The sequence below is a fragment of the Oryctolagus cuniculus genome, chromosome 15, assembly GCF_964237555.1.
Source record: "Oryctolagus cuniculus chromosome 15, mOryCun1.1, whole genome shotgun sequence".
Lineage (NCBI taxonomy): Eukaryota > Metazoa > Chordata > Mammalia > Lagomorpha > Leporidae > Oryctolagus > Oryctolagus cuniculus.
Window position 1 is genome coordinate 298,971 of NC_091446.1, and position 55,919 is coordinate 354,889.

The 55,919-nt window shown below is 66.3% G+C and overlaps 2 protein-coding genes and 1 long non-coding RNA gene across 6 annotated transcripts; 1 reads left to right on the top strand and 2 right to left on the bottom strand.

Annotated features, from left to right (window-relative positions):
- Positions 1-1,994: 1,994 nt before the first annotated feature.
- Positions 1,995-2,749, top strand: LOC138845447 (uncharacterized). Its single transcript, XR_011382707.1, has 2 exons — positions 1,995-2,262; positions 2,605-2,749. It is a non-coding gene; the product is annotated as an uncharacterized lncRNA (long non-coding RNA).
- An 8,579-nt stretch (positions 2,750-11,328) lies between these two features.
- On the bottom strand, positions 11,329-12,530 carry UTF1 (undifferentiated embryonic cell transcription factor 1). Its single transcript, XM_051839421.2, has 2 exons — positions 11,975-12,530; positions 11,329-11,891 (listed from the first exon to the last, which is right to left on the bottom strand). The coding sequence occupies exons 1-2, from the start codon at positions 12,528-12,530 to the stop codon at positions 11,377-11,379; spliced, it is 1,071 nt and encodes a 356-aa protein (XP_051695381.2). The 3' UTR covers positions 11,329-11,376.
- Positions 12,531-14,508: 1,978 nt separating this feature from the next.
- On the bottom strand, positions 14,509-52,128 carry KNDC1 (kinase non-catalytic C-lobe domain containing 1). 4 transcript variants are annotated; one of them, XM_051839414.2, is made up of 30 exons: positions 51,771-52,119; positions 46,394-46,592; positions 44,251-44,309; positions 40,773-40,919; positions 40,529-40,646; positions 39,117-39,751; positions 37,971-38,085; positions 37,745-37,816; positions 37,598-37,659; positions 33,294-33,452; positions 31,712-31,789; positions 31,172-31,229; positions 30,670-30,835; positions 29,970-30,589; positions 29,742-29,868; positions 27,843-27,925; positions 26,877-27,292; positions 22,645-22,738; positions 22,463-22,560; positions 22,169-22,389; positions 20,984-21,097; positions 20,322-20,469; positions 20,058-20,237; positions 19,246-19,452; positions 18,865-18,947; positions 18,613-18,763; positions 17,505-17,621; positions 17,366-17,425; positions 16,637-16,794; positions 14,509-15,620 (listed from the first exon to the last, which is right to left on the bottom strand). In XM_051839414.2, exons 1-30 carry the CDS (start codon positions 51,855-51,857, stop codon positions 15,389-15,391), a joined length of 5,064 nt encoding a protein of 1,687 aa, XP_051695374.1. In that variant the 5' UTR covers positions 51,858-52,119; the 3' UTR covers positions 14,509-15,388. The 4 variants fall into 4 exon arrangements, with proteins under 4 accessions (XP_051695374.1, XP_051695373.1, XP_051695375.1 ...); XM_051839413.2 differs by having other exon boundaries at positions 14,509-15,617; positions 17,505-17,627; XM_051839415.2 differs by having other exon boundaries at positions 17,505-17,627; positions 51,771-52,118.
- Between the last annotated feature and the right edge of the window lie 3,791 nt (positions 52,129-55,919).

A 55,919-nucleotide genomic window follows, 5' to 3' on the forward strand; every position in this document is an offset into this window, starting at 1 on the left:
GATCCTGGCTCACAGACACAGGGGATGGAGCCACCCGTGGGTGAGAGCATGTGCTGTGTGCGTGAGTGTGTGTGAGTATGTGTTGTGTGTGAGCATGTGCTATGTGTGCATGTGTTGTGTGTGGGTTATAAGCATGTGTTGTATGTGTGAGCATGTGCTCTGTGTGTGTTAAATGTGTGCTGTGTGCTGAACTCTCGGGGCTGCCACCCTCCTCTGTGAGGTGGCTTCCCCAGCAGGAGGTCGGGTCCCACAGGCCTTGGTCCCCACCCCACCTAGTGGAGGAGAGTGTGGTGGCTGGCGGCCCCTGGATGCACCCACGGATCCTGGCTCTGCAGGGCCATCCTCGACCGGTGTTGTCCACACGGCCCCGTGGCCCTGACGGCAGCTTGCAGGGGTCAGAGGGCGGTTCCTGCCCAGGGCCCAGGCTCAGCCCCGCCCTGAAGGGCTGCGGCTGACTGGGGGGCCCTGGATGGTCTCCTGGCCTCCCCACACCCCTCCCTCATCAGAGGGGCCTGGCTTTGTCCAGATGGACATGCTGCCCATCCCCCCCCCGCAAGGTGGGTGAGACATGGACACAGGACATGGGACTCGTGGACAGACACAGCTCAGCTGATCCAGGGCACGGGGCAGGGGCGGCGGTGTCCACCAGAGGGTGGAGGGCAGCACAGGGCTCCAGTGTGGCGGCCGCCTCGTGTCTGCACCAGGGAGCAGGACCTCCTCATGGCCTGAGGCTGGGCCCTGGCCCCAGTGGACCCACTGGCCTTCACTGCCCGGCGCGGACTTCCACACTTGCAGGGACGGAGCTGCCCCTCCCGGGACCACCCGCAGGGCGAGGCCGGGTGGGCACCGTGGGGGCGACACTGAGACCCTTGTCCCCCACAGAGGAACAGGAGCCCTTGCTCCCCAGCCTACCTGCACCTGGCACCTGCAGGGCTGACGTCCCCTGCCCCCAGGGACCACCCCCCCGGGCAGCAGGGTCACCCACTGACTGGGGCTACGAGAGCTCAGCTGCCCTGCCCAGGCCCTGGGCCCGGGGAAGAGATGGGAGCTTTTCTGCCTGCCTGCCTGTCTGTCCATCTGTCTGCCCATCTGTCTGTCTGTCCATCTGTCCTTCTGTCTGCCCATCTGTCTGTCTGTCCATCTGTCCCTCTGTCTGCCCATCTGTCTTCCCATCTGTCTGTCCATCTGTCCCTCTGTCTGTCCATCTGTCTGCCTGTTTGTCCATCTGTCTGTCTGTCCATCTGTCTGTCTGCCTGTCCCTCTGTCTGTCCATCTGCCTGTCTGTCCATCTGTCTGCCTGTCCCTCTGTCTGCCCATCTGTCTGCCTGTCTGTCCATCTGCCTGTCTGTCTGTCCATCTGTCTGTCTGCCTGCCTGTCTGTCCATCTGCCTGTCTGTCCATCTGTCTGCCTGTCCCTCTGTCTGTCCATCTGCCTGTCTGTCCATCTGCCTGTCTGTCCATCTGTCCGCCTGTCTGTCTGCCCATCTGTCTGTCTGCCTGTCCATCTGCCTGTCTGTCCATCTGTCTGCCTGTCCCTCTGTGCCTGCCTGTCCATCTGTCTGTCTGCCCACCTGTCTGCCTTCCCTCTGTGCCTGCCTGTCTGGGAGGCTGCTCTGTGTGTTTCTCCGGTCAGCCGTCTCTGAGGGGCCCCCAGTGCTGCAGGATCCTGGGGGGCAGTGTAGCCTCCTAGGCCTGTGCCCGGGTGGGCTCTTGGGCCCCGACTGTCCTGACAGAAGCTGCCAGGGCTGAGGGGGGCAGCCCCCCTGGAGTTGGGGCTGGGAGCTCCATCCCGGCTTGGGGCCGCCTGGGGTGCAGAGACACTGCAGGGCTGTGCTGGGCAGGCTCGGGAGGGGCGGCCTCCCTGGGAGCGAGTCCCCGGCGCTGCCCCTTGCACCCTGGCCGGTGACGCACGCAGGAAGACAGCAGGAGATAAGCGTCCTGGAGCCGGCCAGCCAGGGCCGGCCCGGCCCAGTTCCCAGGCTGGCAGCCCCTGCCCCGTGCGCCCCCCGCCCCCCACCTGCTGTGCTGGCTCTGGTGCTGCTCAGAGCAGGTCTTTGTGCCCCAATGTTGCAGGTGCGGGGGTGGAATGGGGTCCTTGGCACGGAGCAGCCCTCTGACCACACGTGACGGCCGCGGGCCAAGGTCTCCCCTGCGTATAAATGGGGCGCGGGGCCGGCAGCAGCAGAACCCAAGGCGCCGCGCACACTGACGCCGCCCGGCTCCAGGCACCGCGGAGCTGGCTGCCCGGAGGCTGGACCCCAGGTGAGGCCAGGCTGGGCTGGGTCCCTCCTCACACTCACAGGACGGCGGCGCCTGCTGGCCAGCGGGCCTGGGCCGGTGCAGGACGCAGCAGCAGGAGCAGCCCGGCCCGTGCGTGGCTCCGTCTTCCTATGCATATACTTCTTTGAGGGTCTGGCCTAAAGAGGTGTAGAGCATGGGAAAATGGAGCCACAGCCGCCTCCACCCACCGGGGACCAGGCTGTGCTGCACCGCGGGGCGAGGACGCGGGATGGGGGGTGGGCCGGGAGTGGGGGCGGCCCCTGCGGGTCGGGGGGATAGTGTCGGGGCAGCTACTGGGGAGGCCACCCCCTCCCTCCTGGGAAGCTTCCTTCGCAGGCCACAGAGCTGCCCACAGGGACCTGGCTGCGCAGCCGGGGGACGAGGGACGCCGTGGGACACGAAGACACCAATGTGAATTTGTGCCCTGCAGTGACTGCTTCCCACTGACAATAAACAGTTCTTGGGCTGCTCTGCTGTGCCGCTTTTTCCTCTATGGTCGGGAAGGAGGGGCGGTCCTGGGGACCCCACCCCAGGGGACAGACGTGGGAACCGATGACACGGGCCAGGGGGTGGACACAGGTCAAAGGTGGCTGCGAGTGTGGGGGCGCTGCTCCCAGGCCACTGACCCCTCTCAGCCCCTCCTCATCTGACAGCCATGGGAGTGGGGGCTTCTAGGTGGGAGGGGCCTGGGATCATGGCAGCCCAGTCCCCCAAGGCCTCCTGCTCTGGGGGGGACACACCCCAGACCCCCAGGGGCCAGGGCTGAGGCCTGAGGGCACAGCAAGACACAGCAACCCCATGCCAAAGCGATAACCACGACACATGCGTGTCATAGCTGTGCAGCTTCTCAGGGGCCCCAGGGCCGGGCGTGAGGGGAGGGGCAGCCTGGTGGGCTCCAGACCCGCTCTCCCTGCCCTCTTATCCTGCCGGCTGAGGGGTGCAGCCCCTGGGCTGGGACAGAGACCCGGAAAAGCCACAATTCTGGGGACCATGGCTTCCTCAGGCTCCTGGCTGCCCCTGGGCCCCGGCCTTTGCCTGTACTGCAGGTGGAGAGGTCACCAGGCCGCCCGCCTCTGTGCCGGTCCCGGCTGTGGTGGCAGCACTGGGCCACTTCAGGAGTGCAGGTGTCAGTCCCATCTCAGGGATGGCGGGGGTGGGTCTAGGGATCCCAGCAGGGCAGCAGGGAGTTTCCACTCCCAGGCTGACGAGAAGGGCATCTGGGGCCCAGGCCAGACAAGCCTCAAAGGCGAGCTCCAGGTCCAGGTCCCAGGCTCTGACGTCCCCTGGGGGCCGAGTTCCAGGCTCTGACGTCCCCTGGGGGCCGGGTTCCAGGCTCTGATGTCCCAGTGTTGGCCCCGGCCCCTGGGCAGTGATAGGCTGGCACCCGGCTGTGAGGAAGAAGGACCTGGGTGGCCAGTCCTGGGGCTGGCACCTGGGGAGCACAGGGCGGCCCCTCCTCTGCCTTCAGGGCCTTAAGGAAGCCTCTGCCCCCTCCTGTCCCTGGACTCAGAAGGGGGAGGGGGCATGGACGTGGCACTGGAAAGGCAGCCAGGGCCGGCCAGGGCCTGAGCCCGGTAACTTCCTGCGGCCCCGGTGACTTCCTGTCACATCAGACCTGGGCCCCCGACAGCAGGCCCGACTCCAGGGGTAGCCTGGGGCTGCAGTCTGGCTCAGGGCTTGCTGTTTTGTCTCCGTGGTCTCTGACCAAGGACAGTCCCCACTGTTCTCCCAGCCCAGCCTTCGGGGGCGGGGGCAGCCCGAGTCCCCTGCGAACTGGACACAGACCCAAGGGCACCAGGCCTGGGGACTCCACGCAGGTCCTCTCCCGGCTGTGTCCACCTGTGGCCAGAGCTGACCCAGGGCCAGAAGGGCCAGGGAACAGAGAGAAGGCAGGCAGTGATCCCAGGCGAGGTACACGGGACACGGTGGCCGCTGGCCCCTGAGGGTTCATCACCAACTCCACGGCCAACGCTCCAACAGTGCAGGAGCCAAGGCCTGGCCGTGCCTGCTGCGCAGCTCCCCGGCGACCTTTGGGGGCCACTCGGCTCCTGGGGGGTGCTGGGCCGGCCGTATCTCCTGCTGCTTCCTGGGCATCTGCACATGGACGCTGTCTGGGTAGAGGCTGCTGGCATCAGGCCCTTGGCAGCCCCGCCTGCCCCTCAGCGAGGGCAGCCCCGTGCTGGCTGAGTCCTGGACAGGGCTCCCTGCGGGTTCCCCTGCCTGCAAGCCTAGGGCCTTTGTCTTCCGGGCTGTTTGCCGACCCTGAGGTCATTATCTGTGAAGGAGGCAGGCTGCGCGGCTCACCTGCAGGCCAGCAGCCATGGCGCCCGCCGGGACATGGCCTCCCGGAACACGCCAGAACATGCTGGAGCACACGGCACAGGCCAGCACCACCGGCACCTGGCAAGACGCACTTCAGAAGGCAGCCTTGGTCTGAGGCGGGCGACACAGGCCCCAGGGTCCGGAGGACAAGGCTGGTCCCAGGGCGTGCAGGTGGCCTCCAGGCTCTGTGAGGGGGCACAGCACGAGGCCCACGCGGCACCTGTGGAAGGAAGGAGCCGGGGGCAGCACCAGAGCCTGGGGTCCGGCAGGAGTGCCCAAGAGCACAACCACTGCAGGCCGGAGCCCAGGACGGGAGCCGGGGGGCGGGCGGAGTCAGGGAGTGTGCAGGGGGGAGGAGGGGCGTCAACAGGGCGCGTTTCAGCCTGTGGTCCTGTGTAAGGACAGGGTCAAGGTGGGACAGGAACCTGCTCCATGCCCAACCCGGCACGGCACCCCCGCCGCACCTGTGCCTCCGAGAGCTGCGTCTGCACCAGCCGCCTGCAGCCCAGGGCTCCCAGGCCCCGGGGGTGCTGGAAGCCCCTCTGCTGAGCCCCAGGGCTCCCACGCCCCGGGGGTGCTGGAAGCCCCTCCACAGGCCCTCTCTACAGCTCTGAGGAGCAGGCGGTTCAGACGCGGGGACCGGGAAGGAAGAGGCGGAGCAGGCGGTGCCGTCTTGACACAGCTGCCACAGAGACAGGGCCGCCTGCATGGCTCCCTCGGCAGTGGCGGGGTACAGGCCGCCTTCCACCTCGTGGGCTCAGGCGGGTGCAGCATAGCGAGGGGTTCCGAGACCACGCGCCTCGGGGAGGGGCTGGGCCTGTGGGTGGGGTCACCTGTGGCTCATCTTGTCCCGCTGGCCGGGTCCTGGGCGGCGCTGCTCTGAGTCTGCCCGTTCTTTGGGAAAGCCCCCCACATGGCCCCCTCGTGTGAGCGCCGGGAGAGGCAGAAGCGCGCGTGGGCCCCACCCCACCGACGCTGTCACGCCACTGCACGTGGTGCCTCGTAATGCCATTCTGATGCGAGGAAATCTTCACGTGCTCATCCTCCCAGGTCTTCTCTTTTCCCATTCTGGGTCTAAGACGTGGCGATGCTGTGTGCACGCGGGAACGTGCGGCGTCGATGGGGACGAGAGCGCCGGTTGCCAAGGCCTCGCCATGGACAGGGGGCCCCACTTGTGACCCCGTGTGTGACCCCATGTGTGACCCCGAGAGCCTGGGTCTGGCTGGTGGCCTTTAAGGAGGTCAGGGTCAAGTGGGGCCTCAGGTGTTGGGTGTGCGTGTGCGTGTCTGCAAGCACGCATGTGCGTGCGTGTGTGTTCAGTCACCATTGTATAACAGGCTCGCCTGTGTCCGACCCAGAAGAGGAAGTCGGGTGGTGGCAGAGCCAAGGGAGAGAGGAGCCCTGAGGGGGGCAGGCAGCCCCGTCCAGTGCCCACAGGGCTGTCTGCCCAAGCTCCCCACAGGCGTGGTCTCGGGTTCCTCACGGTGTCCTGAGACCTCAGCGCTGCAGCTGGGATGCTGGAGGCTGAGGAACCCACGGACGCTGCCGGAACCTGGACCGGGCGCCCAGTCTCGGAAATGACTGCCCTGGGCCTGGGCCATGCACAAACGGCTCTGCCGGTCCAGCTGCCGCGGGCGGCCCAGCCTCCGGTGCCGGTGTGAGCTCGGGGCTTCTCCAATCCAGCTTTCCCGACAGCCCTGACAGACAGATGAGCGCAGGACACCAGGCGAGGGCCCGAGAGGCCCAGCATGCTGTCTCCAGGAGCCTCTGCACGCCCACATCAGGAGACGGGGGTGGAGCCGAGCACCCACTGGGTGACCCCTGAGGGGCCCCATGGCAACAGCAGGGAAGGCTGCCGCTGTAGAACTGGACCTGGAACTTCTGATGGGAATCGACAGGTGAAGCCGGACACTTTGAGGGCAGCAGGACAGGGTGGGACAGTCTTGGGGCCTTCCGGGGCTGTACAGAACTTGCCCAGCCCCCCACGTGGGCCACGAGGGGCCGCTGGCTGAGCAGACAGGCACCTGGCCTTGCTGGGGTGGGGGGCGAAGAGCCACCCCTGGGAACCGAGCCCCGGGACCAAGCCCTACCCTGGAAACAAGAGGCTCCGGTGATGGACAGCCCGGGACCAGCAAGGGCCCTCCCAGCGGAGGGTCAAGGGTGAAAGGGCAGGAGGAGGAGGAGCCTGTGAGGCTGCTGCCAAGGGGAAGTGCTCAGTCCAAAGCCTCCTCAAGGCCTCCACCCCCACCCAGCACAGGGAAGTCCCTTCCCCCACCCAGACCTACCAGGCGTGCCAGGGGCGGGCTCCTCCACCTCTGGGATGCCCGTGGCGCTGGACGCCTGGCCCAGGTGCTGGAGGGCAGGGGGCGTCCAGAGCAGCTGCTTCTGGGCAGCCGGTCCAGCGAGGGGGAGCCGGAGGTGGCGAGGGGGAGCCGGAGGTGGCCGGTGGGGCAGGTGGGGGGAGCTTCCCCTCCCTCAGGGCACCAAATCTTCAGTTTCCACTCCCTGCTGTGTCCTGGGAAAGCGGCAGAAGATGGCCCTAGTGCTGGGCCCCTGCGCCCACGTGGGAGACCCGGAAGAAGCTCCTGGCTCCTGGCTTTGGCTTGGCCCAGCCCCGGCCATTGTAGCCATTGGGGAGTGAACCGAAGGATGGAACATTCTCTCTCTGTCACCATGCCTGTCAAATAAATAGCAAGTTCAGTTTATCTTTTTTTTTTTTTTTTTTTTGTGACAGGCAGAGTGGACAGTGAGATAGAGAGACAGAGAGAAAGGTCTTCCTTTTGCCGTTGGTTCACCCTCCAATGGCCGCCGCGGCCGGCGCGCTGCGGCCGGCGCACCGCGCTGATCCGATGGCAGGAGCCAGGAGCCAGGTGCTTCTCCTGGTCTCCCATGGGGTGCAGGGCCCAAGCACCTGGGCCATCCTCCACTGCACTCCCTGGCCACAGCAGAGGGCTGGCCTGGAAGAGGCAGTTTATCTTTTTTAAAGAATTGTTTATTTATTTGAAAGACAGAGTTACAGAGAGAGGAGAGGCAGAGAGAGAGAGGTCTTCCATCCTCTGGTTCACTCCCCAGTTGGCCACAACGGCTGGAGCTGCGCTGATCTGAAGCCAGGAGCCAGGAGCTTCTTCTGGGTCTCCCACATGGGTGCAGGGGCCCAAGCACTTGGGCCAGCTTCTACTGCTTTCCCAGGCCATAGCAGAGAGCTGGATCAGAAGTGGAGCAGCCGGGACTTGAACTGGTGCCCATATGGGATGCCGGCACTGTAGGCGGCGGCTTTACTGGCTATACCACAGTGCTGACCCCAAGTTCAGTCTTTTAAAACAAAAACCTTAAAGGCAACTCGCAGCAGGAAGATGAAAGTGGAATTTTATGTAAGACTGAGGGCCCCTCCTGGAGCCCTGAGCTCACTGCAGTTCAGTGAGAAACTGGCCACGTTTTAAAGGCACAGTAACCGCACAGTGCAGCTCCGGAACATTCCACACAGCGCTGCAGAGGGCAGCAGCACAGGGCTGGGGGCTAAGCGCCCTGAACCCTGACTAGAGTGAGAAGACCCGGCTGTCATGCCCTTGCAAACGCCAGGGGACAGCGCCCCCACCTGGGCGGCTCAGGTGCCTGCTGACTGCAATTGCTGTTGTCCCTGGCCTTGGGGCCAGTTAACCCAGAGAGCCCAGGGCCCGGGGGCAGCCAGGACCGGGGCTGGGGCTGGGGCTGGGGCTGGGGCTGGGGCAACAGAGCTGCAGGACCAACCACAAGTGACTGAGGGGGAGGAAACACCTCCTGGGAAGACACCAGAGAACACAGGTGTGAAAGACCCCCGCCCGGGGTCCAAACACAAACCCCAAGCACAGCTAACCCAAGGCGTCCCCACCCTCGGGCCCGGGCAGGATGGGGCAGTAGCTGTCCACAGGCCTGGGCGGGGGACTGGACCCTGGCCAGCGAGGGGAAGGCAGCCATTACCTATCACATCCGAGAGGAAGTCCTGAATGCAGATCACAGAAGATGATGAGCATTTTGGAAGCCCCCGGGGCCCAGACAGCCAGGAGGCAGGGTGAGAGCTGGCCGGGCAGGGGCAGGGTCCTGAAGTCCTGGGGTCGGCTCTTTGCAGCCAGCAGATCGAGGGCACTGTCCATCAGGGAAGAAAAGAATTCACAGCCTGGGGGTGGGGGGCTAGGGACCCTCAGGACAGGGGCAGGGGCTCGAGCACAGCTCCAGGATGGGGTTGCTGGTTGTGGGGACAACACAGGTGACATGGTCAGAGTGAGCCCAGGACAGGCGCTGGCAGTCGGGACGAGGCCACCCAGGAGATGGCACCTGCCACCTTGTCAGCAGAACTCACTGAAGGGGAGTCTCGTGCAGCGGGGTAGGCAGGGGGGTCCTGGCTGCCCCAAATCTGAGCCAGCTTCCTGCTAGTGCATCTGGGGGGTGCAGGGTTCCCTGCACTCATGTGGGAGACCTGGATGCAGCTCCTGGCCCAGCCCTGGGCTATGCGGCAGCCTCTCCCTCTCCTCCTCTGTCACTGCCTTTCATAAATAAAACAAACCTCTAGGAAATATCTTCCAAATTGATAAGGTGATTATTAAGTTTAACATTTAGATTTTTTAAAAGGATTTATTTATTTATTTGAAAGGCAGAGTTACAGGGGAGAGAGAAAGAGAGAGAGTTATCTTCCATCTGCTGGTTCACTCCCCAAATGGCCACAAAGGCCAGAGCTGGGCTGATCCAGAGCCAGGAGTTTCTTCTGGGTCACCCACGTGGGTGCAGGGGCCCAAGGACTTGGGGCGTCCTCAGCTGCTTTCCCAGGCCATAGCAGAGAGCTGGATTGGAAGAGGAGCAGCCAGGACTCGAACCAGCAGCGCCCATATAGGATGGCCAGCACTGTACCCACTATGCCGCAGCTTCAGCCCCTAAGTATTTTTTTCTTTTTTCTTTTTTTTTTGACAGGCAGAGTTAGACACAGAGAGAGAGGTACTTGGGCCATCCTCCACTGCCTTCCCGGGCCACAGCAGAGAGCTGGACTGGAAGAGGGGCAACCTGCGCCCCAACCGGGACTAGAACCTGGGGTACTGGCACCGCAGGCCGGAGGATTAGCCAAGTGAGCCGCGGCGCCGGCCCCCTAAGTATTTTCTTAGAACCCGTGTGAATACCTGGGAAAAGCTGAGCTGGGCCCCGCCCACTGCCCCTCCACCCAGCCAGAGTGTGGGAGGGGGGAAGGGTGAGGCAGGATGGCCCCTGTTCCCACGCCTTGGGCAGGTGCTGGCCCAGGCTGAGGGGGTCGGGGACACAGGTGGGGGCTTTCAGCGGACCCGGCTGGCGCCAGAGCTCCTAGGTGGGGAGCGGCAAGGGCAGGGCGTCCGAGGTGGGCCCACAGGGGTGGGGCTGCGGCCACTTGGGAATCTGAGATCAGCGGCTGCTGGAACTGCACACAGTGACCACTGACAAACGCCCCACTGGTGAGGCGTGGGTGGTCGCCTAACCAGCTGCACAAGATGGCGGGCGGGGGTCTGCGCGGACGCAGGAGGCAGCAGCAAGGGCTCAGGTCCTTGGGCCCCGGCCACCACCTGGGACACCCAGAGCAGGCTCCTGGCGCCAGCTGTGGTGGACCTCTGGGGAGTGAACCCGTGGACAAGAGACCCGCCCCAGTGAGAAGGCTCAGGTGCCCAGCGGCTGTGCATGCTGCAAAGATTTTTTTTTTAATTTATTTGAAAGTAAGTTAGAGAGAGAGAATCCTCCACCCCTGGTTCCCTCCCCAGTGGCCAGGGCCGGGCCAGGCAGAAGCCGGGAGCCAGGAGCTTCTTCCAATCTCCCACATGGGGGCAGGGGCCCAAGGACTTGGGGCCATCCTCCATGGCTTTCCCAGGCCACGGCACGGAGCGGGATCTGAGGAGCAGCTGGGACTCGAACCAGCACCCTTACAGGATCCCGGCACTGCAGGCGGAGGCTCCACCGCTGTGCAGCTCCCGAGTTTTGTGGATTTAATATGCTGGCCAGAGGGCGCCTGGTGAGCAAGGGCACCAGTGCAGGGCGGGGGGCAGCAGGCAGGGCCCGGGGATGCCCAGATACCACGTGGGCCAAAAAGCAGGGGCTTCTCCTCGGGCCCCTCCCCCCAGTGCCCTCCTCCCAGTCTGGGGCGGGCTCCAGGAGCCAGGTTGCAGCTAGGCAGAATCTTCCAGTTACCGGGCTAGACTCCTCCCCCAACGTCCCCGACCTCCCAGAGCGGGTGTGGGGCTGAAGACCTCAGGGCGGGGCCCACACCTGGCCGCCGGCGCTCGTCCCCCCCACCTCCAGCAGACCTGTTCTTCCTCAGGCGTGAGGGGACAAGACCCCCGCCTCGGGCGAGCTGGGTGGCCCGGATGGTGCTGATTTGCAGCCCCAGAGCCCCCATTGTTATTCCCGGGCGCCCCGCCGCAGCAAGCAGCCTCTCCCTGCCCCGCGGGCGGGGTGGGGCCCTGGGCCATTGCTGGGGAAGCTCCCTGGGCGTTTTCGGCTAGGTCCTCTGCCTGCGGGCTCCCCACCCAGTCCCCCAGGACCTCCGCGGTCTACACTGCCCCGGATCGACCTCGGTCAAGGCTCTGGTAGGGCTTCTGGGAGGCCACAGGCAGGGCACCGACACCTTCGGACCCCCAGCCCCTCCCCAGGCCCCGGGCATCTGCACCTTGGCCTGATCTTGTGGAACGTCCCGCAAGGGGCCACTGCCAGGCGGCTCACGCACAGGATGCAGTCCGAGAAACAATGTTTTTATTGAACACAGCCAGGTCCAGGGCGGGGTCCCCAGGCTCACTGGCGGGGCTCGCCCAGGACGCCCCGCTCCGCGGCTGCACTGCCCAGGATGAAGCCCACCGCCAGGGACACGGTCTGGTCGAAGGAGCCGCGCAGCTGCTCCACGTGCTGGTTCAGCGTCAGCAGCTGGTCGCGCAGCGGGCCCAGGACGGCCACGATGTCGCCCAGGTGCCCCAGGGTCTGCAGCAGCGCGGCGTTCAGCGACGGGGCGGCGGCCCGCGGGGGCGTGCGGGGCTGGGGGCTGGCGGGCGGCGAGCCCCGGTCCTCCGGGCCGGGGTCTGGAGCCCGCGACGGGGACTCGGGGGCGGGCAGGGGCGCGTGGTCCTCGGCGCGGCCGGTTTCGGGCGCGCAGGCGGCGAAGGCCGTCGGGACGCGCGCAGGCGGGGAGTCTGGTGCGGGTGGGGAGTTGGCCGCGCGAGCGGCGTCCGAGGACTTCGGCGCGACCGGGCTGAACCTGAGCGTCCAGGCGGGATCTACGTCTGGGTCGCGGGCGGATGTCTGCGGCGTGGCGCCTGGGAACAGAGCGCGTGGTCGGTTCGGGGATCCCCGCGTGCGCGGGCCCCGGCCCTCTGCCCTCCCCTCGGCCCCCGCCTACCTGGGTCGTCTAGGGCCTGCACGGGCGTGGGTTCGGCGGGGGCCGCGTGGCGGCCGCGCTGGGGGCGCCCGGGGCCGGGGGGTCGGCGGCGGGCCCGCCTGCGCCCGTTGTCCCCCAGCAGCCCCATGAGCTGGCGGATCTGTGCGTCGAAGGGCCCGGGCGGCTGGCCCTGCGCGTCGCGGAGTTTGTCCTTGAGGAACTTGTAGCGGCGGCGGCACTGCGCGGGCGTGCGCCTCACCTGCTGCCGGGCCAGCGCGGCCGACACGCGGCGGTAGGTGGGCAGCGCCTGACGGCGGTCCAGCAGCAGTGAGCGCCACACGGCCGGCTGCAGCAGCGTCCCCAGGAGCAGCTCCGTCTCCCGCGCGTTCCAGGGCGTGCGCTTGGCCGAGCCGGGAGACACGGGCGCCCCGAGCTCCGCCAGCGCGTCCGGCGAGGCGGGCCGTCCGGGTGGCGTCCCCGGGACGTCCTCGGCCGGCCGCAGCTCGGGGTCGGGGCTGGCCGGCGACGGCGGCGCGGGGGGCGCCAGAGGCGGCGGCCGCCGGGGCCGGAGCAGCATCCCGGGGCCGGGCCGGGTCGCGCGGCGATCGGAGCCGCGGCGGGAGAGAGGAGGCAGGCACGCCCGGCCGCCTACGCGCTCTGACGCCCTGAGCCGCGTCCGGCGGTCCGAGCGGGGTCTGCGCGACCCTCCCCCCGCCTCTGCGCCCCGCCCCGCCCCGCCCCGCCCCCTGCGCCGGGCTGGACTCCCGGCGTGCGCTGGCGTCCCGGGCCCCGACTGCGGAGAGCAAAGCCCTGTCCGGGACGGGGTCCGACGGGGAAGCACCTGCAAAACCGTGGAGTTGGTGATTTTTAATTAAATCTCTTGGACCGAGGCTCGGCGGGATGCGCTCCCCTGCGCGGGACCCCTAAGGACCACTCTGTTATTACGCATGTGCCGTGCCCTTTAACCCCTCCAGGCATTGACCTGCGGGACCCCGCCCGTCGTGGGGAGGGCGCTCACCGACCCCTTAGCGTCTTCATGCGCTCTGGCGTGTTCTCCGCGATGGGAGGGGCGCCGGTGCGGGCTATGCAACCGCACAAGAGTGCGGTGTGCAAGGCGTGACTGGCACCTGGGGCTGGCGTCGATGCACAGCCTCGGTGGTGACATGCACGCTGCGGAAATTCCATCTGCCGCCGAGGCTGCAGACCGTGCGAAACACGGAGGCCGAGACAGGAGTAGGACAGGGTCCTGAATGCGCAACGGAACAGGGACCCCCACCCCCAGTGGCGCGGGCGCGCCCCTCCCTGCCGGGGTGCCGCACTTGGCTGCTCTGGGGGCAGCTAGGGGTTCCCCTGGCAGCGGCCCAGCGCTCCTGCTGCTTGGTGTTGAAACCCCTGGCCGCGGAGCTTCCCAGAAGCGCTGACTGCGGTACTTGGGCGGGACCAGGTGCTCTCTGAGCATGTAAGCGGGCGGTCCCCTACCGCCGTGTGCAGGTGGCAAGACTGGGCTCTGGGGTGAGCATCCCTTGGAATCCCTGTCGATATGGTCTAGAGCAGATCTGACCCCTGTTGGGGCGGCTCAGAAGGCCATAGGGAGAATTGGTGGCCGTCTTTCCTGTCCTGAGTTTCGGCCATAGCAGCAGCAGCAGAAGCAGCAGGAAACCTCCCTGGCAGGTGGGCAGGGGTGGAACCCTGCTGCGGCCGACAGGAAGTGGAGTCTGCAACACTTTAACTTCATGTAACTGACCTCTTGTTAATCTCCGGTATTGTTGGCCAGCCGTGGGCGCCTGGGGCACTGTTTCTGAGCAGTTGGGGAGTTGCTCGGGCCTTTTTTAAGGGGCGAGGGCTGGGAGGCGGCACTGCTCTCTTCACCCTGCCCCCTGCACCGGAAACTTGCCGCATGCAAGTGGCTTCACCCACGGGCTCATCTCCTTGGACGAGAACTGCACAGGGTGGGGACCTGGGGTAATGGGGGGCTGCAGGGATCAGGTCCCCCAAAAAACACCGCCAATCAGCAGAGGGCCATGGAGGACACCCCTGCCTGTGTGGCTGAGGACTTGGGGTCTTCTTGATTTTAAAGGTGGGGGTGGCCCTAAGCTGCCCGCTCACACAGCCCCTGGGTGTCCCAGAAGATGGACAGGGACTTCCCACTGTGTATACGGCAGGTTCAGCCCGTGCCTGCCCGTCAGCCCCAGAGGGCCAGGTCAGAGTCCTTTCCTGGGGGTGACCAAGCCCGTACAGGAGTGTCCCCAGCCTGCCTGCTCCTCCAGAGCTGGCCCAGGCTGGGGCAAGGCCACACTGCGGGAAGCCAGGGACTGGGGGTGGCAGAGTCAGGGCAGAGGAGTGCGGATCGGTGACTGGCATGTGTCTCGCTGACCCCTGGGCCATTTGAGGTGGTCCCTGGAGCAGCCTGCGAGCTTGGGGCTCCTGGGGCTCCTGATGGGACCTGGCCCTTCCTCGGTGCCATGGGGGTGCAGGTGTAACCAAGGGTGTCACCTGGCCAAGCACCCGCCCCCTTGCACGTTTCACACCAGGACCACAGAACGGGCCCACACGCATTGGTCTGAGAGGATTTATGTAAAACCTTGTGTGACATGGGGGCCATGCAGGCGGTGGTGAAGCCAAAAGCCTGGTCCCTCCCCCGTCACGTGGGAAACGCTGACTTGTGCTGGGCACCAGAGGTGGGAGTCGGTCAGCAGGACACAGTCCTCTTACAAAAGCCTGTCCTGTGGGTGCTGCAGGGCTCCAAGCCCCTCCCACACCCCGCGCGTCTGCCCGTCACGCACCTGCACACCCGCAGGCCAGCGTTCAGTGCTCTGTCCCACTGGTGCTGGGCTGGGCAGGGCTGGTGCAGGGGCCAGGGAGGGATCTGACCAGGCAAGTCCCTTAAGATCCATCACACACACGGTGCTGCCTCCACAGCCCTGGAACTCCAATCTGAGCAAACGTATGGCACCGGCTGTTTAGGGCCATGAGCCTCCTGGAAGGGTCTGGTGCCACAGAGGCGGTGGACGGGATGCGTGTATGTGGGAGCCGAGTGCGGGGACAGGGTGGCGCGGGCTCGTGCATGGCTGCGGCAGGCGGTGGGGACCCCTGAGGTGGGTCTGGAGCTGCTGTGCACCCGACTCCCTTCAGGTGCAGCAGGGCCCCTGCGCCCTGGGAGCTGCTCCAAGCTGGGGTGCAAGGGGGCGGGGTGGGGGAAGGGTGGCCTGGCAGGGGCTTCGGGCCTTGTGTGGGTTCAGGGCCAACCTTTTCTTTTCTTTCTTTCTTTCCTTTTTTTTTTTTTTTTTTTTTTTGCAGCTCAGTTCACATCCCTGGGTCGTGGCAGGTGGGGGTCACTGGAGAATTGATTGACAGCCACTTCTCTAAGAGAGCATCCAATGGGTGTGGAGCCCTGTGCTTCCTGGCCCCGCCCCTCCCCACCCACCCTGTCCTCAGCTACTGGAACGTGGCTTTCATCCTGCGGAGCTTGTCCTGGATCTTCCGTGCGTGCTTCTCGCTGGGCACCGGGAGCGAGTTGGCCCTGCTGTCCGCGGCCAAGACGGCAACGTCGGCCCCGCTGAAGCGGGCGATCCTGCGCCTCAGGTGGGCCTGCAGCTTGGGGTCGGGGCTGAAGGTGTAGGGGTTCTCCTGGAAGGCGTGCACCTGGCTCACCACCCGGGCTATGCTTCTTCATGGGGGAGAGGAAGGTTAGTGTGCACACGGCACCAGCAGCGGCGCCGCCCCGGTGAGCTCCAGCCTTGGGACCACCGAAGCCACACCCTCTCTGGGGGCCGCGTCACAAGGAGGGCCCCAGCTCGCGTTCGGCCGCGGCCTGCCCAACCCCACTCCACACCAAGACGGCCGCGCCAGTGCCAGCCATTGAGGGCTTGCAGCTCAGGGGGGGCCCGCCAGGGCGCATCCCACAGAGCCCAGCTGAGCTCCCAGCCCTGGTGTGGCAACTGGCAAACAGCCAGGGCCGTCTCTCTGGAAAGCAGGGGCACCTGCCATGGGCGTCCTTGGAAATTCAGCGGAGCCCCCCCCCCACGAGCCCCTTGGCATCCAGACTGGCATCAGGTTTGTTGCAGGACGGAGCTGTACACACTTGCAGGTGCAGAGTAAGGGACGCAGTGGAGCCCTCGCCTTGGCCCCTCGCCACAGCGCCTTAACCCTGAGCCCTCGCCTCACCCTCGCCCCTGCCCCTCCTGATGGCACGGCCTTAACCCTTTGCTTCCCCTTTTGCCGGCATGGGGCCCTCAGCAGAACGTGTTCACGCCATGACTAAGGGGCCTTGCTCTGAGCACGGGGACCCTCTGGGCCTCGCTCCCCAGGCAAGGCCGTGGCCCCAGCAGCCAGCACCTGCTCCTGGGGTGGATGATGGGGAGGAGCTACAGCAGCAGGGGGGACAGCCTGGGCCCAGGGAGAGGCTGACCCAGCGAGCGCCTCTGTAGGCAGAGCTGAGTGCCAGGGCCCTCTGGTGCTGTCCGCTCAGCCTTCCCTGTGTGCTGGGCTCCAGCTGTGCCGGGCAGGGGAAAGGCGCTGAGAGGGAAGAGCAGGGTCCATGTGGTGCCAGGGGGCTGGGCCCGCACTGGCCAGTGCAGGGATGCCTGCATCTCAGAGCAGGGAGGTCCCCTGGGCCCCAGGAGTGTGGGGTCCTTGCCCTGGGCCCTGGGAGTGTGGGGTCCTTGCCCTGGGCCCCCTCCTCACCTGAGCTTGCTCCACCTGTGGGCCCCGTTGGTCATGGTGAAGCCGCCCGTCTCCAGCTGCTGGACGTGCATGGCCAGGAGGCGGGCAGAGGGCAGGGTGGGCTGGGCACGGAAGCGCCGACCCTCCATGAGACACAGGCTGTCACTCTTCAGGAAGACCTGGGGCCCCCAGGGCACAGGCGAGGGAGAGATGGGGTCTGGTCAGCACTCGGCCCGGCCAGCCCCGGCCTGCGCCTGTGTTGCTGTGCAGGGCAGCCCAGCTGCTGGCTTTGTGTCCAGCCCACAGTGTTTCCCAGTTGCTGACTGGGTCACGCCCAGACACCTATGCTGGCGCCAGTGAGCACTGACAGCCACCGGGAAGCGGGAAGCGTCTGCCCTCGCTCAGAACCCACTGCCTTCCCAGCGCTGGGCCCAGAGCAGGGCAGGTGCCCCCTGTCCCCGCCCACAGAGCCTGGCCTCAAGGGGTCTCTGCACTCCGGGTCAGCGGGGAGGCCTGGGCCACTTCACACAGCACCTCCTGCTCCCTGCTCCCTGGGCCCCTGGGTTGGGCTGGGCTGGGGAGTCGGACTAGCGAGGCCCACGACCCGGCAGGTGGGCACCTCGGCTGGGAGACGCTGGCCTGCGTTGTGCACAGTGGCAGGGTTGCCACGAGGCAGGTTGTGCCTCCTGAGCCCCGGGGGGTGCAGAGCCCGGTGGGCGCTGGTGCCCGAGACGCGCCAGGCGCCAGTACCTCCACGGCCTTCAGCTCCTCCATGATCTCGGCCATCTTGGCAGGGAGAATTCTCCAGGCCTGAAACAGCAGTGCGGGTGAGACGCCCAGGCCCCGCGGGGGTCCCAGCCCACAGCCTGCCCGCAGCCCGGGGACGCACAGGGGACTGCCTCACGGCCAGGTGCTCCAGCCCACCCAGAATCTGCATGGCTGTGGCAAAGTTCCTCTGCTCGTAGCAAGATTTCGCAATCAGCAAAAACCTGGACAGCAAGTTCACCTGCAGCTGCAATGAGAGCGGCTCCGAGTCCCCAGCCTGCACTGAGCAGAGAGCAGCCGAGACCCCGTCGGGCAGCCCCACGGCCCAGGACTGGGGTCCAGGGCAGGCGGAGCTGGGGCTGGGGTGGACACAGCTCTGAAGAGGTGGCCTAGGGCTGGGGTGGACGACAAAAGGGCAGCGCTCAGGCGGAGGGAGAATCTGAGAAGAGCTCCAGCTGCACCCTCAGCAGCAGAGTCAGGCCAGGTGCACGGCCATGGCCCCCCCTGCGCCAGGGGCAGGGGCAGCGGGTGCCTGGGCCACTGCTGGGTGCCCTGTCCTGCCCAAGGCCTCTGGGACCTGGGAGATCCTGGGATTGGGCCCCATGGAGGGCTGGAGCCTGACCTCATGCACGAGCCAAGGACCCACGGCAGGCACAAGTGGGGAGGCAACAGGGACCCGGATGGCCACGGAGCTCAAGGAGGGGAGCTGGGGTCTCAGATCCCAGCCTGGGACAGGAGGGGGTCCTGGGATGGGAGCACGTCCCACCCAGCCCTGTGTGACGGTGTGAATGACTGTGAGTGCTTGTGGGCAGCTGTGACTGTGGGTGAGGCTGTGAGTGTGAGTGTGGGGGAGAGGCTGTGAGTGTGGGGGAGGGGCTGTGAGTGTGGCTGAGAGGTTGTGAGTGTGGGTGAGGCTGTGAGTGTGACTATGGGTGAGGCTTTGAGTGTTAGTGTGGGGGAGGGGCTGAGTGTGGGGGAGAGGCTGTGAGTGTGGGGGAGGGGCTGTGAGTGTGGCTGAGAGGTTGTGAGTGTGTGGGCGGCTGAGTGACTGCACATCCGTGGGACTGTGTGAGTCACTGTGTCTGTCAGTGGCTGTCCTGGGGGCCCAGATGACAGAGCCTAGAACAGGCCCTGGGGGCTGAAGCTGGGTGGGTGGGTGGGGACACCGAGGCTCAGCTTTGCCCATGGGGAGACAGCGCCGCCCGGCCCCAGGCAGTGTCCCCGCACCCGACCTTGGGCGTGTGGCTGGTGGCGATCTCAGCAGCCACCCAGGTGCCCACGTCGTCCGCGTGCCTCAGGAGCTGCAGCAGGTACCTGTCCTGGGGGCAGCTGGACAGAAACAAGCTGCAGGGCTTGGCCGACAGAGGCTCCGAGGCGCTGGCTCTGGAAGGGAGGGCGCCCGGGGTCGGCGAGGCCCAGGCTTCTCCCTTGGGGAGGGTCCCCCAAGGCCTCCCCCCGACCCGGGGCAGTGCCGGGACACTCACTTGGGGATGGCTGTGCTTTTGTCCGTGACGCCCAGGGCCCGTGAGTTTAGGAAGTGGACAGGGTGGCATTTTTGAAACAATTCCTGCCCGAGACACAGGAGACGCTCAGGCCACCGTCCCCAAGGCCCCTGGTCAAGGCAGGGTCCAGGGGCACTGGGGTGTTTTGGGGTCATCCCTGCAATCACTGGTCTGAGGGTGCCCCCCCCACCTGAGTTGCTCTGGCCAGGCCTCCCCAGGTGCTTCCCCTGCCCTGCCTGCTGTGTGGCTGGGGTGCAGCCCCACTCCTGCTGTGTGGCTGGGGTGCAGCCCCTCCCCCTTGGACTGACCGCCTGTCTGCTCCTCCAGGGAGCAGCACCCAGGACCCTGTGCCTGCGCCCCCACCTGCTGCAGCAGTGTGAGCTGAGTGAACAGCTGGCGGGTGCTGTATTCGGTCAGGAAGTAGGGGCCCTTCTCGCTGGCCTTGCTGTAGGGGCCGTAGAAGTCCTCGCAGAAGCAGGGCTTGGGCAGGGCCGAGGCGATGCTGTAGGGGCGGCGCTTGTGCTGGGGCAGTGCCAGCCCATTGCCCCGGGGCAGCCTCCAGGGGAAACCCTGCGGGGAGCAGGGTGGGGGTGGGGCGGGGCAGCCTGCCTCTGCCAGGGCACAGCCCCCTCCCCCCCCAGGCTGTCCCGGGCTGGGGTCATCCACCCAGCACGGCCACCTCCCTGCAGGGTGAGGATTGGGCTGAGGGAATGGGGAGTGCATGTGTGCACTTGGGTGTGTCTGCACACGTAAGAACTCACGTGTGTGAGCATGTCCCACTGCACGTGTGTCTGCACATGTGCATGCATGTGTGACCATATCTACACATGCACACCAGTGTGTCCTGTGTGCATGTGAACATGTCTGTGGGTGTGCATGGCAGGTGTCTGTGTATGTGTGGTCATATCTACACATGCATGTGTGAGCATGTCCTGTGCACATATGCGCACGCCTGCATGTGTCTGAGCATGTCGGTGTGTGGCAGGTGCATGTGTAGTGGGGGTCATATCTGCACATGTGTGTGTCCCACTGTACACATGTCTGCATGTGTTTGTATGGCAGGTGCATGTGTATGTGTGACCATGTCTGTGCATGTGCACACCATGTTGTCAAGGCTGGGCTTAGGGGACCCCACCCGCCTGTCCAGGAAGGCCCTCCCCTGGGAAGGCCCCCACCTTCCGAGAGATGCCGTCCTCTGAGAGCCTCTTACAGAGGGCGTTGAAGGGGCTGGTGTCCTCCTCGGCCTCCTTGGGGTCCTCCAGGTCCATGCCCCGGGGGGCGCCCTCAGCCCGCCGGTCCATGCCCACCTCCAGGAGGCCCAGCAGGTGCTCTGCAGAGCCATCCAAGGGCAGGATCTAGACAGAGGCACGGAGGTCACTGCTGCCTCTTGGGCCTGCCGGGGGCCCAGGTACTGGGGTGGCGCTGGGCACGGCGGTCACCTTGGAGGAGAGGAAGTCCTGCAGCTGCCGGAGCAGCTCTGTGTTCCTGGTGAAGTCCACGGTGTAGCAGTCCTCCAGCCAGGCCTGCAGCACGCACAGGCTGCGCCTGTAGATCTTGGTGAGGGTGGAGCTGGGGTCCTGGTGGGCCCTGGAGGCAGACGGGGCAGGTCTGAGCCCAGGACACTGGGTTGGGGGCAGCCAGTGAGTTCTCCCCTAGACGGAGGTGGTGAGGGGGGCTGGGGGTGCCTGGAGAAGTCCAGCAGAGCCAGGGCGCCCCTGTGTCCCCGCACCTGACTCCTGACCCCAGCCCAGGGAGGCCCAGAGCAGGTGGCTACACCTTGCACCCTGCTCTGCTCTGGCCTGTGTCAGCCCTGCCAAGACACCCCCCCCCCCCCCCGCCCAGGTCCACTTCTCCCCTGCTTTCACCTCCAACTTTCTCCAGCCAGCCTGCCTTGCTTGTTACAGCGGCTCAGCTCAGAGAGGTGCCCGGAGCCCAGCACAGGTGGGAGGCTCTGTACCTGGGCATGTGGGTGCCCGGGGCCCAGCACGGGTGGGAGGCTCTGTACCTGGGCATGTGGGTGCCCGGGGCCCAGCACAGGTGGGAGGCTCTGTACCTGGGCATGTGGGTGCCCGGGGCCCAGCACGGGTGGGAGGCTCTGTACCTGGACAGGGTGCTGCTGATGCGGTCCAGCAGGAAGTGCAGGAAGTCGTGGGGGGTGCAGAAGTAGCGGAAGGTGTAGAGGAACTGCTGCACGTAGCCCTCAAGGAAGGCGTTGCTGGAGGAGGGGTGGGCAGGGGGCTGTGAGGTGGACGCCAGCCGCCTGCCCTCAGCCGGTTGTTGGCTGGAGCCAGGGGGTGGAGGGTGGGGCAACCTTTCCCACAGGACAGGGGGGCTTGGCTCTCTGCCTCCAGAGCCTCACAGCTGGCCCTGGGCGTCCTGCGCCGCTGTGGACACCAAAATCCGGAGTGCCTAGGCTCACGTTCTTGGGTCCCAGGGACCGACAGCATGGCGAGGGGGACACCAGGGGGGAGGTGTCCCCCAGGAACACAGGAGCTCTGTCACTCACCCACTCCCAGGTGGGGCCCAAGGACCACACAGCTCCTGCGAAGGCCAAGCACACCAGGCCGGCAGAGCTGGAGAGGCCCCTCCTGAGCGCTCAGTTCCTCTGGGGTGCCAGGCTCACGAACATGTCACACACAGGTGTGCCACAGTGCGACGAGCCACACACATTTCACGCACACAGCAGAGGCCTGGAGCTGAGTGAGTTATTGCTATGCAGGTGGGGGGAGGCTGAGACCTGGGTCTGAGGGTCCCCCAACCCATACCACCAGGTGCAGCCGAGGGTGGGGGACTGCCACAGGCGTGGGGCCTCCTGCTGGCTGCCCCCTGCTCTGACTGGCAGGTGGCCGCGGGGACCCTGGGCAGGGCCGGCAGGGCTGGGGTCCAGGGCCTGTCCTGTGGCTCCAGGCTGGGCTGGGTTGCTTCCATGCCCCCACCACTCCCCACTGTGCAGAGATAGGGACAGGTCGGGGTCCCGGCAGGTGAGTCCGTGGTCTCCATGGTGCACAGCATCATGTGAGTCAGGCAGGACCCCTCCCCGAGGCCCTGCTCCCTCCCACCTGAGGCCCGGCCCTTTTGCCTTGTGGCCGGTTGTGTGGCCAGGAGCGCAGCAGCAGGCGGCAGCTCCCACAAATCGGCTCCAACCTCCCATGAGGCATTTTCCCCAGTGGAAACCCCCTCCGTGGAGGGGCTCCGTCCCCTCCTCCCCCTGGAGGCCGCTCTTCTCTTTCCTGACCCGTTTTGGACCCTCTGCTGGCAGAAGGGTGGCAGTGGGGCCCCAGCGCACCTGGAGTACAGGTAGGCCATGAGCCCCAGGGGCGTGCCGGCCTGCAGGACGCGGGCTGCCTTCTGCCGGCCGCCGCCCGGCTGCTTGCTGACGTTGTAGAAGATGAGGGAGGAGGACTCGTCCAGGGGGCTGAAGTCCAGCGTGTCTCCCGGGGTGGCCGCGATGTTTACGATGGCCGGCAGGGCGCAGGGCTCCAGGCCCCAGCGCTCGGCGTACAGGACCTGGGGTGGGGGAGCGGTCAGGGCTGCCGGCGACCCGCGGGCCCCCAGCGGGCCCCGGGCGGCGGCCACTTGCCTGCAGGTATTTCTTGACCAGGCCCAGCAGCTGCACCTTGGCTCGCATTTCCTCCAGCTGCCCTCTCAGCTTGGACAGCATGGACCTCACCTCGGAGCCTGCGGGGCGGAGCCGAGTTGGTGCCCACCGCCCACCGCCCACCGCCCCCCAGCGACCGTGCGCCCCCGCCTCGCACGCGCTACCTTTGCTCCGCTTCTCTTTCTGTGAGAGCTTCTGGTAGAACTTGAGGGTCTTCCGGTAGTTTCTCTTCTCTATCAGGAGCTGCTGCTCAAGCTCCTAGGGGGGAAGCCCAGGGCGAGCTCAGAGCAGCAGACCTGGCCAGGCGCGTCCACCCAGCAGGGGGACCTGCGACCCTGCCAGCACGCGGGGACTTGCGCCGGCTGGGGGCCTCAGGACCCAGGCCCTCTTTGAAATGGGCGGAGCCTGGTGGGAGCAGCCCGTCTGCTGTCCCTGGAAGACGCCAGGCCCCGGCAGTCCCCCGAGGGCACGGTGAGGGCTGCATGTAGGAGCTCCAGGTGCTGGTCTGTCCATGCCTCCGGAGGTCCAGCCCCACCCCCGGGGCCAGTTCCCGCTCACTGGAGAGTTCCTGGACACCAAGTCCAACTCAGGAGGTATGGAGACCAGGGCCAGCCCCACAGGGCTCTGGACTCCCTGGTCTGGGGGAGGGGGTGAGCACTGGCAGGGCCTGGCGGAGATGGGGGCCACTCAGGAAGCCAAGCCACCTCCACCCTGGCTGCAGTGCTGCTGCCCCCACAGCCCCAGGGGTGAATACCTGGGACCCCAGCTCAGTCAGCCCCTGGGTGGGAGCCATGAGCCAGTGCATACTGCACCCTGGACCCTTGTGTGGGCAGATCCTGGCCGAGTCCCACTGGCCCTCTCGCTCAAGGGCAGCTGTGGCACCACCAGGGATGCCCCCAGTCCTGAGATCCTGCAGGGCCAGGCACCCGTGCCCCTCCCCAAGCAGCGAGGTGCGTCCTGTGTGCCCCTGGTCACAGCCTTTGCTTTTAAATGAAGCCCGGCCATGCAGGTGAGGGCCGGCGTCCTGCTCTGCAGGAGCGAGTGCACTCGCCTGTGCCCGCCCAGCGGGAAGACCGCACAGGAGGCTGCAGCTGAGCTGGGGGATCCAGCAGGGACCCCAGGCCCCGGCTCTGCTTCGTGAGCCGGACACCCGTGGCTGAGCTTGCCCGGAACCAAATGCTGGCCCTGCTGTGGCCCGGCCTCCTTCCCCGCACTGGTCACTGCTGCGGGGGACACCACCTCAGGAGGGGCCCCTGCCTTCAGCCTGCCCGGCGGTGCCCGGGCTCCCAGGGGAGGACCGCGAAGTCTTCGTGGCTTTCTCTGAGGGAGGCCACCAGGAGGGGCCCCCAGGCGGGCTGCAGGGGACCTGACACCTCCGTGTCTGGGAAGTCAGCCCTGTCCCAAGCTTCAGGCCACCTGTTCTTGTCCAGGGCGTCCACTCGGTCTTTTAGTAAATGTTCGAGTCCCTTCTGTGGAGGTTTGGATGAAAAGCCGCACCGAGGCCAGTGCTGTGGTGTAGCGGGTAAAGCTGCCACCTGCAATGCCAGCATCCTATATGGGCACCGGTTCGAGTCCTGGCTGCTCCACTTCCGATCCAGCTCTTTGCTGTGGCCTGAGAAAGCGGTAGAAGATGGCCCAAGTCCTTGGGCCCCTGCACTCACACGGGAGACCAGGAGGAAGTTCCTGGCTCCTGACTGGTGCCACTCCAGCCGTTGTGGCCAATTGAGGAATGAACCAGTGGATGGAAGACCTCTCTCTCTCTCTCTCGAAAATCACACACCGTTGGTGTCCAGTGGTGGGCAGCCCCACGACAGTCAGTACCTCTGGCCCAGGGCACTGTGGGAGGGGTCCCACTAGGGCAGGAGCCGGCCCCTTTGCCAAGCGTTGGTGGGTCCTGCCCTAGCTCAGCTGAGTGCAGACCATGGAGTCAGGGCCCCCGTGGGAGGCAGTGCTGCCGGGCGCTGTGGCCAGGTGCCCCACGGCTGCTGAGAGCCCTGTCAGGTCAGCTCCCTGTGGGGCTGGCTCAGGGGTGCCTCGAGGAGCCATGGCTTGTGCTGCCGTCTGGACCACCGGAGTGAAGTAAGAGGACATGCCTGTCCCTTGGCAGCCACCCGGGGGACTGTGCATGTCTAGAACATTCCATCACGGTTGACCCTGGCTTCCAAAGCAGGGGCGTGGCCAAGTCCCCCACGACTGGCAGTGCAGGGCTCTGTCTCTGTCCACCGCGGGGATGCTGAGTCACTTGAGACCTGGAGGTCCCTTCTGGAATGGTCAGCACGTGGCCACCCCTGCTGGGACACAGGCCTCGGGGGCTGGCGTCGACTGCCCCACACTCGTCAGCAACACAGCTCCTATGACTCCTGCTTCCAGAAGGTCTGGTGTGTGTGTGCGTGTGTGTGTGTGCATGTGTGTGTGTGTGTGTGTGTGTGTGTGTGTGTGGAGAGAGGGAGAGAGAAGATTTATTTGAAAGGCAGAGTTACAGAGAGAGAAGAAGATGCTCTCCATCCACTGGTTCACTCCCCAGAGACTGCGAAATGGCAGGCAAAAGCCAGGAGCCAGGAGCTTCTTCCGGGTCTCCCGTGTGGGTGCAGGGGCCCAAGCACCTGGGCTGTCTTGTACTGCCCTCCCAGGCCATAACAGGGAGCTGGATCGGAAGTGGAGCAGCCGGGACCTGAACTAGTGCCCATATGGAATGCTGGTGCCGCAGGTGGTGGCTTTACCTGCTGTGCCACAGTGCTGGCCCTGGAGGGCTTGTTTGATTCTGGATGATCTGCAGGAAGTAAGGTCCACGTGGTAGTGGGGTGAGGGCGACGTCCAGCCGGCACAGTTGGACACAGGCTGGTCCGTCCGAGCCGGGTCACTGGAGCCCGGCTGTTTCCTCCTTGGCCTACCCTGGCCCACGACGGCTGGTGAAATTGCAATGAGGGCGTTGGTTTGTTCAATGTGGACAGCTTGGGGCACAGCTGCAGGACAGGACGTGGAAGGATCCGGAAGCGGAGACAAAGGGGAGGTGAGGCTAAGGCGAGCCGCTGCCATTCCCTGAGCACGGAGCAGAGCAAGCCGGCCGGGCAGGCGGGGGCAGCGGGGGCCCCGCTTCCGGGCTGGAGCTGACCCCGGGCCCCGGCTGGTGCTCAGGCCGTGGGGAGGACCCTGGTCACGTGGCACCTGTTGTCCTTTTGGGCTCAGGTGTGGACGTCTCCTTGTTCTTCTGTGCTATCCCCGGTCCTCGGAAGGGAGCCTGAGGCTGTGGCCCTGGCCAGTCCTACCTGACGCCCACAGGACAGGACATGGGGAGGCGGGGTCGCCCTCGCTGCCCACGCACGCTGTCCTGGTCTTTCCAGATCAACGCTTGGGTAAGTCACGGCCAGGGAGTGCTGCCCGGTCAACAACTGGACAGCAGCCGGCCCTGGGCGGAGCCCTCCCCACGGCCCTCAGGTGGAAGCCAGCGTCCTGTTGGGGCAGCCTGGTGGCAAACACTGTCCAGGTTCCTTCCTGAGCCGTCAGAGCTGGGACCCCCCTGATCCTCCAACCTCAGAACAGCCCTGTTTGGTGGGGTGGAGTTGTCCAGCCCTGGACCAGGCCAACCTCCCCTTGGGGCCCAGAGAGGGGCCCCATTTCTGGACCTGTGCCTGTCCTGCAGATGTCCTGGTGCTGCCCCCACCCTGGCCCCCAGCCTGTCTGTCAAGGGCCAGAGGATGATGTGGCCACAGCTTCTGCCACTCAGCCTGGGGGCAATGAGGCCCTGGGAGCTACTGGGGCAGCGGTGGTCCCCACCTATCTGAGCAGTGGCCCCCACACGTCTGAGCAGTGGTCCCTAGGCCCACTGGAACAGTGGAACTCTAAACAGAACCAGTGCTATGACCCCGACCTCACGCTGCCTGCCCAGGAGACACCGGGCTCTCTCCAGAGTAGCCGTAGGTGGAGTCCAGGCAGTAGGAGGCACACACGTGAGATCCCCAGAGAGGCAGGGAGCCGGGGAGGAGTCAGGGGCCCTGCTGTGGCCCCCTGTGCAGCTCCCGGGGCCCGGCAGCCTCACACTGCCTGCACACAGCACTGGCCGGGCCCAGACGGCCGTGAGGAGCTCAGACTGCTGCCAGTCTGGCTTGGACCTGCCAGGAGCGAGGTGCTCCTGGTCTCACTCACCCCACAGCCGCCCAAAGGCCAGAGAAGGCTGCACATGCCCGCTGCGGCCACGATGTGGCCCCTACTCTCCGTGTCATGGGGACCAGGGGACCTCCAGGAACTGTCACCTGGTGGCACAGGCCCAGCGGACAGGACAGAAAAGCTACCCCTCACCTTGAAAGGAGGGGCACTGAGCCCAGGCCTGGCTGTCCCCAGAGCCTGAGGCTGCAGAGACCCCCGCCCCCACCCCCGCGGGCAAAGGCCTGGTGCTCACCGGGCTCTGGGCCTCGGGCTCGGGACACCCGCCGGCCTTCTGCCTCCCCAGGTCCTTCACATAGTTGTGCACATCCGGCCCGAAGCAGTCGGCCTCGTAGAAGGCACTGGACCAGCCCGGACTGCAGCTCCGGAACTCTGCTGGGCCTGGGGACGCTACCAGGCCGCCTTCCTGGGGCCGGGCCAGCCTGGCCACTGCGCCCGCCTCTGAGGCCCCACTGGACGGCTCAGGGACCGAGCCTTGCTGCCCGCCGGCGTCCGCCTCCAGCTGCTGCTCTCTTGCGCCTTTCACTGACTTCTGAGACCGAAACCCCACCTCCAGGTTGCCCCGGGAGAGCCCGTCGGTGTCCAGGTCGGCCAGCGCGGGGGGCGGGCAGGGCGCTCCGCTGACCCACGCCTCGCTGGGCTTCTCTTTGCCTGGAGAGAAAGGGTCGAGGGTCACAGTGGCCATGGCCACCCCGTCCATAGGGAGGCTGCCCCCAGCCCTGGCCCGACTGCTGTCAGGACCAGGCTGCCTGCTCCCTGCGGTCGGTCACACATCTCTTCTTCTGGCATGTTCAGCTCTGGACCAGCCTGGCCGTGTCACACCCAAGCCTCCAGAGTACCCTGAGCCTGGTCTACACCGGTGGCTCCAGGCTGCGCTGGGCCTCGTGGGCTGCCCGCCATCCAGGGGCAGGTGGACCCCAAGCTGGGGCCTGCTGGCCAGTTCCCCGTCGTGGTGCTGTAGGATCTGGGTTGCCCGTCCTCACCCGAGGGCCCCCGCCTGCCAGTGTTGCAGTCTCCTTGCTCTGGGGTCTTGGGGTCATGAGGGGGGAAAGCAGTGGTTCCAAGGGGCACTCGTGTCCAGGGAGGGACACACACTGCCCTACCCCACCCCAGCCACCACAATCGTGGAGTGCGGGGGGGCGGTGCCTCCCCTCCAGGACACAGCCCCACGAGAGCCCAGCCGGGCCCGGCAGTCGCTCACCTGATCCGGGTAGCGAGGGCCTCTTGCTGGCGAGGGAGCAGCTGCCGGGGCACATGGACGACGGCCCTTGCTCTTGGGGGGAGCTGAGGTCAGAGGGGCGGCTCAGCAGCCCGCCCCCACCCCGTCCCCCACCCCCACACTGAGCCCGCGAGCACCAGGAGCACCACCCGGGCACCACCGCATCCTGGGGCCATGACCTTCCTGGGAACAGGAAGGGTCTTGGCTGTCAGTTCTGGGGTTCGGGATGACTGTGTGCCTCAGTCAGTCATGTGTACCCCAGCCAGGTGCACCCCAGCCAGGTGCACCCCACAGCCAGGTGTGCCCCATCCAGGTGTGCCCCACAGCCAGGTGTGCACCCCAGCCAGGTGCACCCCACAGCCAGGTGTGCACCACAGTCAGGTGTGCACCACAGTCAGGTGTGCCCCACAGCCAGGTGCGCCACACAGCCAGGTGTGCACCTCAGCCAGGTGTGCACCACAGTCAGGTGTGCCCCACCGTCAGGTGTGCCCCACAGTCAGGTGTGCCCCACAGCCAGGTGTGCCCCACAGCCAGGTGTGCACCTGTCAGGTGTGCACCTCAGTCAGGTGTGCCCCACAGCCAGGTGTGCACCACAGCCAGGTGTGCCCCACAGTCAGGTGTGCACCCCACAGCCAGGTGCACCACACAGCCAGGTGCACCACACAGCCAGGTGTGTCCCATCGCCAGGTGTGCACCTCAGCCAGGTGTGTGCCCCATCCAGGTGTGCACCACAGCCAGGTGTGCCCCCCAGCCAGGTGTGCACCACTGTCAGGTGTGCACCCCACAGCCAGGTGCACCACAGTCAGGTGTGCACCACAGTCAGGTGTGCACCTCAGCCAGGTGTGCCCCACTGTCAGGTGTGCACCCCATCCAGGTGTGCCCCACAGCCAGGTGTGCCCCACAGTCAGGTGTGCACCACAGCCAGGTGTGCCCCACAGCCAGGTGTGCACCTCAGCCAGGTGTGCCCCACAGCCAGGTGTGCACCTCAGCCAGGTGTGCCCCACAGCCAGGTGTGCACCTCAGCCAGGTGTGCCCCACAGCCAGGTGTGCTCCAGCCAGGTGTGCACCACAGTCAGGTGTGCACCACAGCCAGGTGTGCACCCCACAGCCAGGTGTGCCCCACCGTCAGGTGTGCCCCACAGCCAGGTGTGCCCCACAGCCAGGTGTGCCCCATCGCCAGGTGTGCCCCACCGTCAGGTGTGCCCCACAGTCAGGTGTGCACCCCACAGCCAGGTATGCCTCACAGCCAGGTGTGCCCCACAGCCAGGTGTGCACCACAGTTAGGTGTGCCCCACCGTCAGGTGTGCCCCAGTCAGGTGTGCACCTCAGCCAGGTGTGCACCTCAGCCAGCTGCTCACCCCAGCCAGGTGCACCCCACAGCCAGGTGTGCACCACAGTCAGGTGTGCACCACAGCCAGGTGTGCACCACAGTCAGGTATGCACCCCAGCCAGGTGCACCACCGTCAGGTGCACTCACTTCAGTCAGTGCTGTGGGTGCCGGGAGCTCAGGGTGGACCAGGGTTGAGGGGGCACCTGACCACCTGGCACTGGGGTCTTGACCCAGGAGGAAGGGCTGGCTTCCTGCAGGGGCAGCGGGGGCCTGAGGGGCGGGGCTAGGGCGGGAGCTGCCGTTCCTGTGGTGGCCACTGTGCCTGCTGGTGTCACCACCCGTGGCCCCTAATCCTGGGGAAGCCACCACCCTGCCCTGACCAGCACCAGCACTTGTCTGGTCCCTGTGGGGTCCGGGGCCACCTCTGTGTCCAGCCAGGGGACCCGTGGCCTCTCCGGCAGCTGCTGTGAGCCTGTCCCGAGTCCGCCACCAGCGCTTCCTTCCTGTGGGAGCAGGGCGGCCCCCGCCCTCCCCAGAGGGGCCGAACTCACCCCCCGTTCACCACCTGGAACAGCCTGCGCAGCAGCCGCTCCTCCCAGGAGAGGTCGCAGAACTTCTCGGCCACGGCCCCGCAGAAGGTGGCGAAGGTGAGGTCCCTCAGGGCGTGGATGTACTCCCCTGGGGAGAGGCCGGCGGGCGGGTGAGGGCACGTGGGGCCTCTGCCAGCCTGGGGACCCCAGCCTGCCCGCCTGTCCGTCTCTGGGCCCCGCAGCCCGCACCCATGATGAGGGCCTCCAGCCCGTTGTCCAGGTAGCCGTCGCAGGCAAACTCCTCCTGGATGAGCCGCGTGGCCTCCTGCAGGGAGCGGCAGGCCGTCCTCGGCGGGGACGGGGCGTCCACACTGGACGGACAGGGCCTGCGCTCTGCCGGCCGAGGCCTCTCGGGGTCACCGTGCCCCCTGGCAGAGGTGCTCCCGGGACTGTCTGGAGTCGCTGCAGCCCTGGCGGTGCCCCGTGGGGTGGAATGGGCGCTCTCTGGCTCTGGGCCCTGGCGCTCGGTGGCCTTGTGCCTGGGCGGTTTGCGAGGGTGCCGTGGGCTGCGGTCGGCCAGGGTGGGCTCTCGGGGGGAGGTGGCTACGGGAGGGTCCTGCCCCTCCATCCCTTGATCCGGGGGCAGGGCCGGGGTGGGGGCTGGAGCGCAGCAGCCCCCCTCGGCAAGGCTGGGCAGCCCCAGCTCCCCGGGAGGGTCTGCAGCTACTCCCTGCGGCCCGGGCTTGGGTGTTGGCAGGTCTGCTGTCTTCAGGCTGGGGGCCTCCGAGAGGACCTGGGTGCCCGGCCACCCCTCACCCTCCTTGTCCTTGGGGCTCTCGGCCAGCCCCGGGGATGAGGTGAGCCGCTCCCTGTGGGGAGAGAGGAGGGGGAATGCTCAGGAGGGCCCACCTGCGCCCGGGGACCCCGGGGCCGAGGGCTGGATACTCACCTGGCCTCACCTGCATCCTGCGCCAGGACCACCGGTCGGAAGTGTGTGGCCTCCGAGGTGAAGGCTGCCGGCAGCTCCTGGGCCCCAGAGTCGCAGGAGGGAGGGGCAGGCACAGGTCCCGGCACTACCAGCAGCCTCGCGTCACTGCCGACGACGGGCAGGAAGCCTACGGACAGCAGGGGGCGCCTGGAGCTCGCCCCTCCTACCCCACACTGCGGGGCTTCCTCTCTGCGGGCCTGGCCTGGAGCTGGAAGGTGGGGGTGACCAGCGCCCGGGGAGGCGGGTAAGGAGGTGGGGGAGGAGAGGAGACGTGGAGCACAGGCCTGCGTGACCAGGCTGTCGGGAGGCAGGGTGGGGAGGCTGGGCAGGCGGGCTGAGCCCGGGGGTTCCAGGCTACACCAGCTGTGTGTGCCCACCCATGGCTGGGGCTGCGGGGGCGGCGGATGGCTGTGGGAGTGGGGTGCAGGGGTTGGGGGGCAGGAGGACTGTTTGGGGGCCCCACCTGGGCGAGGCTTCTGCAGAGTGATGGTCTCCTCCTGCCGGGGCACCTGCACGGGACCCTGTGTGGTGATGCGCAGGGGCGGCTTCTGTGTGGAGCAGGGCTCCCAGCACCCGGCGCGCGCCCACTCAGCCAGGTTTTGGGGGCTCCAGGCAGCAGGCAGATAGCCCCATCCGGGACCAAGAGCATGCGGGGGAGTCAGGTGGCCCGGGGTGTGCCCGCCTACAGCCCTGGGGCCCCGGGCATCGTTCCTGACCTGGGTGGCCCGGTCAGCACACCCAGAAGCCCACAGCCACCTCTGCAGACCCAGCTGGTGACCCGAGGGCTGCTGTGTGGCCCCTGCCCCTCCCGCCGGTCAGCAGAAACCCCCGTGTGGGGCTCACGGGGAGGGTCCTTGGGGTGCCCGTCAAGTCTCCCAAGAAGGCTGAGGAAGCGGTGAGGGCGGCTCAGTGCCTGCCCTGCCCTTAAATTCCCTGGAAGTCCCTGAAACCGAAGGGAGGACGAGGGGCCGCTCCCGCACGTGCTCCGCTGGGCCCGTCTCACCTTGCAGGTGGACGCCCTCAGGTGGGCTAAGATCTTCCTGCTGTCCATGCCTCGCTGAAGGAGGTAACTGCCACACACCTGGGGACAAGGAGACGTCCACTGCGCACGATGGTCAGGCTGAGCGTGGCGGCTCAGGCACAGCCACGGCCGGGCCCACGCGTTCCTCCTGCAGCCGCGGAGTGTGCGAGGGTGGGCCTCGAGGGGGACCTGGGGCTTCAGGTGCAGGGAGACCCCCACAGGTGCTCTGGCCTGGGTGGCCAGGGTGAAATCCCACAGTGGGGGCTGGGCTGTGGTCTCTCCGCCTGAACTCAACTGCGAGGGAAACCCTGGCCTTGCTGTGCCAGACCCACAACCACACCTGCCCCAGTCCTGCAGCCCAGACCGACAAGGGACAGGCGAGGGACTGTGCAGGTGTTGGTGGAGTTGGGGTTGCTGCGTCGGTGCCCGGGTGTCAGTCCCAGCAGGCTGACCCCCCTGCTGCTCCGGACAAGTCCCTGTCCACGTAGGCAGGGAGAGGCCGGGAACAGCCAGGTGAGAAGACAGCAGGCTCTGTGTGCCGGGTTGGTTTTCAAGGCTTCAGGGAACTTGGCCAGGGGACCAGGAGCAGGCTCTTGGCTACCTTGACCTCACAGGTGGACGCCCACAGTGGGGTCGTCAGCACAGGCTGTCCCAACAGTTCCCTGTCTGTCCTGAGGACGTCGGACGGCAGCCCCTGGACTTCCTTTCCGAGCGCCTTGGCCAAGATGGAGGACAAGTGGCCACTGCTCCAGCTCTGTGAGGTTGTAGCCAAGTGAGGCAGTGTGGCACAGAGGCCTGTGCCACGGACCGGAGAGCTCGGCTCCCCCAGTCCCTCAGCAAAGAGGGAGGGGCCTGGCTTCTCCGGCCTCAGTCCCTGAAAAACTGGTCTTGCCACAGTCAGGGACGTTTGCCTCAGAGTCCAGGTCCCACCTCACCTTCCAGAAGGGGCGGCAGGCCCAGAGAGCACGGACCCCAGGTCTCCCAAACCACAGAAACCTCACTCTGTGCACGGGTGCACACCTGCACACCGACATCTGCTCTGTGCACATGGCACACACCTGCTCTGTGCACACGGCACACACCTGCACACCAACACCTGCTCTGTGCACACGGCACACACCTGCACACCGACACCTGCACACTGCCCCCTGCTCTGTGCACACGGCACACACCTGCACGCTGACACCTGCTCTGTGCACGCGGCACACACCTGCACGCTGCTGCCATGCTGGTGCAGGTCTGTGTTGGAGGACAAGGCCAGAGTCCAGTGCTGGCAGGGACACCGGCAGCTGGGGTGCAGAGTGGTGAGGCAGGCGGAGTCCTCAGAGGGCATGTGGCTGGGGCAGTCAGCTCCTGACTCAGGACAGCCCCTCCCACTCGGGGACATGGGGCCCCTGGGGCACGGTGCAGCACCAGCTGGCAGGGACCCTACGCTGCCCACAGGGGCCGCTGTGAAGTGGCCCCACTGCCTTCCCTGCTGAGGACCCGCTGACGGCCTCAGACACAAGGACCTGCGTGCTGCCCCACCCCCGCCCCGTGCCCCAAGCCTAGGCCCTGGCGTTACCTTGATGGCCTCAGCCGCAGACGGCCGCTCCGGGGCACAGCGCCTGGCCATGTCCAGGAGGAGGGTCCTGAGTCGGCGTGGCAGGGTCAGCTTGTGGTCTCGGGGCACGCTGAACTTGGCGGCAGTCCACAGCACGGCGGCCACACAGTACATGGAGGCCTGGGAGGGGCGGGGAGACTGAGTGGTCGAGGCAGATCGGCCGGCTGTCTCCAGCAGACCTGCATGGACCACAGCCCTCAGGGGACAGCAAGGTGCAGGCCCCAGGAGCGCTCATCTCCCCTGAGCCTGGGGATCCCCACCGAGACTGAAGCCCAGGCGAGGCCTGGGGTCACACGTGAGGCCCAGTAGCCAGTGACTGGGCTTTGAGCTCTGGGGAGTGGGGAGCCTTGGCTGTGGCCTCCTCTGCACCAGCGGTGATGGCTCAGGGGGTCAGGAAGAACCCGCCCCCCACCCCGGGGGCTGTGCTGTTCCGTGTCTCGCTGCCACGTCCGTGTTGCCACGGGACTGCCTGAGGGCAGTGGCTTTTTCACGGTCAGTGCCAGGGGTCAGCTGCTCTGGTGGCATGGTGGGTTCCCTTGATCTCAGGATGTGGGGAGAAAGGCCGCCGTTGGAACCCCCCTTCCCTTTCTGGTCTCATGCAGCAGCTGGGACGTCCCGGCCGTAGGAGGAACGCGCTTCCTGCCAGGGTTTGTGGACGTCCGTTGAAAGGTGAGGAACTCCCCTCCACGCCGGTCTGCTGCTTTTGCTTTGTCTGTGGCCAGTGCTGGACTTTGCCCAAAGCTGGGTGTCCATGGCCGCTCTGGTCCACGGGCCCACGGAACCTCGTGTCCCAGAGCAGTTTTCAGCTGTCAGTCTTGGCTGCTGCAGCGAGCCACGCTCGGTCAGCTTTAGACCTTGGGGGCACCCAGCCTGTCCACGTCTCCTTCCGTGGCGATGCTTGTGGGCGGTGCTGGACGTGGGAGAAGGCTCCGCCCCGCCCTCCACCCTGGAAGCGTTCTTTGATCAGGCTGTGGGTGGTTTTCACACTCTTTGGTGCTGCGGACGGGCTGCTCACGCAAAGAACCGCAAGCGTGATTTCCTCGTGTGTCTCCCAGAAAAGACCATGGAGCTGTTTTATCTCCTTAAAACGCTTGGTGTGATTTTCTAGTGAAACCATATGGGCCTAGAGATCTGTTGTAGACAAGTTTTACAAACTCAGTTTTCCAGGATCTATGGGGCTATTCCGACCAAGTCTTTCACAGTGAGAGCCAGCACTGGCGCGTTTGATCTCAGTGGCGAATCTGTGTGCACTGCTTCTGCCTGTCCTTATCCTGGAGACGCCTGCAGGGACCGTGGCGATATTCTCCGTGTCAGCTCATCCTCATTTAAATGCATGCTTTGTTTCTTTAAAATCTGTGTTTTACTTGAAAGGCAGAGGGAGAGATCTGCGTTCTTGGTTCACTTCCCCAATGCCCACAAGAGCCAGGTCGGAGCCAAGCTGAAGCCTGGAGCCAGGAATTCCTTTGGGATAGTGGTTGGGAAACAAGTACTTGTCAGGAAACAAGTACTGAGGCCACTGTCCACTGCCTCCCAGTGGGCACCGGCAGGGAGCCGAGGCAGAAGCAGGGACGGTGCCTGAACTAGGCTCCCCGTGTGGGACGTGGGTGTCCCAAGCTGAGACTCAACGGCTCCGACAAATGGCGGCCCCCCCACGCTGTTCTGAGAGTGCTGATGCGTGTCTCCCTTCTTGTCTGCCCGGCTGGGAGGCGCCTGTGTGCGTGGCCGGGTCCCGTGGCCGATACTCACGTGGCGTTCCCCGGAACCCTGGGTGTCTGACACTCAGTCGTTGTCACCGACTGCTGAGAGGTAGTGACGTCCCCAGCACAGCTGTGGGCTCACCGATGTCTCCCACAGGCTCCACGGCGGCCGTGGGTGCATTTGCCCTCAGCAGGCGCTGTCGTCTCGGTGGGGTGAACGGTGCTGCAGGGAGCGTCCGGCGCTGGCGGGTCCGGTGCCCTTTCTGCGTTCTCCTCAGTGCCTGCACAGCGCCCCCCCCCGCCCCTCCCCTCCCCTCCCCGCCCCGCAACCCCCTCCCCACCCCCGCTAGCCTGCTGTACTTGAGTTTCCTGTAGACAGTGCGTCCTGCGCCTGTGACCCACTGGCACGCTCTGCCGTTAGCAGACGCGTTCGCAGCACCTGCATCCAACAGCGTCACCCACACCGCGGCTCAAGGTGTCAGTTCCTGCTCTTGCTCTTCCCCCTGGGGGCTACTGGACTCTCCAGCGCCCTGTTTCATCTGTGGTATTCTGAGTGCGTCTCTTGGTATCTCGTGTCGTTTTCAGCGATTGTGCTAGGTGTTGTATTACGTACTCAACTCATCCGTGTGCAGGGGAACGTGTTGGCAGTCTGTGGGACGTTAAAACCTCCCCTCCCTACGCCATTGCTCCCGCGACGCTCAAACATGTTCTCACATCGGCCAGGACTACCGCACGTGCTACAGATCCCGGTCATCACGAGCCAGGGCGCTGAGCAAAGCCTGCGGCGGCCGTGCTCCCGCTCAGCGTGTTACTGCTCTCCTGCTCGCGTGTTCAGAGTGCTGCCCGCTTCCTGCCTGTCGGAAGAACCCAAGTTCAGGGCCGACCTGCCGGCGTCCCAGGCTCAGCTTCGTTCACGCCCACGCCTGGGTGCTTCCTCTGTTGTCCAAGGGGCCTTTGCTGAGGACAGGGTCCTGAGCGGAGCCCCTCCAGCTCCGGGAAACGGCGCTCCCCCCTGCCGGCGTCGTCTCTGCCACCGGGTCGCTTCCTCCCCTACTCTGCACGCTGCTTCCGCTCTCGGGTCTCTGGTGCCGGAGGTTCGGGATGCTGTGTCGGGGCGTGGACTTCTTGGCATTGATCTTGTTTCAGATTCTCTCAGCTGCTGGAGCCTGGAGCTGCAGGTGGTTCCGTAACTGGGAAGTTCGCACGTTACTTCTGCAAGGGCCTCCCCCTCCCTCCCCCGTCCTCCCGGACGCCGGTGGTCGCTGGGAGACCTCTGGCCGCCGTCCTCTAAGAACTCCGGCTTCTTCCCTGCTGGGGCTGCTCCCTGTCTTCCAGCTGCGCTATTTCTTCTTCTTTTTCTAAAGACTGACTTATGGTATGCAGCAAGTAAAGCTGCCGCCTGCAGTGTCGGCATCCCCCGTGGGCGCCGGTTCGAGTCCCAGCTGCTCCATTTCTGATCAGCTCTCTGTTGTGCCCTGAGAAAGCAGTGGAAGATGGCCCAAGTCCTTGGGTCCCTGTGTCCACCTGGGAGGCCTGGAAGAAGCTCCTGGCCCCTGGCTTCAGATTAGCACAGCTCCTGCCATTGCAGCCATTTGGGGAGTGAACCAGCGGATGGAAGACCTCTCTCTCTCTTTCTCTCTCTCACTTTCTCTCTCTATGCCTCTGCCTCTCTTATTTATTTGAAAGGCAGTCGCAGAGAGACACAGCATTCTCTTATCAGCTGGTTCCCTCCACAGATGGCTGGGCCAGGCCAAAGCCAGGAGCTTCCTCTGGGTCTCCCACGCGGGCACAGAGGCCTAGGCACTCGAGCCATCTCCCTCTGCTTTCCCGTCAGCAGGGAGAGGAGTAGGGGGACCTTGAGCCGGCGCCTACGCAGTCTGTGGCATCGCAGGCCAGGGCTACACTGCCAGCTCACTCCGCTCTCCCATCCGCCCGCCGTGAACAATGCGCGGTACTAACGTTTATGCTGGATTGTTCTCCTGCTTCTTTGTGGAAACGTTGTTGCTCAGACGCACATCCTGGCGTGCTTGTGTCACCAGCGTGCTGCCACGTGCGTGTTTACGTTGCCAGCGTGCGTGGCTGCCCACGGAGGCGCGGCCTTGGTGCCGCCTGCCCCTCTTGGGTGTTCCTGGCCTCTGTACCGTCCGTGCCGGCGTTCACTGCGGTCCCGTGCCACGTCCTCCTGTGCCACCGCGTGCTCCCATCCCCCGGCCAACCCCCTGACACTGGGGGGCTGTGGCAGAGGGGAGGCCCCACCCCCAGCCTCAGCTCCTGGCATCCCTTCTATGCGCCCTGGGGGGGTTCGCTGTCCAGGGCTGTCAAAGGCTGAAGCCTTGGTCTCGCTTCTGTGCCTCGACAGAGCCCTGGCGCGGCGCGGCCTTTCCTCGCCTCCCCGCCGGCTCCCCACGCCGGCCTCCGCCCTGCCCTTGCTGTGTCCTCGGCCTGTGTGGGAGCCAAGGGTTCTGAGTGTTTCAGATTTAGCCGTCTCAGGTCTGCACACCCCAGGGCAGACACGGGGTCCGCTGGGCAGTGGGGGACCTGGGGCCCGGGGAGGGACTGCCCAGTTACCTTCTCGGTCACCAGCTTTTGCTCGGCCGCCTCGGGAGCCAGGAAGAAGGAGTCGCGGGGCCCTGGAAGAGAGCAGGCCCCGTTGTGCTCCCCTCGGCCTGGCCAGCGGCCCTGGACCTCGGCCCCGGGGCGGCCCCGCTGACGCACCATTGTCGGGGGCCGGCCTGAGGAGCACCGTCCCGTCCTCGGCCACCAGCACGGAGTCCGGACACAGGTAGGCTGCAGGAGCATGCACCCAGGGGTGCGGTCAGGGGCCGGCAGGCTGCGGGGTCCGCAGCATGCACAGGCGACCCTCGGTCCCTGACGTCCCATGCTGCCCCTCCCCCAGGGCCATGGTGTGGACACCGCCCCGGCCCCGGGCTCGCTGGGTCACCTGGGGGCTCCGTGGGCACCTGCAGGGCGCGGAGGCAGGCCAGGCACAGGGCCCACAGCTCGTACTCCCTGAAGGGCCGGCCCAGCTTGCACAGGAGGTCCTGCAGGGACAGGTCCTGTGGGAGCAGAGAAGGGGACTTCCTGGGGGCGTGGCAGGTGACACCCCCCTCCTGCGAGGCGGGGCTGGGGAAGCAGTGATGTCGCAGCAAGCGTGGGTGAGGCTGGAGGCCTGGCCACTGTGAAGTCAGCCGCAGCAGGGCCCCCAGGAGCCGGCACGGCCGCGGGCACAGCAGCCCCAGGCGGCACACCATGCACTTGTCCCCGCTAGATGAGGACGCCTTTGGGGACCTGGGCTCAGTGACCTGGGCGCTCACCCAGGTGCAAAGGGCAGGGAGTGTGTGGGAGCCAGGGCCAGGGAGCCGTGTCCAGGGGGCAGTCTGGGAGGATGAGGGATTTCTGGGAGGCGGTGGTGACGGACGCTGTCCAGGCCACTGAGCAGGCAGTCAGAGCTCAAGGCCCACACTCGCTCTGTGTGTCTCCCTGGAGGGCAGGTCCTCCACATGAGCTCAGACACACAGAAGGTTCCAGAAGCCAGTGTCCTCCCTGAGACCCCCTTTCAAGGCCCCCTGTGCGACAGAGGGGCTGGGGTGTGTGCTAGGGCAGCCTGGATGCCTGGTGGGCTGTGCCCTGTGTGGGGGCTGAGGTCAGGAGTCCCGATGCCAGAACTGTGGCTGGGCGCTGTCCTCAAGGAAGGGACAGCCCCAGCCACCTCAGTCTGCTCATCTGGCCCTGGGACAGATCTTGCTTGAAGTGACCACGCCGTCCATGTAGTTGCTCTCCAGCGCTCGCCAGGACTTGAATGGAAATAAAAGCCCCAAAATCCCCCGCCCCTCATCCTGTGGGTCAACCAGCGGTGGCCGTGTGCGTGGCCCCCACCCTGGGGCGTTCAGGGGACACAGCTCAGGAGTGAGTGGGGGCACCGCAGGCCTGGCTCGCCTGCGTCCTAAGCCAGATGTGGGGGCAGGGCCAGGCCAGGCCGAGGCAGACAGGAAGACCCTGGAGAGGCTGGGAGGTGGTGCCGCTGGCAGTGCCTTGGCTGTGGCCAGCTCCCCCCCCCCCCCGCAGCCGCTGGGAGCCTGTCACCCACCTGCTCCGGGGATGCCACTCCGGGAGTCTCCTCGCCAGCCATGGGTGTCTCCGCTTCACTGCCTGCACCTTGAGTGGCCTCGGGACAGGGCAGGGACCTCTGCTCGGCAGGCCCCTGGCTGGAGCGTGAGGACTTGGGGCCCCCATCTCCACTGAAGCCTGGGCCTGGTGCCCCCGTGTGCTGGGGCTGCGGCTCCTGCTCCAGCTCCTTGCCCCTGGAGAGGCCGTTCCTTCCGTCCAGCACGGCCTTCCTGGGGCCCGCAGGGGAGCTCGCAGGCGGGGGCAGCTGGGCTCCAGGGCCGGAGGCGGTGGCCTCGGGGCCCTCGGGCAGGAGCCTGGGGGACGTGTGTGTGCGCTGCAGGTGGCTCCTCTTGAGGAGGTCTCTGTCCAGCTCACCCAGGGGGCTCAGGGGGCCCAGGACGAGGCTGGCCAGCCCCTCCTGACAGTGGCTGTCCCCATTCTTCATAGGGGCTGATGGCAGTGGCTTGGGGGGCAGGGGTCTGTGGCGCAGGCTGGGCTCCCCAGAGATGGGGGGCTGGGGCAGGCCCTCTAGGTCAGTGCCGAGGTCCCCTGGAGGCCTTCTGGGCCCCACGCTTCTCGGCACAGGCACTGCCTTCCAGGTGCTGTCGCTCATATCTGGATACAAAGCAAGAGGCATTCACAGCAGAGACAGTGACATGGAGCCGCCAGCATGGCACCCATCCCGGCCTCCACCAGGGCTCCCCGCCCGTGTTGCACCACACTGCACGCGTCCCCTGGACACCCGGTTTCTCATCCGAGGGCTTGTCAAGGTCACAAGTGGTTCCCAAGGGAGAATGGGGACCGGGCGAAGCCTTCTCCCAACCTCCCAAGGGAGAATGGGGACCGGGCGAAGCCTTCTCCCAACCGAGCGCCGCCCCTGGGACGGGACCCCCTGGCCCTTGCTGGCTCTGAGCTCAGACAGGCGGAGTCCCTGTGAGCTGTGGAAACCCCACAGCTTTGAGCGTGCAGAAGTGGATGCACCTGCCAGCACTAGTGGCGCTGGCGGAGGGGATGAGCTGAGCGGTGTCACGCCTGCACCCACTCCTGTCCCCAAGGTGCCCAGCACCGGCCTGGCATGCTTTTGAGGTCTCTACTAGGTTTTCGCAAAAATGCATTTTCATGAGCTTTTTGAAGACCTGGTCGCATGGATTTCAAAAACCGGCTTTTGCACCAAAATGACATCATCTTCAATGCTATTTTCCGTGAACTTTTTGAAGTACCCTTCCTCTGTGATCTGTTTGAAACCCGTGTGTGTGAATGTATGAGTCCAGGGGCGTGGGGGTTTAGTAAGATTGAGTGTGCCTGGGATTGTGTGTAGGAGGCTGTGCGGGCGTGTGGGTGCACTTACGTGCGTGGGCAGGCGTGTGTGCGTGTGGGGGGGCGCTCTCTTACCCTGCAAGGCTCCAAAGGACTCAATGGAGAGCACACGTCTGCCGACGGCCGAGAGGCTCCGGCACAGGTGGCAGGAGGACGCGGGCCGCGTCTTCTCCCGGCACAGCGCGATGACGCTCTGCGGACCGAGGTCCTCTCAGGAGGCTGCAGAGGGCTCTGCCCGCCGCCCGCCTCACGCGGCGTGTCCGCAACGCATCCCAACAGCGCCCAGCGAGGCGTGCGGCCTCGGCTCAGGAGCGCTCACCTCCAGGCGGGGTCTGTCTGCGGGCTCCTCCGCCTGCATCTGGCTCAGCAGCGTCTCCAGCTCCGCGCTCAGCCTGGGCTCCGGCTCCGGCTCCACCGCGTAGTCCAGGGCCGCCTTCAGCGTGGCCCCCAGGGAGTAGATGTGCGCCTGAGGCACCGGGGCCGTGAGTGAGGGGCCGCGCTGGGGGAGCGCCCCCTACCCTGCGGGTTCTCCCGAGACGGGGCGTTGGGGGAGTGGACAGCGGTGTCCTACCCAGCTGGGGGCCTGGGTCCAGCTTGCCCCCAAGCACCCACCGGCTCCCGCTGGTTTTCTGCCCACCCCAAAGGACAGACGGGCGTGACGCGTGATGTGTGATGCTTGATGTGTGCTGGGCGCAGCCCTTCCCCGCAGGAAGCTGAGCCCAGCAGGACTCAGACGTGGAAAGCCCCGCGGCGCAGGCGCAGCGCTGCGCGGGAGCGCGGGGCTCCAGACTGCAGGGCGGGCAGAGGCGGGGGCGGCGCGCGGCGCGCGGCTCGGGACCTGTCTGTCCTTAATGATGAAAACGATGCAAACGGGGAAATGGTGCCGGCGCCCCAGTGCGCTCAGAGCCCACCTCCCCGCGCCCCGCACGGGGTCCCGCGGGAGGGAGCCGCGTGAGCTGAGAGCGCGGGGCTGGCACTTTCCTGCGTGTGTCTCCCGGGAGACGCCCGTTCACGCGGCTGCGTCGCTCACAGGCCGAGGGAAACCCGTGGAGTGAACGCAGAACTGCAGCGCGGGAGACAGGATGCGACAGGGCTGAGCGGGGAGGCTCAGCACCCGGTGTGCACGCTCACACCGCGAGGGAGGAGAGGCGGACGATGGCCTCGCGGCCTCGGAGGGAACTGAGCTCCAGGAAGAGCAAGGAACCGGAGGATTAGCCGCCGCGAACGCTGGAACCGGCCCCGGCAGGATCCGCGGGAGGAGGGCGCAGGGGAGCCGACTTCGTGAAAGACGGGAAAAGGAAAGGAAGCAAGGGTGCCGCACCATAGGCCTTGGCCTTGGCCTAACCCGCGGGGCCACAGCTCCGGCCCTTCCTGGAAGCTTTTACGGCTGGGCTTCAACTACCCCCCGCCGCGCCCCGGGGGGCTACAGAACGAAATGGGGTCACGCCACTGACTGAAGCTGAGTCACAGCAGGAGGCTCCTGGTGGCAGGTGGCAGAGCTGTGTGTGGAGGAGGGGGCCTGGACCCTCCCTCCCACTGCACAGAGGCAGCTCCGGCCGCTCCCTGGCTGGATTCAGACGTGGCTCAGTGTGCCAGGCAAGCACACCCCCCTGGGGAGAGCAAAGCTTTGGGGCCCAGGGCGGGGGCGCAGGTAAGCATCTGTCAGGCCTGGGCACAGCGGTGGAGCATTAACAACCACTCCTGAGGGAGGAAACGGGCCGGGAAAGCCACCACCCGTGACCCCGGCATCCCACACGGGCGCCGGTTCAAGTCCCGGCTGCACCTCTTCCCATCCGGCTCCCTGCTCATGGCCTGGGAAAGCAGCAGAGGATGGGGCGTGCGCTTGGGCCCCTGCATCCGTGTGGGAGACCCGGATGGAGTCCTGGCTCCTGGCTTCAGCTTGGCCCGGCTCTGGCCGTTGTGGCCATTTGGGGAGTGAACCGGCGGATGGAAGACCTCTCTCTCTCTTTTCTATTTCTGTAATTCTGCCTTTCAAATAAATATTTAAGAAGATATCAAAGCACAATGATGGAGCTTTAAGAAGCCGGCCGGGAGGCTGCTTCCGCGACAACGGAGGTGCTGCTGTGCACGGACTTGGACTTCCTGAGGCTGCGCGTGGCTTGCAGACACGTGAAGTCGCGCGCCTCACTGGCTGGTTGGGGAAAGTGTTTTTCTTTTATAGTATCTGTTATGTATGTTAACATGCAGTGGGTTTACTGTTGTTTTAAAATGAATTAATGGCATGTGTTTTCTAAAATCTCAGTTTCTGGCTGCAAGTCTGGCACAGTGGCTGAGTCTCTGCTTGGACGTCAGCTCCCTAGGGAGTGCCTGCTTTGAGTCCTGGCTGCTCCACTCCCATGCAGCTCCCTGCTCACGGGCACCCTGGCAGCTCAAGTGCTCGGGCCCCTGCCACACACGCGGGAGACCCAGATGGAGCTCCAGGCTCCTGGCTTCAGCCGGCTGTCCCCGGATGTTGCAGGCATTTGGGGTGTGCACCAGTGGATGCAGGGTCTCTTTCTGTCTCTTTCCCCCGCCTGTCCAGTAGAATGAAAATGCAGAGCGATAAAACCCACATGGATGAAAACTCTTGGGGCTACTCTAACATTTAGAGTGTAAGGGGGTCCTGGGACCGAAAAGCTTTTGAGAATGAACGCTTTAAAGAAAGGAAAAACACACAGCCTGCACTTGGCACCTGCAGTCCTGTCAGGGTGGACGCCAGCCCACAGCCTCTTGGGGAGCAGTGCTAACGGGGGCGGGGCGGGGGTTCCAGTAAACAGGTGCACCTCCACCTGCCCAGGTGCCCACCATGGTGCAGCCTATGGGGGAGACGCTGGGGACAGCTCGGCCTCAAACAGGCGGGGACACTGGGGACGACTCGGCCCTGTACGGGGACCCGAGTTACTATCAGGGCCTTGCTTTCTCACTGGCACGGGTCCCCTGACCGGAGCACAACAGAACACGTTGAAGTCCATGCGTAGACAGGGATGACGCTGCCCCAAGACCACAGGGTTTGGATCCTGGGCCTTGGGTCCAACAAGACAAAATGCCTGACGGAGTAGGGGCCCACTGGCCACGTCTCATGGTGTGGGGATCTCAGTGGGGACCCTGCAGCCTCCCAGGGCAGGGGCTCGAGAGCTGCTGTTCCAGGGTCAAGCTCTGTGCCAACAACGTGCAGCCACCAGGCTGTCCGGCACAGACTGAGTTTTCGTCAGTCTCGGCTGCTAATGGCTGGGAAGTCTTTGCTGCCACCCTGGGGATTGGGCAAGCGGGGTCAGTGCATTGGTCCAGTGCCCAGCACAGTGCTTGAAGGACAGACAGAACCTGATGGACAGGCGGCACCCAGGGGATGGACAGCATCGAGGGCCGGGGGGGTACTGTCCCACACGCCCAGCTCACATGGAGGCTGTGCTGCCCATTGCCCTGTCACACGCGTGTGCAGGCCCCGAGGCCACGCACCTGCTCACGGAGCCCCCGGGGACGGAGCGAGCAGCCCGAGGGTCAGGGCGGCGTCCCTCACACGCAGGGTGATCACCTCGGGCCTCGCGTCAGAACACACGTCCACAGCACCCCGGGGCCCGAGCCCGCCCTCTGCCAGCCCCGTGAGGAGCTCACTGCCGAAGCAAGAGACCTGGGACGCGTCACACGTGTGAATCCCCTCCCCAGGAAGCACGCCAGGAAACCGGAGTAGCCCCAGACTGTCCAAGCCACGCCCCCACTGAGCTACTGTCCACCAGGGCCCTGGGGCCGCCTCCAGGGCTGTCCCCCAGCGCTGGGCAGCTGTGGAGGTGCACACTCACCTCAAAGGTGTTCCCCGTCACATCCAGCTCTGGGGGCACAAAGGCACCCTCAGGGTCATCTTGGGCAGGAGAGAGAAGGCAGTGAGTGCTCTGGTCACACAGGCCCAGGAAAGAGGAGGGACCCCAGGCCCCTCCCGGCTGCTCCTCTCAGGCTGGGGTCCCTGGGGACGTTGTCAGCATCAGAGGTGGCAGTTTGAAGTGACGTCTGCTCCTCAGAGAGGAATGTGGGGAACTGGCTCCGAAATGGAGGGCGGGAAGGAGGAGGTGCCGTGGGAACGGCTGGCGCACCTGGGCCAGGTGAGTCTCCCCTGTGAGCCCCCTGCACCTGCCTGAGCCAGGTGAGTCTTCCCTGTGCACCCCACACACCCACCTGGGCCAGGTGTCTCCCCTCTGAGCCCCCCATGCTCATCTGGGCCAGGTGAGTCTCTTCTGTGATTCCCCCCGCACCCTGCTTGGCCACATGTCTCCCCTGTGAGCCCCCAGCTCATCTGGGCCAGGTGAGTCTCCCCTGTGCACCCCCCACGCCCACCTGGGCCACGTGCCTCGCCTCTGAGCCTCCAGCTCATCTGGGCCAGGTGAGTCTCCCCTGTGCCCCCCAGGCCCACCTGGGCCACGTGTCTCCCCCGTGCACCCCCCACGCCCGCATGGGCCACATGTCTCCCCCATGCGCCCCCCACGCCCGCCTGGGCCACGTGTCTCCCCCGTGCACCCCCCATGCCCGCCTGGGCCACGTGTCTCCCCCGTGCGCCCCCCATGCCCACCTGGGCCACGTGTCTCCCCTCTGAGCCCCCAGCTCATCTGGGCCAGGTGAGTCTCCCCTGTGCCCCCCAGGCCCACCTGGGCCACGTGTCTCCCCCGTGCACCCCCACGCCCGCCTGGGCCACGTGTCTCCCCCATGCGCCCCCCACGCCCGCCTGGGCCACGTGTCTCCCCCGTGCGCCCCCCACGCCCACCTGGGCCACGTGTCTCCCCCGTGCGCCCCCCACGCCTACCTGGGCCACGTGTCTCCCCCGTGCGCCCCCCACGCCCGCCTGGGCCACGTGTCTCCCCCGTGCGCCCCCCACGCCCGCCTGGGCCACGTGACTCCCCCGTGCGCCCCCACGCCCGCCTGGGCCACGTGACTCCCCCGTGCGCCCCCCACGCCCGCCTGGGCCACGTGACTCCCCCGTGCGCCCCCCACGCCCGCCTGGGCCACGTGTCTCCCCCGTGCGCCCCCCACGCCCGCCTGGGCCACGTGACTCCCCCGTGCGCCCCCCACGCCCGCCTGGGCCACGTGCCTCCCCCGTGCGCCCCCCACGCCCGCCTGGGCCACGTGCCTCCCCCCGTGCGCCCCCCACGCCCGCCTGGGCCACGTGCCTCCCCCGTGCGCCCCCCACGCCCGCCTGGGCCACGTGTCTCCCCCGTGCGCCCCCCACGCCCGCCTGGGCCACGTGTCTCCCCCGTGCGCCCCCCACGCCCGCCTGGGCCACGTGTCTCCCCCGTGCGCCCCCCACGCCCGCCTGGGCCACGTGTCTCCCCCGTGCGCCCCCCACGCCCGCCTGGGCCACGTGTCTCCCCCGTGCGCCCCCCACGCCCGCCTGGGCCACGTGTCTCCCCCGTGCGCCCCCCACGCCCGCCTGGGCCACGTGTCTCCCCCGTGCGCCCCCCACGCCCGCCTGGGCCACGTGTCTCCCCCGTGCGCCCCCCACGCCCGCCTGGGCCACGTGTCTCCCCCGTGCGCCCCCCACGCCCGCCTGGGCCACGTGTCTCCCCCGTGCGCCCCCCACGCCCGCCTGGGCCACGTGTCTCCCCCGTGCGCCCCCCACGCCCGCCTGGGCCACGTGTCTCCCCCGTGCGCCCCCCACGCCCGCCTGGGCCACGTGTCTCCCCCGTGCGCCCCCCACGCCCGCCTGGGCCACGTGTCTCCCCCGTGCGCCCCCCACGCCCGCCTGGGCCACGTGTCTCCCCCGTGCGCCCCCCACGCCCGCCTGGGCCACGTGTCTCCCCCGTGCGCCCCCCACGCCCGCCTGGGCCACGTGTCTCCCCCGTGCGCCCCCCACGCCCGCCTGGGCCACATGTCTCCCCCGTGCGCCCCCCACGCCCGCCTGGGCCACATGTCTCCCCCGTGCGCCCCCCATGCCCAGCCCGTCTTCCTGGCGCTCACCGCTGAGCTGCTCCATGAAGCACACGTTGCCGCTGGTGTTGAAGGCCAGCGTGTCAGGCGTGATGCACAGCGTCCGGAAGAGCGGGGAGTGGGCCACACTGTGCATGGCCAGGCTGCACTCGAGACACACGGCCCAGGCCTCCTGCTCGCTCAGCCCCCGGGCCCGCAGTGACAGGATGTCGGCCAGCGACACGTTCTCCTGCCGAGACGGGCGACTGTGAGCCCCGGCAACCCCCCCCCCCCCGTGTGCGTTCCTGCGTGCGGCTCAGGGGCAGGGTCTGCGCTGCACAGGCGCCTCCTGCTCGGGGGTCGGTGCTCAGAGCACACGGGAAGCCAGGGCCGAGAGCCCGTGCCAGGCTCACAGCGGAACGCAGGGACCGGCACGTGGGGTGGAGGCCACACCTGCGGGGCCAGCTCTGTGCACGGAATGAAGATGATCACACGATCACACGCGTGTGACACAGATGTTAGCTCCTGCCCGTTCACCTGGAGGACATGGTCACCTGTGCTTATGGCCAGGCTGCCCAGGCCTCCTCCACACTGAGTGCACCTCTGAACCCACGAGGGCGCCCCAGCTCTGTGGGAGCTCAGCTGTGATAGTGATGGTGGCCACCGACGCCACACTCACAGATGCACACGCGTGCACACGCCACATAACACCCACATCCCCTCACACACGTGCACACGCCACGTAACACCCACATCCCCTCACACACGTGCACACGCCACATAACACCCACATCCCCTCACACATGTGTACATGGCACCTAACACCCACATCCCCTCACGTGTGCACATGTCACCTAACATGCGCATTCAGTGCACACACAGAAATACAACACCCCCTTTACATGCGTGACACACAGACACATGGGGACATGCACACTTTCACACATACACATGGATGTAAGAGACACTGATGCACACTTACAAAGTGCATACACACGCATGCAAGAGTACACATCTGCACACCCATACTACACACATGCACACATGTACAATCACAGCACGCATACCTGCCCACACACTCACTCACATGCACATAACATTCACCATACACTTAGATGCACGCACACATGCATGCTGTCACATGTGTGGACACAGAAAGCCACCGCTCCTGGGCCAATGGACATGGCGCCCTCCACCTGCCGTGCTGTGGACTCTGTGCCTGCTGGACCTGGAGCGGGGGGCTGCAGACTTCACGTGTGTGTGGCCCAGAGGCTGACTGTGGGTGGTATGTCAGCATGGAGCCCCATGATGGGATCACAGTGGCTTTCACAGAGACGGACACGCCGGCTCTGCCCGCAGGAGGCCCGGGCGGCGCAGCCCTCAACATCACACGTCAGGGACCACGTGACGAAGAGCGAGAAAAGACACACACACTCGGCCGTGAGGCCCCTGCGGGGCACACGGCGCCTGTCGTCCTGGGTGCTGGTGCTGGTGCTGGTGCCGCCCCAGGTGCAGAGTGCAGGGTGGGGTCAGGAAAGGATGGAGCTTGTCGAGGGCAGAGCCCCCACCCGGCTTGTCCTCGGTCACATGACACTAGGGTGCCCAAGGGCCCCTGAGCCCCTGGGACCTGGGGAGGGCCCCCGCCTGCAGGAGTCCCAGGACCACAGCTGACAGATGAAAGGCCCAACCAAGGGATGCACATGCACACCCAATGCAATGCACACACACACAACACATGCACACACATACATGACATGCACACACACGTGCACACACCTACACCTATACCCACACACGTGGCACCAGGGCATGGCCCGTGTGCACCTTGGTGGAACCTCTCGGGTCAGCCGTGGGGGCCTGGGTCTGGCCCCGCCTTGTGACCCAGTGACACCCCCCGTCCACGCCTTCATGGAGCCCAGGGAGGGCTCAGTGACGTCACTTTCCAGGCCTTTCCGGCACTTCCTGTGGCAGTCCCCATTCATGAGACCTGTGATCTGGGCTCTGCAGGGCCCAGGGCTCAGGGGAGCCTGGAGCTCCCTGGGCCTGGTCGGGCAGGTGCGTGGGCACTGCACACACACGTGCACTGCGCACCTTTCGCAGTCCAGTGCACACAACGCACGTGCATGCAGGCACACACTCTGGGGCACTAAGCCATCGCAGCACCCAGTGAGTTTGTGCCAGGAGGAGACACGAAGCCTTCCATGACACGAGTCAGCCCCCGCCCCCTCCAGAGCCTGCAGCCCTGCTGGCCCGCCCAGCTGGTGACGGACAGGTGGGGCCTCGCAGCCTCCAGCACTGGTCTGAGGCAGGCGTCCTGCAGGGGGCTCTGCCTGGCCTGGACTGAGCTCCACGGGGTCCTGAGCTCTGCTTCTGGACGAGGACCCTCACTCAAGACAGGATCCTCCCAGCCCCTCACACCCTCAAGGGCAGGGTCCAGCCCACACGGGGCTGCAAGACCTTACTGGCTCCCCTCTGGCCCCTGCCCCCTGGAGCCCACAGCTGTCCCTGTGCCCCCAGCCTGCCCCAGCTCAGCAGTGGGAACCACTCTTCCTGGCCTGAGTCCCTGGCGGCCAGAGTGAGGGACACGCCTTGGCTACAGGGCCAGGGGCACCCACAGCCACTCAATCTCCTTGGGTCCAGGGGCTCCACAGCGGCCCCTGGTGGCCAGGAGCCAGGTGGGCATCCTGCTGCAGAGCCCCCTGCACTGGCGGAGCAGGTGGTGCTGGGCCCAGGGCCCCGAGCAACTCCATGGAGGCCTTCTGGCCTGGGCAGAGTCTCTCAGGGAGGTGAGAGCAGTAAAGCAAGGCGGCCTTGGCGCCCACGGACGCCGGCCGGGGCCCCACGACCCCGCCCCACAGCATTTAGGCTCCTGCCAACACCACCTTGAACCAGCCCCTTCTCCACCAGGTACAGACCCAGCTCCTCAGGCCCACAGCAGTCTCCAGGGTCTTCCTGGTCCATGGCCCCCGCCACTGCCCAGCAAGGCACTGCCCGGGGCCCACACGTGCCACCTTCCTTGCAGCGGGAGAAGGTGCTCTTCGAAGAGGGCTGAGCCTGGGGTGGGTCAGCCAGTCCCTGGGTCCCAGAGGGCAGGGCGGGGCTTTGATCAGCCGCCTCAGCTCACCGCAGGGAATGCTGGAGGGCATGTCCTACCCCTGCTGGGCCCCGAGCTCCCCCAGCACCCCCAGCTGCCAGGGCTCTGAGCTGCACCAGTGCGAGCACAGCCATCTGGCCCCACTGCAGCATGGAGGAGACCACGCCCTTAACCCGCGACGGCCGCCTCCCACCCTGAGCCCAGCCCAAGCGCCAGCTGCCAGGAGGGCCCAGGGAGACCTTGGCTGAGCTGCAGGGGGGCGAGGAGGCTGCTTGCCCCCGGAGGAGAGGGGTGCAGGGGTCTAGGAAGCACTGTGCCCCTGCCCCCACACAGTGGCTGCCTCGTCTCCAAGCTGGGTGGGTGCACACCAGCCAGGAAGGCGTCCCATGGGGCATCTCCTGCGCCATCCAGGGTTCTGCCTCCGACCCCACATTCCCCAGCCATGGTGGCTGAAATCCCAGCAAATGCAGGGAGGGTCACCTCCTCCAGGGAGCCTGCCTTGCTCAGTACCTAGGCGAGCTCCTTGTCTGCTGTGTCCTGGTGGGCCTTGGCCTGTACTGACCCAGTGGTACCACCTGCAGGTGGCCCTGGCAGCTCCTCACAGGCACCCATATCCAGGGCAAAGCTGCCAGGACCTGGGTGCCGCTGTCTCCACTTCACTGCCGAGCGCACGCTGTTTCCCCAAGGGCCGGCTCCCACCAGCAGTGAGGCAGAGCTGCCGGGGAGGTCTGGCCAGCACAGGCCGCGGTCCTGCGTGTGGGGTCCTCCCAGGTGCGGGGCACCGGGGGTGCTTTGCATCCCCCGATCATAACGAGGACAACCCCAGCCACTGGGTTTTCTTTGGACGGGGACCCTGCATGTCTCCAGGGCCCTACCCTGGACCTGGCCGCAGGGTCAGCTGCTACACGGGGCTTTGTCTCAGGTGGCCTGTGTGTGTCCTCACCTCCCTGTGGTCTCAGTCCCCTTGGGGACACTTTTGGATGCAGCAGCCACCAAGTCATGTGACCCTGAAGTGGACTTAAAATCCTCCAGCAGGAACGGCGTCGAGCAGGTGCGGGACGTGGCAGGGTGCACGCAGGGCCCGAGGGCGTCTGCTGGTCCCAGACCAGGCCCCTGGGCCCCACCCCGGCTCTAGGAGCAGGTAACGGCAGTGCCCTGACCGTTCCCCTGGACACCACTGAAACAGGCCCCAGACAGAGCCCTCCCGCCCCCATGCACCGTGCACGGTGGGAGCTGCTGCCCGCAGAGGACTCTGGGGACACTCCCACAGCAGAGCTGCGGGCATGGCGGACAGACGGGCTGAGCCCCGGCTCTGAGGGCTCCAGTCGAGGCCCCACATTTTGCGCAGGTGGCGGTGGGGGGCCCTGCCTCTGCCCGTGACCCGGGACCAATCTCCAACAGAGGGCAGGGAGCAGCAGGGGGCTCTGAGGGCCGTGGGCGGACGGCACCCTTTCTTCTCCATCAAAGCCAGGGAGACACCAGAGGCTTGTTTGTTCCTGGCCGCCCCCTCCGCAGCCTGCAGCCACCAGATCCAGGCCACTGTGGGGGCGGGGGCCGCCGTCCTCTCACCGCACCCCTCCATGGCTGCCTGGACAGTCTCCTGGGAGGGACCCCCAGAGCCCATTCCCCAGGGCAGGGTGTGGGGCCAGCAGAGGGCCTTAGGCTGGGGGACCCCCGCTGTCGGCCCTCCCTCGGCCAGGAGCTGGCACAGCAGCCCAGGGTGGGCCCTGTGCCTCTCCCTTGGCCACTGTGCCGGCTTCCACGGTTTCTGGGTCCCTGGGGGTCACCTCTCCTGACACGGGGCTTGGCTCCTGCCAGGCAGTAGAGTTGGTGCATTGATCCCTGGTCCTCAGTCCTGGTTATGGGGAGCGTCCTGGGGCAGCTCCAACCAAGTGGGGGACAAGCGCTCAGCCAGCCAGGGCTCAGCAGGCAGAGCCCCCTGTGCCGAGGTGGGTGGGTGGGAGCTGCGGGTTCCCTGTCTGCAGCCCCTCCCCCCCAGCCCGGGCTACCACGCCCCTCCTCCTGCTCTGGACCCCGGTCTATGGCAGTAGGTCAGCAGCGTCCTCCTCTGTCCAGGCCGCAAGCCACACCCGTCCCCAAGAATGCACCCGGGAGCCACGCAGGAGCCAACTTCTGCAGTGACACCCCCCTCCCCCGCGTCCCGTGCGCATTCTCGGGGCCGTCCCCTCCGGTGAGAATGTGAGCGGTGTGGGGGTACTGAGAGCGGAGACCTCCGCCCGAGACCGCGGCCGAGACCTGCGGCTGGGGGGAGGCCCGGGAGCCGAGCGCCGCGCCTTGCACTCCCGCGGAGCCCTCCGCGGGCAGGGGGCTCACCTCGTCCTCGGGCAGCGTGGGGAGCGGCTCGAAGTCGTAGAAGTCCAGGTCCTTGTCCTCCTCGCAGAAGCCGGAGGCCGGCTCCATGGCGGGCGACCTGCGGGGCAGCGCCGCGCGCTCGGCCCGGGGTGCTGCGCGCCCGCGTCTGTGCGGGCCCCGGTCCCGGCTCCGCGCCCGCGTCTGTGCGGGCCGCCGGCCCGGAGTGCTGCGTGCCCGGGTCTGTGCCGGCCCCGACCCTGGCTCCGCGCCCGCTTCTGCGCGGGCCCCAGCCCGGGTGCTCCGCGCCCGCGTCTGTGCGGGCCCCGGCCCTGGCTCCGCGCCGCGACTACGCGCTCCCCGGCTCCGCGCGCCCGGCCACCATGGCAACGCCCCCCGCGGCCCGCCCCCTCCGAGCCGCCCCGCCCGCGCCGCCTGCCGCAGTGTCGCCGAGCGGGGACACCGGGACGGTTGGGGCGGCCTGCGCGAACCTTGGCTCCTGGGGGGGGCGCCCGCCCCAGGAAAGCTCGCAGCCCCCGGGCGGGGGGGACGGGCGGGGGTTGAGGGCGACAGCGGGGGCCTGCTGGAAACCAGGGGCCCTGGGGCCTGGCCTAAACCTCCCTGGAGTTTGGGTGCCCCCGGGGGAGGCGGGCTGGGGGCAACAGTTAGGCCGCGCACACTCCCTGCCAATCAGAAACCCGGAGGCACAGCCCCCCCCCCCCCAATTTGGTGGCATCCTGCTGCTGTTGATTGACAGCCGCTGCCCATCAGCATTCTCTGGGCTTCCCCGGGAACCAAAGTGAGCCTTGACCAAGCTGGGGCCTGCGTGTGCAGGGGCTACTGCGCCCCACCCCGGCCTGCCCAGGGCCCGTGCAACCCCCCCAGCCTATCCCAGTGCCTGTGCTGGTGCCCCCAGCCTGCCCCGGTCTCAGCAGGGAGCTGGGGTGCCTCCTTTTCGTCAGAGCTCCCACAGGAGAGAAGATGCTGGGGCCACCACTCTGTGTGGCTGATCCCAGCTTCAGAGCCTGGCTGACCCAGGTACACAGTAGGCACTTAACAAATGCCCCTTCCTGTAGGAGGCGGGGCTTGTGCCAGGTATCCTTCAGGCAGGGTCTGTGGCCGGCTGTGGCTGTGGCTTGTGTAAGAGGTGCTGAGGCCGATAAGCAGGTGGGGCAGTGAGGCCTGGCTGGGAGCTGGCAGGTGCTGGTGGTGGCCTGCAGCCAGGCCGGCTCACGGGGTCCAAATCACCGGTCCTGGGGAATCACGATTGAGGGCCTCCCGTGGGAGGAGGGCAGGGAGCAGGAGCCCCCTCCCTCCTGCGGGGACAGGGCAGGGAGCTGCGAGCAGTGGCCAGGTCTGGGGCGGTCAGGTGGCCGACTGAGGAAGTGCCCTGAGCTCCACGTGGGGCTGCAGCAGCTGCACCGCATGTGTGCACACCACACACACATAGTCACACATGTGTACATGCGGTCCACACATGTGGTCCACACATGACTCACTCACCCGCATGCCCACACACTACACATACACAGCCACACGTGTGCACAACCACACTCACAGCCACAGCCACGCATGCCCACACACTACACACAGCCACGCAGCCAGATCACACGTGTGCTCACGCACTGACACAGATGCAGCACGTGCTGTATTTGCATGCCTAGGATATGTGTGCTGTGTGTGGCTTTTTCACTCACCATGATTTCGAGATTCAGCCGGTGTTTGGGGCAGGAGTGCGCTTCCAGTCTTGCCCCCGCGTCGCCCTAAGTCCCAGGAGCACTGACGACACTGGGGCTGCTTCCGGCCCCTCGGCGCTCGCTTCACGTGTGTGGCTTTGCTGGTGTGGAGTTGAGTGCAGCGGCCAGGTGCTCGTCACGTGTGTGCTACGTCCCGTGTGTGCCCCGTGTGGCTGCCCAGCTGCCGTGATCCAGTCTGGGAGGAAGCAGGTGATGGTCAAGGGCTTGGGCCCTGTGCCCACCTCGGAGACCCTGGTGGAGCTCCTGGGCCGTCAGATGACGTGGCCGCCATCTGGGGGTCTCTGCTCTAACTCTGCCTCTCCAGTCCATCAATCAACCTTTAAAAGCAAGAAGGCCGCCGGTCTGCACTGTTGCTGGGTCAGCTGACCCTGCTCAGTTAGGGTCACTGAGGTTTGCGACTGGAGCAAGCTCGCCTGTGTACCGGTATTTTTAATGTTTATTTATTTTCACGGACTTGAAAGGGAGAGAGACAGAGGGATCCATCTGCTGGTCGCCCCAGATGCGGGGGCTGGGCCGGGGGAAGCCAGGCGCTCCCTCCGGGTCTCTGAGGGTGGTGGGACCCTGCTGCCCAGGGCGCGAGCAGGAGGCAGGGTCGCAGGCGAGCCGGGTGCGGGGTGGGCGCCGGCCTGCTGCCGCCAGTCTCCAGCCCTCGGCCGTTCCGGGGCCTGGTGCTCTCAGCGCAGCGGCGCCTGCTTGGCAGCGGGTGGATGGGCGCAAAGCACCCCCCCAAAGGGGGCGCGAGGCTGCCTTGCCCGGGGCCCCCCACCCCCGACCTCTGTGGGCGTGTCCGAGTGCGAGGGGCGGGCCTGTGGGCGTGTCCCGCGTGCGAGGAGAGGACCAAGACCTCTGTGGGCGTGCCCCGGGTGCGAGGGGCGGGCCTGTGGGCGTGCCCTGGGTGCGAGGGGCGGGCCTGTGGGCGTGTCCTGTCCTGGGTTCCTTGCTCTCCTGCCTGCATTACCACGACTTCATTTCCTGTCTGAATCGCCTGGGAGTCGGGACCTCGGGTCGGTGGCTCGGCGAAAGTCTTGCCACTGGCGCTCAGGGATTTTTCAGGATTCTCTTCCGCCCTCCCTCTGGCCCTGAGCACAAGGAGACCCCCCCACGTTGTCACCCCTGGTTTGCGGCTTGCTGGTGGGTGTTTTCACTTCAGCGTCTTCCTTCGCCTGCGTCCAAGCGGCCATTAAACCGTTTCCCGAAGTCTTTCAGCTCTTTTTGAAATCAGGTCTGGAACCTGCATTAACGGTGTCTGAATCTTTGTGCCAACGCCGGCTCTCGAGACCCAGAGCGTGGTGAGTGCGCACTCAGCAGATCTGGGCTCAGGTGTCCCAGAACCACGTGGTGGGTGGGCTCCTCCTGCAGCCCCGCTCAGCTCCCGCGGCCCCCACCCCGCCGTGTGGCTCTGTGCCCATCTGGCCCCCACCACAGTGAAGGCCCTGAGTGGAGTCTGCTTGGTTTGTAAAAATGTGTACCTGTTTATTTTCATCTACTTGAAAGGCAGAGAGCGAGAGAGAGAGAGAGAGAGAGAGCGAGCGAGTGCTTCCATCCACCGACTCACTCCACAAAGGCCCACACGAGCATGGTAGGACCAGGTTGAGACCAGGAGCCACTCCATCCAGGTCTCCCACGTGGGTGCAGGGGCCCAAGCACCTGGGCCCTCACTGCTGCCCCCAGGGTCTGCATTAGCAGGGAGCTGGGTCAGAGAGGAGCCGGGGTCCAGACGGGTGGACACTCAGGCACAGGATGCCAGCTGCGCTTGAACCTTCTGGGAGAGACTCACCAGGTGCCAGCCACGGGCCCTGCCCCACAGGGACACCAAAGCCACAGTAGCCACTCAGGGCCGAGCATGCTGTTGCTCTAGGCCACGGAACTTGGCTCAGACCAGGAGCAATCAGGCCAGTGGCACAGAGTGGGACTCAGCTCCCCAGCCCAGGCCAGGAGCCCCTCCCCTCCCACGGCCGAGACCAGCGAGGGTCTGGGCTGCACATGCGTGGACCAAGGACACTCCCCATGGCGAGTGTGCGCCCATCCTACCACAGGACTCACCTGGAAACGCCACAGCCCTGGGGGCGGGGGCAGGGGTGAGCCTGGGGTGGCCCCCGCTAGGGGTGCACTGCCCTTGGGCTGTGGGCAGTCTGTGTCCTCTGACCCTCTCACAGGCTGCCCAGCTCTTCCGTCCTGTCCCCTGGGGACACCTGCCAGCAGCAGAGAGGCCAGGCAGAGTGGGTGCCTCATGTTCCTCTGATGAGTGCACACGCACACACATGCACACACACGCACTGGCACAGGTGCACCCACAGCTCCCACAAATGCCACAGAGGCACACCCATCCTCACACACATGCATGCACTCACACACGCACATGTGCACTCACGGAAGGAAGAGACAGATGCTGGCCTGCAGGCCACAGGCTTGGGTC

Excerpts from the sequence above, each read along its gene's own strand:
- UTF1 (XM_051839421.2), bottom strand. The coding sequence starts at position 12,530 with ATGCTGCTCCGGCCCCGGCGGCCGCCGCCTCTGGCGCCCCCCGCGCCG. Across the intron at positions 11,892-11,974 it reads GCAGGCCCTAGACGACCCAG|GCGCCACGCCGCAGACATCC; the intron begins GTAGGCGGGGGC and ends CTCTGTTCCCAG.
- KNDC1 (XM_051839415.2), bottom strand. The coding sequence starts at position 51,857 with ATGGAGCCGGCCTCCGGCTTCTGCGAGGAGGACAAGGACCTGGACTTC. Across the intron at positions 22,739-26,876 it reads AGCCCGAGGCCCAGAGCCCG|GAGCTTGAGCAGCAGCTCCT; the intron begins GTGAGCACCAGG and ends CTTCCCCCCTAG. Across the intron at positions 22,390-22,462 it reads TGGTCAAGAAATACCTGCAG|GTCCTGTACGCCGAGCGCTG; the intron begins GCAAGTGGCCGC and ends CCCCCACCCCAG.